General features: G+C 33.8%; 2 protein-coding genes across 2 annotated transcripts; both read right to left on the reverse strand.

Moving 5' to 3' along the window:
• Positions 1-3,005: 3,005 nt before the first annotated feature.
• LOC131610345 (enhanced ethylene response protein 5) lies at positions 3,006-8,036 on the reverse strand. The gene is made up of 12 exons (XM_058882264.1): positions 7,591-8,036; positions 7,410-7,503; positions 7,142-7,231; positions 6,464-6,529; positions 6,190-6,279; positions 6,033-6,089; positions 5,079-5,140; positions 4,514-4,601; positions 3,954-4,030; positions 3,784-3,858; positions 3,600-3,705; positions 3,006-3,481 (listed from the first exon to the last, which is right to left on the reverse strand). The coding sequence occupies exons 1-12, from the start codon at positions 7,893-7,895 to the stop codon at positions 3,350-3,352; spliced, it is 1,242 nt and encodes a 413-aa protein (XP_058738247.1). The 5' UTR covers positions 7,896-8,036; the 3' UTR covers positions 3,006-3,349.
• Positions 8,037-27,111: 19,075 nt separating this feature from the next.
• Positions 27,112-30,674, reverse strand: LOC131612636 (putative disease resistance protein RGA3). The gene is made up of 2 exons (XM_058884397.1): positions 27,868-30,674; positions 27,112-27,737 (listed from the first exon to the last, which is right to left on the reverse strand). The coding sequence occupies exon 1, from the start codon at positions 30,460-30,462 to the stop codon at positions 27,886-27,888; it is 2,577 nt and encodes an 858-aa protein (XP_058740380.1). The 5' UTR covers positions 30,463-30,674; the 3' UTR covers positions 27,112-27,737; positions 27,868-27,885.
• Positions 30,675-56,791: the final 26,117 nt, after the last annotated feature.

Genomic DNA, 56,791 nt, shown 5'->3' on the forward strand with positions numbered 1-56,791 from the left:
CATAATCATAATCAAGCAAATAAAGAAATGTCAAACAAATCAAAAAGCGAAGAGGTTTCTAGTGATTTTTGCAAGGTAATTAAAAGTTGAAAATCTTCACAAAGAAACAAGTTAACTCTAAAAATCTTGCTAATCACTGCTATAAGTAATACATTTCATGAGAAAGCTTTCACATCAGCCAAAATAAAAATGAGGTACAATGGTAAGGCGCGCCATGTTTTAATATAATCGAGGGGAAAAACAATTAAGGACATGTTTCAAATCCCAGCTATTGCAGTTTATGTTTTTATTCGTTTATAAGTGTATACTAAATAGTCTATTCCTTCGGTTTTCGTAATAATCGAGGGATAAATTAATCATATTTTACTATAAAAACACCCGTTAAATAGATTTTACCCTAATCCTAACTTATATTTAGCCGTCCAAAATTGGTAAGCATCATTCTTTGGGATGGATTGTCAAACACAAAAAATCTTCAATGTTCTTCTATCCTTGAACAAAATATTTTTCCGTCATTGCAATCTATCTCACACAATGATGTTGATGTTGTTGTATTTTTGAAACAACACTCAATTAAAGAAATATAAAAAAATTCTCTATGATAGATTGCAAGTGCAAGAAATTATTATTGCTTCAAGTTAAACAAAGAAGAGAGTTTAACCTTTGAAAAAATTGGAAGTTTGATGCATAACACATATGCAACAAAATCTTGAATTACAACAACGATGATGATTCTGAATTTATATAATATTATGTGTAAACAATGTAGTGTTTAAAAAAATTATTTAGCTCATTTTTGTAAACTGGGGTTTAAACATATTTTACCTCAGTTTTTATCAAAATCGAGGGGATAATTTTTGCGTGATTATTGAGGACATTGATCAGTGTCCAAAAGCAATTTTGGCGTGAATATTGGGATAATATTTTGTTTTAATTCATAAACAAATGCATACAAAAGCAATTGAAAATACCCTGCACCCAATATTTTCTCTTCCCCAAAATTCTATGATTCGAAGGTCTAAAATTTAGATCTTCAAGAAAATTAATTTTTACTTTAATGTTTTATGTAAACAATGTAATATTCGGGATAAAAATTGTAGTTTGTAAACAAATTAATTTATTAATATTATGTGTAAAATGTAACAAATTTAAAAATAGGGTTAAATAAGTTTTTGGTCCCTATAAATATTTCAATTTTGGTTTTTAGTCCCTATAAAAAAAAGTCGACTTTTAGTCCCTATAAAATTACTTTTGCACTCACTTTTAGTCCCTGTAGAGGGACTAAAAGTGAGTGCACTAAAAGTGAGTGCAAAAATAATTTTATAGGGACTTAAAGTCGACTTTTTTTTAATAGGGACTAAAAGTAATTTTTGATAATTTTATAGGGACTAAAAACATATTTAACCCTTAAAAATATTAAAAATAATTATATTACCCCTCGATTATATTAATAAATCGAGAGGTATGTTGCGCTAATTTTAAAAATAATTTAAATGCAAAAATTGAAGTTCGAACTCATGTACAAATAACTTAGCCCCTCCTTTTTTATTAAATGAGGAGTAAAGTGTCAGCTTTTCATGACGTCCTTTGTTAGCTCGCTTATGTAGTCAAGGTTAAATATATTTCGCATCTGAGGTAAAACGTGTTATTTGTAGTAGTGAATGATCATTGCTTTATCTATTTATCTATTGTATAGGATCTTATGTACTATTAAGTGTTATTAGTTCTCAAGGTACTAAGATAATACACACACAAAATCTTTTTCTAAACTTCATTTAATTTCAAAATATTAAATGATTTTGGCCAAAGACTAATCGATTATAGAGCTTAGTTAATTTATTAGGAAGAAAATATTTGCTCTCTAATAGATCATGACACATGTCTAATCGATTATCGAGTAAAATGCAAATTTATGTGCTTGCAGATACAACTATCTGCAACCGTTACATGATCATTTCAGTTTTGATGATGACAACATATTATGTCAAACAACATACTATGTGAAGTCTCTATCTGTAAAAAAATCTCAATGATTAAGATATTATCTATGAAGAACAAGATGTTCTTTCTGAGAACAAATATGAAGTCATTTCAATAATGACAACACCTAAGGTCAAATGGTGTTTGGTAAAATTTACGATGATAACTGTCCAACAATCTCTAATAGTGGTGTTTGATCAAATAAGTTATCTCAAGTCTCACCAGTTAAATTTCAGATGAAGTGAAATCAATGTTGAACCAAAGTTTTTTATTTTAAAATTTGACAAATATTTTATATTACTTAAATACATTAACTAGAAATAATTACTTTAATTAATTTTATTAAAATAGATTGATTTAAAAATTATAAAATTTACCCAAATAAATGTCACATCAAACAAAAATATACTTTAAAACTATTAAAATATCATATACGAGTAGTTCTAATAAGAGATTAAAGTTAGAAAATCTGAGTATTTTTTTTGGGGGGTTTTCAAGTTTATTAGAGAGATAGAATTGAATATTAATTTTTAATAAAATTGTGCACGATGCGCCGGATTCAAATGTGTTTTTTTAAGTATTGTTAGATTATAAATAGATTTTGATTTTATTTAAGTATTAAATATTTTGTAGTTGAGACGATAAGATGAAGAATATAAGAGAGAGAGAGAGAGAGTATAATTTTAAAGTGAAAAAATATATATTTAAATTATAAAAATGCAAAATAAGACATATCGATTTATTTTTAAAATGTGAAATAAGTATTTGAAAAAATTATAATTTTCTTGTAATTTCTTTTCATTTTTTTCAATATTTCTAAGAATGTTTGTTCTTCATTATTCCATTAATGAAAGATGTTTTACATTCAAAAAATAAAAATATAGATTTGGATTAATTAAAAATTATGATGAATTAATTATGAACGAATGGGTTGAATTATGGAAGAAAAATAGAGAATGAAAATGTGTGGTGTAAGTAAGATGAATTGAGCTGTTAAAATTAGAATTAGAATTGAAACCTAGAAATTTTGTAGACATGACAAATTAGTGTGATATAGATTTAATTTTGAGAGTCAGTAGCATATCCGAGATTGAAACTAGGGATGTGACTTTCACTTCCACTGGTAGCCCTTTCGAAGCATACAACCCCTATAAGTGGAAGCTAAACTACACTCCAATGAATAAGTGTCATATCTACTAGACAGGAGCTTGTTCTGAAACGGAAGCAATGCTGTGACATTTTAACAACAATACATTTGGGGGTTCTTGAACATACAATACAACAAACTTATGGCCGAAAAACCCTCTCATATAATTACCGGACTCTCTTGCACCTCAAAGTTCATAATCTCGACTGATGTCTTTCGTCCCTATGAACTGACAGGTTTTCCATTTAACTTGGGGAAAGGATCTTGCTTGCTCAATACAGCCACTTTGCTTTTGTGGGCAAAGTAACCTTTCACAAGATTTTTGAATATGAGCATGGCCATTATACACTCTACCTGCAAGAGCGTCAAATATCAGTTCACTAAAAACAGCACTATCTTCTTTTATTTGTTTTTTGAAAGATATAAACAAATTGAAAGCATGTCAGGCTAAGGAAGAAATTAAAGAAATTACCTCATCCACATCCATGTCAATTTCAAGCCATTTCAATGCTTTAACAATAACCTCCAACTTCACCTGGTGAGCTCTGCTCGGGTCTCTCTGCTTTTGAATTATGTAACTGTCATGTTACAATGAAGCAATAATAAATTAGTGATTTGAGTATAAAGCAAAGTAAATTATGAAGCATAATACTTACATCTTCTTTACTAATCTCTGGAATACTTGAAGTTCTATTTTTTCTAGGACAAGATATACACCTGATCTCAAGAACCTACAATAAATATGAATTTGATTATTTGTTTATGCGCTCTAGAGAAAATTTTGGAACAACAATCCTCACTATGAAACAATGATGGGCAAATTTACCAGTCCTCGTGATCTTGGAGTGCACGTCGAAGAAGTCGAGGATCGCCCCTTTTTAGAGCTAGTACAATATTACCGTACTGTCCAAAAGAAAAAACAATTATTCATATAGACACTTTGGAGGCAACATGTATGACATGTGAATACCATAAACATCAACTACCAAATGCTGCCATGTTATTGCATGTATGTTTTGGAAAACTATGATGTAGTTAGTATAAACATAAACTGCTATTCCCTCCAAGTGCTTGATTTGAAAGCTCTATTTATTGAAAATTTTCCCTTTGAATAACCAAACATCGTAGCAAATTAACTACAATAAAAACAGGGTTCGCTGAATTCTAAAAGGTAACTGGTTATGTCATTATTAATTGGACATTAGCCGGTAAAGACATTAAACATGATGGACATTATCAGCAAATGAGGGGATCCGATTTAGTAGAGAATTTTTTTAGTCATAAAGAGTGGTTATTGTAAGATTTTAAACAAAAGGGACGAAGGTTGTTAATAGCCCATAGAGAGAGAGCAGAAAAGAACGAATCATCAATAAGCACCAAACATACCTCAAGTAGATTGTACTTCTCCAATAGCCTATGATTGGGTAATATGCCTATTGAAAGCTTCACTGGAATCAGATATTTAAGAATCATCCTGTGTGAAGTAAAAACTAGTTACAAATAGTCATATAATGAAAGGACAGAGTTAAATATGCTTTCTATTCTATCTTTTACTAATGAGATAAAGAATTGGTAAAGCCCTTCATAGATGAACAGTGAGATGAACAATTCATGTCCCCACTTCTCTTTCGCAGGGTAGGAAGCTAAGATTTGGATTTTGCAGTTTATACGGAGGTAGGCACCCGCTAGCAAAATACATTCCTAGTTTCCTACTCGTAAATATTTCCTTTTTAGCCTAGCTCCAATAAGAATATTCAATTCATAAAATATCTGCAGAAGTTTGATTTAAGAAACAATTTCTAAGAGCAATCACTAAGCAATCACATTTTAAAGCTATATCTGCCCCGTCCACAAATCCATGTTTAATTTGCAGGCAAACTTATTACAACCTAAGCGAAAGCTCACTTCATGAAAATGCAATGTACACACAGCTGATAGACCTGAACCAAACCTTATATTTGCTTCATGCTGTGGGTTGCAATGCTTCAAGGCATATGATAATTTATGATCAGCCTGTCAAGTCACAGATGTAAAATTATGAGTGGTTTATAAAATTTGAAAGTATGTTATCCATGTTTTCTTCTGTCGATTGACTGGCTAAGTGTAATTCAGGAAAAATTGAAAAAGATGCCACTTTTTTATGAATTTTTTTTTTATTTTTAAAAAAACACATTCAATATAGTGCTCAGCTCTTGAACTCTTCTACTTAATTACCAAAGGAGATATTTTCAATCATCAAAAGAGTAAATAATTTGAAAAACATGATAAGAGGTGTCGTTTACTTTGCGAAAACATTTTCTATTTTCATTGTCAAATTTCTGTTAAATTTACTTGTAACAAGGAGATAATAGACTATTGAAGTGAATAATTGAGTGCAACTTTAGGAAATAATTAAAATGCCAAATTATTGTTTTCATTATTTCTAGAAATGCGTCATTCCTAGCAAATACTTCATCTTCTCTCCATCACAATGGTTCACTTCAAGAATTTCACATCTTATTAACAAATTAAAATAAACATGTATTTTAGAAGATGAACATAAACCAATGTTTTCACAAATGAAAATAACTATTTTGTCTTTTATTGTTTATGAATAAAAATATATTGACATTGCCATTTTGAAATTAACAAAACTGTGACCAAACTATGTATCCTCTTTATCATAATAATAATAATAACAACAATTGCTGCAGCAGCATCAATAATAACAAAACAATATTTCAATTCATTTGAGATTGCAATTGTATAGGAGTACAGTTTTCTGTTAAAAGTAACGTCAAATGCCAATAATTCAAACCAGAAGATACATTATCGAAAATTATAAAGCCAGCAACATGCTTAGTGTGCAAAATTCAGAACACAATCAGGCTGTAAATCAATTTTTAAAGAAATTTAGAATACTTACAGCAGGAAAATTTTCATTGAAAACTTCGAGACGACCGGTATAGTACATGTAAGTAACCTGAAATATATCATAAATGTAAATAATCAGGAAAAAATTAACATGTACACGCGCGCAGGCATACACAGACACACAAATATGTGTGCATACAAATTCTAACCTTATCTCTTTTAGGAAATTCCTCAAAATCAAATATGCGCGCAGTTTCAATACTTCTTATTACACTGCGGCAAAGATGAACTGTACCAAGCTGCAAAACATTTGTTGATAGAATAAAAGTCAAATTTCCAACCTTGGAAAAAATTAAGACGTATTCTTGATCAAGCCCAGATGCTACACACAGTTTCAGATTAGTGCGGACACATGTCAACAAAAGAGGTCATAACAAGAGTGTTATAAATACCCAATAAAAGGGAAAATAGAACAATAAATACCTTAAAATAAATCTTGAATAACTGACAAGTTACATACAATGCTCCAACACGCTTGGCACCTTTTCCCTGGAATAAAATCGAGCAATAAAATAGTTAGTACTAGTAGAGTACCTCTGAAAGTGAAATTTCACATAACCACTTAATGCAGCAAGGAAGTATATGTTTCACAAAAACAATACAAATCATGAAGATTTTTGCTTAGAAAGGGTTGATATGATTACAATTTTTTCCGTGTTCCACAATATGTAGAAGACTATACACACACAGACACAGGGTCAATTTTTTTCTACGAACAATATATGAATGAATAGACTAACATGGGCCAAGTCATTGACTGAAAATTAGGGTTAGAGTCTAACTTAAGTTTAACCGCACGCTCAAAAGGTGATGATTTTTCATGTTTTATAAATTATAAGAATGACTTTTGCAGTATATTTATCAAGTCCATCTGACTCAACCTTATTTATCTAGAAGTGAGTGTTTAGTAGCATGGTTAATAACCCTGAACCAATCAACAGTGATACAAAACTAGATTTCAAAAAACAAACATCATTTGTACTCAACTTTTTGTATAGGCAAATATTAGATGGTAGTATGTTAAGTTAGTAGCTACTAGGGTTCCACTTGAGGTAGGAAGTGGTTTCAAATTAAAATGGATGGATGAAAATGTTTACATACCGCAAGGATTCCAAAAACTTTCATGAGTAAAGAACCAGCACCTTTCAACTTCTCAGGAGCTTTTCCATTTGAAGCCAATTGTCTGTCGGCCTAGAAGCAAAACAAAACACAAAATATGCATTTAAATAAAAGAAGATAGCACAAAGAACTGAAGAAGTTCAAGTTAGTACAAAATTCTAGCCGTCTCAAAATTTGATTTTGAATTCTTCAAAAAATGCAATTTTTCAATTTTGAGTCTGAACCAAAACAGGCCGAAAGAAGATGATACCTTTTCAGCAAGAACCCTAATCTCGTAAACAATAACGAACAAAGCTTCAAGAGCCCACGCGGATTCCCAATTACGAAACTCCTGAACAAACGCGCTGAAAAATTCACCCATTATAATTCATCACTTCAATTTCAGTTAACTCAATTAAAATAAAAGGAATCAAATCAATGAAGAACAATACTTGGCGGTTTTTTCGAAAGCGTTATATGTTTCGACGAAATTGGAGTGTTTATAGTGTTGGAGTGATCGGAAGAGGGGAACGATAATATCAGAGAACTGAGAGTAGTTATCGTTCTGGTTGATGAGTCGATTGGCGTCATTGAAGAGGGCGAGAGCGTCAGCGACAGAGAGAAGAAAGTGGGAATTGGAGGAAAGAGCGAAGAGAGATTTGAAGGAAACGCCGTTTTGGTAAGAAACGGCGTCGGAGAAACGGTTAAGATATTCGGTGATTCTTCTATGGGCTTCACCCATGCTCAAGTACGCCATTGCCGTCAAACTATAGCTTCAAAGTGAAAGTGGTAATAGAGAAATCGAAAACTTGAGCTTCCTCTTGCTCCTTTTATTATCTGTTTCTTATTAACTTCTCTCCTCTCAACTTCTCTCTTCCTTATTTCACCTATACCAAACACACCCTTAACCCTTTTACAAATTTAAATCCTGATAGATATATTTCTCATATTTTTTCTATTTTATACTCATAGATGTCATATTAGGTAGGTGCCTTCAACCGTACGCGTCATTAGTTTCTTTGATATGAGTTATCTCTCATGTGTCTTTGTTGTGTATTTTTTTATTTTTTTTTTCTTTTCGCTTTGTTCTTTTTGAGGGTTTTGGTTTTGTCCCCCCTCCTTTTTGTACTATTTTTTTTGTTTAATATTTTTGGCCTTATAAAAAAATAAAAATAAAATCATAGATATCAGAAGTTCATATTTAAAAATTTATCCGACAAAGATATTAAATAATATTTAAATTAGACTTGGATGATGATTTTATTATAATCTCTAAGATGTAAATTTGAACAAATTTACATGTACAACGATAATAATATATTCAAATAATTTAATTTTATAATATTTAGTAAAAGAAATTATATATTTTCACGTTATCAGTCTCCAAGCAGAGGTATATTATATCATTTCCTAGTTAATCTTGGCAGTAGATTTCCTAGAAGACCTAGGCAGTAATTATCCTTAGATGAATCTCGGCAGTAGATTCCCTAGTTAATCTCGGCAGTAGATTTTCTATAAGACCTCAACAGTAGGTAGTTTCTTAACAGAATCTCGGCAGTAGTTCAAATTTCTTTTCCAGATTCAAACTTTTTCAAATGTTTCACATTCAATTTCTCATATTCAAAATTTTCAATCCCATTTTAAAACTATCAAATTTCAAAATTCAAACTAGCATTATTTATCCCTCTGGTTGTGATAAAAATGCAAAATCTACGAAGCTTTAGTAAGTTATCTATTCTCAAAGGTCGTGTCATCTACCCCCTAGGTTGTAATAGATGCGCGAAAATCTGCGATAACTCAATCTCATTGTGTTAGTCTCGAAGCAGCAATAAGTTATCTATTTTTAACCCATAGTACCTACCCTCTAGGTTGTGGTAGGTGTGTGAAGTCTGCGATACAGCCTGCTATGTTAGTCTCTACGCCTTAGCAAGTGTTCTTCTAACCTTTTCAACCTTATCAGATTAGTCCCTTGGCAAAGATAAGATCGAACTCGCATTATCTATCCCCTAGGTAGTTAAGCAAAATCTGTGACATAACTTGCTTTGTCAGTCTCTAAGCCTTAGCAAGCCAGTTCTCCATCTTTCTCCAGCAAGCTGTCATCAGCAAAAGACATGAGCAACCTCACACGCTTCATCAACAAAAGACGTGAGCAGCCTTCAAATATGCAGTTCAGATAACATGGGCATTGCATCTATCAACATGTCTGGCAAGATGTGCTATGCAGACACTGGTGCAGAAAATACTTTTTACATCAAGCGAAAAGTATATTTTACATCGGGTCTGGGTCCGATGTAAATCCAAGCGATGTAGTAAATCAAAGACATTTTATATCGGCAACAGCCCGCTGTGAAAAATCCACATACCACATCGGTTGAATATTAGGTCTGATGTGAAAAAAATTCAATTTTAAAAAAAATATATATGCAATATTTAACATCGGTTGCTTAAATAGCCCGATGTAATATATTGATTTTAACATCAGTTACACCAATGCCCAGATGTAACATATTGGTTTTAACATCAGTTGCACCAATGGCCCAATGTAATATATAGGTTTTAACATCGGTGGCCTCAATGGCCCGATGTAGTATGTTTTTTATTTTTTAGTGAAATCAACGTGTTTTTCCTGTAATTTTTTTGGTACCTAATTTTTCATATTTTTCCAACATCACATAGCAATGAAATTACCCTTCACTGGTTAAAAAATATGAAAATAGCGACCTAAATGTGGTCTGTGTGATGTGGAAAAAATATGAAAAATAGCTAGGATGCACAAATATATTCTTAAAAATGAACAATTGATTTACGAAAGTATTAATCTAGGATACACACTAGTGTACAAAATTATATGAAAGTGTACACACGGTGGACTACTACAACAATAACAAAACAAGTGAAACCATAAAAAAATATCCAACCTTTTATAATTCCTTTCGCACACTTGAAAAAACAACATGCAATCCACAAAGATGGGTTGTAGCTTCAGTAGACAATACCAAAATCACATTTGCCGACAATAAACAGTAACACCCATTAACATCACCAGACAGCACCAAAGTCAAGAAACTCAAATCATATATATATATATATATATATATATATATATATATATATATATATATATATATATATATATATATATATATATATATATATATATATAGACAATTCTATATACCTCACCAGATAAAGCTTAATCTTTATATAACTCAATGAATCATTTGGCCCAAACGGAGTCGCAAATCATCATATGTTAATTCTGTTGGGTCATCAAATACCTACAATACGTAAATAACAATATGAAGTTATTCTTTGAAAATTCACATTAATTTGCAAAACGCAAAGTAAATAACAAAGTAAATTTATTTTTATTACCTTCATCCAAGACTCGGTTATATTGGCAGAGACAATATTCAACATATTTTTCATCACATAGTATCCACAATCATTAGAGTTATGTTGTTGCCTTGTCTACAAATGAATGACATAATTAGTGAATACTTATCATAAAATTAAGGGTTAAATAAGTTTTTGGTCCCTATAAATATTGCAGTTTTCATTTTTAGTCCCTCCTTGCTTTTAGGCATCGGTTTCTACAAAAAACCGTTGCCAAAATCTAAGAGGAACTAAAAATAAAACTGGAATTTTTATAGGAACCAAAAAAACTTATTTAACCCTAAAATTAAACATAGAATTATAATTTACATCACGCTTACATTGGGATGAAGCCATGTAGCCTTTTTTCTATTACCATTTGTCATTTGATGAACCCCAAAAGCACTAATTAAGAAAAAAATTCATATAAAGCCACATAAAATTAATTTAAAGAATTAGTAGATGAAATGTTAAATTTGTAGGTTATAAATGAAGTGATTATTGAGTAGGTGTTAAGTTGGTTAAAGAGTAATGAAGGATCCTTGTAAAACATGGTACATATATACTAAAATGAAATGAATGTTATGAGGATGAAAAAAGTGATTATTCTGGACAATGACTATAGAACTAGGTGTTAGTGCAACAATCGGGAGAGGGTCGAGCGAGGAAGCATTCTTTACTTGGGACACACTTTGTGAGAGACACACCACATCTCCACCTAAAACCTTAAGGTAATAGGTGTAGGTAATAGGTGTGTGGGTTCTCTATCTTATAAAGTGTTCATTCTTCCCTTTTCTAACCAATGTGGGACTTCTTCCTCACACTTGATTCTCAACACTCCCCCTCAAGTGTGAGTCTATACAATGCTCCCCCTCATGTGAAAGTTCTCTCTTTCACATTCACTTGTATCTGTTGACTTTCTTCAAATACAAGTAAGTCGGTCCCTTTCTCGAACCTAAGGCTCTGATACCAGATGTTGGAATTAGACTCTGAAACCTTTGAGTAATTTCTTATCGTTAAAGATGACAATGAATAAAATAAGAACAAAAGTAGGATTAGGGTTTGCGAAAATTAAAAGAGAAGAAGAAAGTATTTTCTGTAGAGTTTCTCTCTGTCCACAAACTGTGGAAATTCTGTTATTCACTAGCAACTGCAACTTCTGTGAATACAAGTTATTGACTTGATTACAAAATAATGAGGGTTACTCCCTATTTATAGATTTAGGTTATCTTTCTCCTAAGCCAAAGACCAAAATACCTATTTTAAATCTAAATCAAATCTATCTAGATCGAAAACAAATCTATGTGTAACAAACTGCTACACACTTCGACACACCTTGTATTCGAGCAACAACCTGCTTCGACACAAGGAATTACAAATTAACACTAGGCAGGTTAATAAATGAACACACATTTTGGCACAGTGATTATTAATAGTTATAATAACTCAGGAGTTGTGTGTTTAAGGAGTTGTGACACTAAGATATTAAACAGTAAGGAAACAAAACTATAATATAAAATTTTAAACAAGTTTGAAAAGAAACCCACCCAGCAGTAGTATTTCTTGCTAATATAATATTTGCAGAGTTTCTTAAGTGGAGAAAAAGACATGCATATAGTCTAGTTGATATAACTTTCATCATCTATGATTTGTAATAGCTATCATCATCTCACACTATACAATCTTGTAACATGGACTAAGACTTACTATTTCTGCATGCTTATGAGTCACAACTCCAACCTCTGCACCAGTGGCGGAGCCACGTAGGGACCGGGGAAGGCCACGGCCACCCACCCCATTGCATTTAAAATAACAAATTCATATGATGAAAATGCTTTGTTAACCGAGAAAGTTAATTGGTATAAATGATTCTAGGCCAATACTTTTACAATATATGATAAAATTTCATGGCCCCACAGAGTCACATACTATATGTCATGCTACCTAGAGTATCACAAACCTTACTCAAATAGATTACATAGTTTGAAAATTAATATTTATAGTCATGTTACTTTCTTTTTCTATAATAATTTGTAAGACAAAAATTTATAAAATATTAGGCTTAAATGCAACTTTGGTCCCCCTATTTAGCTAATTTTTTGATTTTGATCCCCCCACTTTTAAAACCACCATTTTAGTCTATATTTTAAGTTTTCAGCTTGGAATTAGTCCCCCAGCCAACCTGGGCGTGTTTTAGTATGACATGGCATTATTTTTTATGATGTGTCAGTTCCATGTCACTCAAATATTAATATAATTTGTTTCATTTTATTTCATTTATTTTTAATGTTTATTTTATGCAAATAATGTTTATTAATATTTAAATTTATAGAAAACCCTAATGTTCCCCTATTTATCCTCACTCTCACTGCTGCTGCAGCGCCACCATCTTCTTCAAACCAACGCGTAAAAATTCCATCTTCTTCTCCAATCTGTCTCCAAGTCCAGATCCATTTCTTCTATTTCCATCTCCTTCTTCGTCAATTTTTCCATCTCCTTTTTCGTAGTACCACCTAGTATGTCTGAAACAAATTTGTCCTTTGCCTCAACGAATCAGTCTAGTGCAAGAAGAAGAGGGAGTAGATGTTGGTGTGGGCTTGAGTCTCCATTGATGACCTCATGGACTTACGAAAATCCAAGAAGAAGATTTCATGGTTGTGGTAACTTTAAGATGATGAAGAGAAAAGGTTGTAATTACTTTCAATGGGTTGATGAAGACATGAGCAATAGGGCTAGAGATTTGATTAGAACTTTGAAGGACAAGAATGACGAAATTGCGGATTTACTTAAGGACACCAAGAATAGTGAAGATTTGCTCAAGATGAAGATTAGGTTAATGTCTTATTTTGTTGGTTTATGTATGGTGTTTGTATTATTACTTGTGTTTGCATTGGTTGCAACACATGTATTCAAATGAAATTGGTTGCAACACACTTCTCTTCTGATGTAATAGTCTTCTTATGTTGCTGTAGGTTGTACTTTAATTGTCTTCTAATGTATTAAGGTCTTATGTTGTTATGTTGCTGTTGGTTCTAATGTATTAAGGTATTATGTTAATGAAAAATATGAAAATTTTGGCACCATAATTATCTTCTTATGTTGTTGTTGTTGGTTCTTATATGTACTGTAATTATCTTCTTATGTATTAAGGCACCATAATTTACATAAAACGTTAAAAGGCACCATAAAACGTTAAAAGGCACATAACAGGCACATAATATCACGTTAAAAGCCACATAACAGGCACATAATTTACACCATAATATCACCATAATTTGGCCTAATTTTTACATAAGAATGCACCTTAATGTTTGGGCATTTTACAAAATATAACAGCCACATAACAACCAGCCAGCCACCTAACAGTTTAAAAATGACCCAAAATGTTTGGTCATTATAAAATAGCTAACAAACAGAATATAACAAACAGCAAAGTAACTATTCTTGGGTTGATGGTGGTGCTTGGGATCCTCCTTCAATGACCGTTTGCCAGCCACTTTGTCAACCTTCTTTTTCGCCTTTTTATTTCCACCTTTAGGAATCGCTCTCTCCGCCGCTCTCTTCCCTTTACACGTTCGTTTGTTATGGCCAAAACTACCGCATTTTTTGCACTTGACAGTTTGTAGACTTCTAGGCAGCGTATTTCTTGCTCTTGGTTCATCATTTTCCTTGTTGAGATTCTTTTTTGGATGACCGATAGACCTCCTCATGAATGGAGGGTTGATTGGATGAGAAACATTCACCAGCCATAGTTGAGGCCCATTGGTTGGCATAACGATATGGCTATAAGTAGCCAACACAATAGATTTCCTATACACAAAAAACAATACATTAGAACATGTTACCCATAGCATAACAGTAGAACATGCAGTAGAACATGTTATAAAATAACAGTAGAACATGTTACCGATAGAACGATGAAACAAATTCTTCGGGCTCTTTCTTGGCAAACCATGTGCACGAGATAGCATGATAACATGGAATTCCGGTTAAGTCCCATCTCCTACAGCCACACTTCTTTTGCATCAAATTAATAGGATACGTTTCGACACCATTTGAAACCCCAAATATAGCAAAGTCATCATCGGCGTGCCATGTCGCAATCCAGCCTTCAGCTTCCCTCTTTGTTCTTTCCAAGACTTTTTGAATGTAAGGTCTGATTACACCTTTGTATCTACCTAATTTCTCCTTTTGAGTGGAAATTCTAACTGTTATGTAATGTTTGATTCCTTCTAGCAATGAAATAATCGGCTTGTCTCTGTACTCCAAAATTGCTCGATTAAAAGCTTCACACATATTGTTGACTTGTAAATCGCACTGTGTGTTAGTCTTGAAATGAGACCTACTCCAACTTGCTGCAGGCACATCCATCATGTCTTTCTAAGCATTAGGATTGAGCTCTTTCATGTAATTCATTGATCTTTGCCATCCAGATATTGTTGTGGCCCTCGCTGCCCTCCATAGCGCTTCCTCAACATTTACTTCCGTCTCGTTATCAACCTCAACCTCCATATTATCCTCAGCATTTACTTCCTTCTCGTTATCAACCTCCACCTCCAAATTTTCCTCAACATTTACTTCCGCCTCGTTATCAACCTCAACCTCCACATTTTCCCCAACATTTACTTCCTTCTCGTTATCAACCTCCACATTTTGCTCAACGTTAACTTCCTCCTCATTATTAACCTCAACATCCACATTTACTTCCTCCTCAAACATAACATCATCAATACTAACTTCTTCAACCTTGTACTCAACGTAAATATCAATGACTTTAAATCCTCTAATGTCTTCCACAAACCTTATAACGTCGCTATCATTGTTCAACGGCCTAAGTCCACGGGAAAATGAAAAGTTTGGATTCCAATACCACACACACTTTATGTTAAAATACCCCTTAGCCTTGATCAATTCTTCAATTTGCATATAAGACAAGTAGTCCACATCCCAGTCCCAATCCATCTCAGTAATAAGCTCACCAACATATAGCTTCACTGGGTTTTCGACAAAACGTCCCCGATGATGTATTCGGAGTCTCATGTATTGACTTTTGGATGGCCTGCGACAGAACACGAGAAACTCACATGACACTTTCAACACTTTATAAACCAAATAACATAAACTAATCAGAATATGGGACCACATAATCTGGGACCACATCATAAACAAATCAGAATTTGGACCACATCATAAACAAATCAGAATCTGGACCACATCATAAACAATTCAGAATTTGAACCACATCATAAACAAATGAAACCCTAAACATAGAAACACAATTAGGGGACCATAACATTAGGGACCACAACATAGAAACATCAAACCAAACCACAATCTGGGAGCACAAGATAAGCAAATCAAACAATAATCTCAAAAGACTGAATGGCTTAATGAAAATGACGAACCAAGAGTTACCTAGAAACGAAGCTTGGGGTCGCCATTTCTTCAACTGATGAAACGAACAGTGTGAGTTCAGTAAACGCAGAGGCTTAGGGTTCTTCGCCGTGACTTTAGAAAATGAAAACGAGACGAACAATGTGAAATGACTTCAGACAATTTCACTTCGCAGCAGCTTAGGGTTCTTCGTTGTTCCTCTCTTCATTGTGTTTATGGTTCTTGGCAAATTTCAGAGTAATGAATGGATTATGAGAAAACCCTAATTTCTAATTAAATTTAATTGGGAAAAACAATTCCCATAATTAATATTTTATTATAATATTATATTAGTGATTTTAATGGAGGAAAATGACGTGGATTTTGTTTCAAAATGCCAGCTCATATAACATCACGCCACGTCACTTGAATTATACACCAAATTGGCTGGGGGACTAATTCCAAGCTGAAAACTTAAAATAGGGACTAAAATGGTGGTTTTGAAAGTGGGGGGATCAAAATCAAAAAATTAACTAAATAGGGGGACTAAAGTTGCATTTAAGCCAAAATATTATTAAGTTTCTTTTTAAAAATAAATTGATAAAATTTAGATTAATTATCAACAAATTTAATACTATAACCAATATTTTTAATTTGATGTATTCAAACTTTATTATATAAAATATTAACTTAAAAATAAATGATAAGATATTAACTTTAAAATGATACAAATAATATTAAATTATATAAAAATATTGATTTGGTTGTAACCTGAATAAGCATCCATAAAAGACAACAGTTTATAGTCAAACGAGTTGTCGACCAGTCTATCGATGTTAGGTAAAGGATAAGCATCTTTGGGACGAGCCCTATTAAGATCGGTATAATCAACACACATCCTCCATTTTCCATTAGATTTTTTGACAAGTACAACGTTTGAGAGCCAAGTTGAATACTTGGCCTCGGAAATAAAATTTGCCTCTAGGAGATCTTTTACAGCTTTTTCGGCAGCCTCCCCTTTCTCGGGAGACTGCCTACGCCTACGTTGTACTACTGCCCTAACGGTCGGATTAATGGTCAGATGGTGGCAGGCGACCTCGGGGTCGAGTCCGGGCATCTCAGCTGCACTCCAGGCGAACATGTCAGCATTTGCTCGAAGGCGTGCTACGAGTTGCTTCCTCGATAGATCTGGGAGTCCTTTTGCTATCTTCACCGCTTTGTCGGGATTATCGCCCAGTGGAATGAGCTCGAAGTCTCCGTCTGGGACTGGTCGGATGGGATTTGTAGCTCATAGCTGTGGCTTTTCCCCGCTCTTCAATTCTTCTTTGGTGAAGCGAGCGTCGAGGTCGACCGAACTGACATTGGCTAAGGGTTGTTGGTCCTCTTCGGCTGGATTGTCTTCGACCCACGGCTTCTTGTAGGGGACGATCTGCTACAGTCCTTTCATTGAAGCGTCGAAGATTCTTCTGGCCGCTTCGATGTCGGCGTTGAGGGTGATCACCCGTCCTCTTTTCGTATAGAACTTCATTTTGAGATGGACAGTCGAGGGGACGACCGTGAGCTCGGCCAAGGTGGGTCAATCGATGATGCACTTATAGAGCGACGAACAGATGATAACTAAGAACCGTGTCTTGACCTGTCTAGATGCTTCTCCCTCGCCGAGAGTGACGATCAGCTCGACGTAGCCCCAAGGTTTGGTGGTGGTTCCGTTGAAACTTTGTAGATCAGAGCCTACATAGGGAGTAAGGTGGGAGTCGTCAAGTTGGAGGGTCTTGAAGAGTTGGGAGTACATAATGTCGACCGAACTACCCTCGTCGACTAGGATCCTTGGGACGTCGAAATTAGCCATCCTTGCTCGGACAAGTAGATGGATGGTAGCATTTGGGGCGCCTCCAGGCAGTTCCTCGAGGTAGAAAGTTATCGGTTCCGACTTGCCTTTAAACTTTCGTAGGGTTGGGCCGAGGTCTGAGTTGGCGCTGATTAACTCGTCAAACTTCCTTTACACCAAGCTGATTGTGAGAGAGCCCAGGTCTCCTCCGTTGGAGATGACCATTGCGGTTGGGAATTTTTCCTAATGGCTTAGAGCGGTAGTAACCCCTTCAGACGGCAGGAAATCCTCTGGTCGGGTGACGGATAGAGCGACTTGTAATGGGCCGGGATCCGGTGAATTGTCCCTGTCAGAATTCCCTTGGTTTTCTCTCTAGGGAGCCTCTCCCTTCTTCGTGTACTTTGAGAGGTGACCTTATTTGATCAAGGTCTCGATGGCATCTTTGAGGTGGATGCACTCCTCGGTAAGGCGCCCATGGCTCTTGTGGTACTTGCAATACTTTGATTTGTCGGTCCCCGTGCGGGTGGGGTTTGGCTTCGGGGGTAGAACATTAGAGTTTTTGAATTCAATGCTCTTGCATTCGGCCAGAATACGCTCGCGTGAAGCGTTCAATGGGGTGTAGTCGGTGAAACGACCAATCGATCCTCTTTGGTCCTTTGCGTCCCGGGGCCTGTCATCCTTTCTTCTTTCGTTGCCCCGACGGGAAAGGGAATAGTCTTGGCCAGAGTTGCGGGCGGCGTCGTAGCTTCTTGACCCTTTCTTAGCAGCCGCCTCACTTTCTTCGTAGGCAATATAAGCCTGAGCCTTGAGGAGGAGGGCGTCCATGGTGTGTACTTTCTCGATCTCGATAGCTTTTTTGAAGTCGCTTCCGGGGAGGAGTCCTCGTTTGAGGAGGTACCTCTTCATATGATTCGTCGTTTGTATATGGACGGCTTCTTTGTTGAATCTATCGAGGTACTCTCAGAGAGGCTCGTTGGCTCCTTGGATTATGGACTCGAGTGTGGCTTTAGACTTTCGCTGCCGACGGGAGGCTGTGAAGTGATTGGTAAATAGGGTTTTCAGCTCTGTCCAGGAGTGGATGGAGTTTGGAGGGAGATTCCTGTACCAAGTCATTGCTCCCTTCCTGAGTGTTGTTGGGAAAATCCGACATTTGATGGAGCGTCGAACAACATGGTATTCCATGACAACTTCGATGATTCGGATATGATCATCTGGATCTGTGGTTCCGTCATAGAGATCCAGAGTGGGGGGTTTCTCCATTCCCTTGGGGAGACATGCTCTTCTGATTTCTTCTGACAAGGGGCTGCGAAAGTCCTCCTCGTCGCTTGGTCTCGGGGAGGTGGAGTTTTTTTCCCGGTTGCGGCGTTTCTGCCGAAGGAGGCTTTGCTGACGCTTCCCGTGTGTTTTTCTTGTAGAGTGGCAGTTATCCTCGGTAGGGGATCATTCGCGGCCCTTCTCAGAGGTTTTGGTGGGGCCCCGATGTCTTTGCTCGGGGGAGATGCTTCTGGATTCCGCCCTCTTAGATCCTTGGTTTGGAGAATTCTTTCTTCGAGGAGAGATAGTGCGGGATCTTCGGTGCCGAGGAGAAAGCTTGCGTGATCTCCGCCGACGATATCTCCTCGGCTGAGAGCGCGAGGACGAGGGGGAACGTGATCGATTGTGTCTCCGTGGGGGAAATCGCAATCGTTGTCTTTTTTCCAGATTGTCAATCCGTTCACTCTGCTGTTGGATGAGACGGTTGGTTTTGTTGAGGGCAGCGAGCAGGAGACCGGCGGTAGGATCTTCATTTTCAGGGATGGGAATGTCGACTTGCTCATAGTTGCGCTCATGCTGGGCTCCGTGTCCTTGAGAAGTGTGAGCGGAGGAGGAAGCGGTATGCCCGTCTCTAGAGTCGGCCTCGTTGTCACAGGTTTGAACCTGCTCATTTCGAGCGGGTTGAGATACTTCCTGTCTCGGTTTTCTCTGCCCGTCAACAGTGGGTTGTTGTCCTTCACGCCTGTTTCGACTTTGCCCGTCATTCCCGGGTTGTTGTCCTTCACGTCTGGTTCGGGTTTGTCCGTCAGCCGTGGCAACATGGATGAGAGGGTCGACTTTGAAGGGATCAGGACCTCGATTGTTGTTGTTATTGCCGGCCATGATGATCGCAGGATGAATTTTCTTTGATCTTTGTTTGCTAAAGATGGGGAAGCTAGATTCCCACAGACGGCGCCACTGATCTTACTTGATCAGATGGATCTTCAAGGCCTGCAAGGGTTTGGATCTTCTATGAACTGGGGGGTGTACCTGCAAGGTACTCCGATGCCAAAGTGAGAAGACGAGCAACAGAGCGCAAGTACAAGGTAAAGGTTAGAGAAGAATAAATACCTGACCCTCTAGTGACAGAGGGTATTTATAGTCCCCTGCGCTGGGCCAAGATCTTGCTATTAGACTGGATACCCAAGCCCAATTAGGAGACTGCCAGGATTCCTGGACTGAACTATCAGAGGTGATTACGTGGTCTCCGTCCTGGTCAACCACTCTGAATTTCACAGGAGACACGGTCTTTAAGGGACTACGTGGACTCCGTATTATTCTGGGGGTTGGATGTGAAGTAACTCTACGAGGAGGAGGTTCCTTGGCATAAGGCCACGAGGAAGAGGGTCCTCGGTGGAAGGGACGCTCGCTGGGAGCGTGCCCGGTAAGCCTGAGTCTAGACGAGGAGGGACGTCCTCGTCAGATAGGACGCTCGCGGGGAGCATCACATGCCGAGCATTCGCTGCAGTGCCTTTAATGTCGTTGGGTCTTCAAGGAGCCGAGCAGTGTTTGCTCCTCATGGGCTTAGGGATGATTTGGGCCTCCAAGTCCAATTGGACCGAAAGTAGACTGGGCCGAATCTTGGCCCAGTCTAGAACAGAATCCATACCACTCATTTTCGCTCCGCTCCATCCGTTTTTAAATTATCCAAACAACGAAATGTCATTTTATTCCTTTCCATTCCGCTCCGCTCCATCCGATTCCATCAATCCAAACAAAGCCTAAGAGTGTGTTTGGATGAGGTAATTGGAAATTTTAAAGAAATTTAAAATTCAAAACAATTCAAATGATTTAATTGAAACCCATTGATTTTAAATTATTTTGTTTGGATGAAGTATTAAGGTAATTCATTATTAGATTTTTGGGGTCATTTTTAATAAAATATAATTTTTTTAGATCAAATTAAAAATTTGAAAAGTAGGGACCAAAATGCAATTTTTAAAAATTTGAAGGACCAAATTATAAATTTTAAAAATTATTAAGGACCAATTTGCAATTTTTTTTAAAAAATTAGGTTCAATTTTGTAATTTTGGAAAATATGATGATCAATTTGTAAAATTTGAAGAAATAGTAGTAACAAATACATTTTATGGAGTATGAAGGAATTTCAAATTCTTTGGTTTTTGGTGTGATTTCAAAATGATTAAATTTAACTTAAATAAAATACTCCATAAATTTCCATCATTTTAAAAATTCTTCATTTTTGTATCCAAACAATAAATTGTGTACAAATCATTTTAAATTTCCTCAAAACATTATACTACCTTATTAAAATGCTTCATCCAAAATACACTCTAAAGCAATCCTTTTAAACAATCACTCCCAATTCCACATACTAAAGTCATGATTAATGATTATTCATGAACACTAGTTTAATAGATACGTGTTTGGATTGTTTTTTGAATAAACACATGTGTTTTCTTTGGTAGTACATATTACTAATATACTATAGAGGAGAGATAACAACACTCTTTTTTCAACACTCTCTCAAACACCCACTTTCTTATTGGTTGAAACATGTATGAGTCTCTAACTTTGAAAATAGATCCCACATAAAGTTGTAGGTCTTACACATGTTTCAACCAATAAGAGAGTGAGTGTTTGAAAGAGTGTTGAAAAGAGAGTGTTCCTAACATTTCTCATATTTCTATATATTGATAAGAGAATTGATATTTTTACCCTCAAACTAACATCTACACCATATTTTAATACTGTTTTATTAAATTTATAAATATATATATATATATATATATATATATATATATATAATTTTAATTCAAATCATTCACAAAATCTTTATTCATTTGATACAGTGTATATATGGTGTAGCTTTTATCAGTGTACATATAACATTCCTTCATAAGAGAATTGAGTTTCATATAGTTCTTTCCGAATCTTACGCTCTGTCTAACTAGAACGAGAGTCACTTGCTGACTCAGTCCTACCACGTAGGACTGGAGTAGTGATAATGATGATAAAAAAAGCATATCAGATTATTTGTTTATGCTTGGAGAAACACTAATTTTATGGAGTTTAAGGAAGTAAGGAATTGTGGCTTTATCTTCATGTTAGGTTTGATAAGGACTTTGACTTCATATATCTTACAATATTGCCCATGTTGTGAAAAACGATGTCAAGAACAAAATATAATAGGAATTAGGGAAGATGAGAAGAACACAAGAATCGGTTATAACTGCTATTCTTTTACTTTCTCTTAAAATAAGATTACAAGTTTACAAGAATAACAAATAACCTCTCTCACCCTAAATTAGGATTTGCAGCTTAGCAATGATGAGAGACTAGTATGTTATTTATAATAAAACCTAACATACTAATTAATGGGCTTTTTCCACAAGGCCCATTACACAAGCCAACTTAATAAACAAGCTAACTTAACAAATTAGGGTTTAAACACTAAAACCTAATTTAACATGCTAACAACCCTAGCATCTTCGACACAAGCATGTGAACAACCTCCGACTTCATGCTTAATCCTCTCGAACCAAGAAGCTACCCTTCGACCATACTAGAGTTCGATCCAATGTCTCACAAATCTCCACCTTGGACCTAACTCTACAACGTCAAGGGAACAAACTAGCTTTCTTCATGCAGCTTTATCAACTGCATACAGTGGAAAAACTTGCAACTCGACAATGTCTTGGTGATCATATAAGCATCATTGTCTTCAGTCGAAACCTTCAGCACTTGGACTTCTCCATGCTCGATTATTTCTCTGACAAAATGCAGCCTCACATCAATGTGCTTAGTTCGCTCATGATAGGCTGAATTCTTCGACAGGTGTATTGCACTCTGACTATCACATTTAACAGTGATACCTCGACCTTGAAGTTTCATCTCCTTCGCAAAACCTTCAAGCCACAATGCTTCTTTCACAGCTTCAGTTAGGGCAATATACTCCGCTTCAGTGGTTGATAGAGCAACAACCTTCTGAAGTGTTGCTTTCCAACTAATTGCAGTGCCAAACATAGTGAAAACATATCCGGAAATAGATTTTCTAGAATCCATACAACCTGCATAATCAGAGTCGACATATCCTTCAATTTCTGCTTTACTATCTTCACCCAAGGCTCCACCATAAATTAGGACTCTGTTTAGAGACCCATTTATGTACCTTAAAATCCACTTCAATGCTTGCCAGTGAGCCTTTCCAAGGTTCGCCATGTACCTGCTTACAAGACTTACTGCATATGCTATGTTGGGTCTAGTACAGACCATAGCATACATCAAAGAACCAACTATATTAGCATATGGGATGCTATTCATATAGGCTCTTTCGACATCAGTACTGGGACACTGATCAATACTCAACTTGAATTGAGGGTTTGTTGGAGTCACAACTGGCTTCAAATTCGACATACCAAACTTTTCGAGAATCTTCCGTAGATATGCCTCTAGAGATAAGCATAACTTCGACTTATTTCTATCTCTTCGAATGTCAATTCCAAGAATCCTGGAAGCAGCTCCCAGATCCTTCATATCGAACTCCTTATTGAGTTCAGCCTTCACCCTATCACATCTTCGACATTGTTGCTTGCTATGAGAATATCGTCCACATAAAGCAACAAAATAACAAATGAATTACGAGGTCGAAATCGAAAGTAAACACAATGGTCGAACTGACTTCTAATGAAACTTATGCGTGCCATGAACTTGCCGAATCTCCTATTCCACTGTCGAGGAGATTGTTTCAGCCCATATAAAGATCTCTTCAATTTGCACACATATTCTTCCTTCCCCTTTTCGACATACCCTTCAGGTTTCCTCATCAGGGTTGTTTCATCTAGATCACCATACAAGAACGCAGTCTTCACATCCATCTGTTCCAGTTCAAAGTCGAACAGTGCCACCATGGCAAGCAACATTCGAATGGACCTATGCTTCACAACAAGAGAAAACACATCATTGAAGTCGACACCTTCTTTCTGAGTGAAACCCCTTGCAACTAACCTTGCCTTGTATCTTGCCTCAGCAGGTTTCTTGATCAGTTCCCAAGTATGATTATCATGAAGAGATTTCATCTCATCATCCATGGCCTTCAGCCATTCAGTCTTATTCCGACTCCTCATAACTTCCTTGTAGTCTCTAGGTTCTTCGTCTAGAACCTCACTTGCAGAGATTAATGCATAAGCTATAAGATCTGCATATCCAAGTCTCTGAGGTGGCTTGATGGCTCTTCTCGACCTATCTCTTGACAATAGGTAGTCATCGACAGTTTCCTTAATTTCCTCAGCATCTTCTGCTTCTTCTTCGACTTCATCAAGGATATGCAATTCAACATCAACATGCTCCACCTCAACAGGAATCTCTACCTGTTCCAGCTCTTCTGCACTTCGACCATCATCATCAGTTTTATTGAAAGCCATTTCAGCTTCATGGAAAACTACATCTCGACTGGTGATACACCTCCTGTGACCTGGCTCTAGGCACCATAGCCTTTAAGCTTTGACTCCTTCAGGGTATCCCATGAACATGCATTTCAGAGCTCTAGGTTCGACCTTGTCTTGCCTAATGTGAGCATAGGCTACGCAGCCAAATACTCTCAGTTTGTCGAGATCTGGTGGATGTCCCGACCAAACTTCTTCAGGTGTCTTTACATCTAACACTGTCGAAGGACATCTGTTTATCAGATATGTTGTTGTCGAAACAGCCTCAGCCTAGAACACCTTCTTTAACTCCGCAATAGTCAACATGCATCTGACTCTCTCCAAAATAGTTTGGTTAAACCTTTCAGCCAAACCATTTTGCTGTGGAGTACCTGCAGTAGTTCTGTGCCTTGCAATACCAGAGTCAGCACAAAAACTGTCGAACGCTTCCTTGAAAAATTCAAGGCCATTATCGGTTCTCAACCTCTTGACCTTCCTGCCAGTCTGATTTTCGACCAGAGTCTTCCAACTTTTGAAATTGTCAAAAGTTTCATCCTTAGTCTTCTGAATTAATACCCATAATTTTCTGGAATAATCATCTACTATGGATAGGAAATACCTTGCCCCAGAATGTGATGCACACCTTGCAGGTCCCCAAAGATCAGCATGGATGTAGTCAAGGGATCCATGTGTTCTTTGTTTGCCTTTGTTGAACTTCACTCTGCAAGATTTTCCAAGTACACAGGGTTCACAAAACTTCAACTTTTTGACTTTGTCTCCACCAAGCAGATTTTGTTTCCCTAATTCGACCAGACCCCGTTCACTGACATGGCCCAATCTCATGTGCCAGATTTCTATCTTCGACAATGATTTCGTGGATGCAACATTTGTCGAACCACTTACAACTTCAGCCTCAAGGGTATACAAGCCTTATTTCTTCACGCCTCTCAAGACTTCCTTCGACCCCTTCATGACTTTTAAGATACTTTTCTCTCCTTGGAAAACATATCCTTTCTTGTCGAATTCACCAAGAGAAAGCAAATTTCTCTTCAAATCAGGAACATACTTGACTTCAGTCAACAACCTTATTGACTCATCATGGAGCTTGAACCTCACAGATCCAATGCAATCTTGCAAGCCTTGTTGTTTCCCAGCACTACTGATCCACTATCTTGATCACATAATTCCTCGAACAAGTCTTTGTTTGGAGTCATGTGCCAAGTGCAACCTGAATCCATAATCCACTCCTTCCTAGAGTCACTGCTTGAAACCACAAGAACATCGGATGATTCGAAATCATCTTGAACAATGGCAGCGTTGCCATTATCCTTACCTCCATGATCTTTCAGGCGTTCAGGGCACACCTTTCTTGTGTGACCTTCCTTCTTACAATGATAGCATCGAATGCCAGATGCTTCGCCACTGTAGGACTTCGACTGGCTTTTGCCCTTCTTCTTGTCAAACTTACCATCCTTTCATAAGAGTTTTCCTTTGACGGCCAAACCTTCACCAACAGTCGAAGGTTTATGCTCCTTTCGTTCGTTCAGGTCCTTTGAATATATGGCTGATTGAACTTCTTCAAAGGTCAGGGACTCCCTTCCATACGAGAGAGTTTCTTTGAAGTGAGCATGTGATCGAGGCAAAGCGCACAATAGTAACAGCGCTTGATCTTCATCATCGATCTTCACATCAATATTTTCAAGATCAAGAATCAGCTTATTGAACATATCCAACTGCTCAGCCAACACTTTGTCTTCAATAATCTTGAATGAATACAAAGCCTGCTTTAGGTAGAGTCGATTTACCAGCGATTTGGTCATATACAAACTTTCAAGTTTCGCCCATAACCCTGATGTCGTCGTCTCCTTTGATACCTGTCGTAGAACCTTATCACCAAGGCTCAATAGAATTGCGCTGTGTGCTTTCTCGATCATATTTGTCTTCTCCACTGCCGTTAATGCAGCATTCATGGCTGCCTCTCCCTTCAACGCTTCCAAACAACCCTGCTGAACCAGTAGGGCTTTCATCTTCAAGCGCCACAGACCGAAATCATTCACTCCGGTGAACTTTTCAATCTCATACTTTGTTGAAGGCATCTTCTCCACACTCACCGCACCAATTTGTTGTGAAAAACGATGTCAAGAACAAAATATAATAGGAATTAGGGAAGATGAGAAGAACACAAGAATCGGTTATAACTGCTATTCTTTTACTTTCTCTTAAAACAAGATTACAAGTTTACAAGAATAACAAATAACCTCTCTCACCCTAAATTAGAATTTGTAGCTTAGCAATGATGAGAGACTAGTATGCTATTTATAATAAAACCTAACATACTAACTAATGGGCTTTTTCCACAAGGCCCATTACACAAGCCAACTTAATAAACAAGCTAACTTAACAAATTAGGGTTTAAACACTAAAACCTAATTTAACATGCTAACAACCCTAGCATCTTCGACACAAGTATGTGAACAACCTTCGACTTCATGCTTAATCCTGTCGAACCAAGAAGCTACCCTTCGACCATACTAAAGTTCGATCCAATATCTCACAGCCCAGAAAAGGTGAATGTAGTGGCAACTGGCAAATGTTGAACAGAAAACAAGTTCATCTCTCGATTGTGGCAGTGAAAGAACTGGAATTATTAGAGAAATTCCGTGACTTGAACTTAAAGGAGGATTCCTCAATCGGTAGTGTACATTGAGGTATAATTACAGTTCAAAATGAGTTGATGAGCGAGATCAAGACCCTCCAACAGATTGATGAAATAATGCAAAAAGAAGAAGAAACTGGTAGGAGCAGGAAAGACTCCTAAATATAAGTTGGGCTTAGATAATATTTTAGGATGCCATGGAAGAGTTTGTGTTTCGGATGATATAGAGTTGCGAAGATCCATCCTAGAAGAAGTTCATAAAAGCAAACTAAGTATTCATCCCAGTATGATAAAGATGTATCAAGATCTGAATAAATAAATAAAAAAGTACCTAAGAAGCCTTACTGCTTTAGAAAAACCAGTACTTTGTATTACAAACACATTCAGATTCTTGATTTCTGATCACTGTATAACATTTTGCAAACTGAAACAACAACCTAATTAATCACTACATTGATTTCATGCATCTTACTATTAACTTAACAAACAATACACACTAAATCACATACTTAGGCTGAAAAGGTTCCAGTCATAGAATTACAAAGAGAATTGCACAAGTTTCCATCACCAAAAAATATTAAAAGAGGTGCTTTTGCGGATAATCATTTAATCTTCTATTGCACGCTTTTTATTTAACTGCCCCCTTCTCTTCAAATAGGGATATAACCATTCCTTGCTCCAATTGTACACTACAAAACATTAATGCAAAAAAAAAAACATAAAGTCATATTAAGTCATCAATAACAACATTATTGAAAAGTGAAAAGATACAAAAAACAAAACTTCAATGTTTATCTGCCATGATAAAGCTTTTCTTACCCCAAGCCTTATATGCTCTTATTCCAATTCTTCTACCACTTCGTCTGGTTCATCTGCGGCATTGTGTGGGCGAGATGACTCTCCAATTTCCAGCTGAGGTTTTATAAGCAATTCAAGATGACCATCGATTTCTACTCGTTCAAGGTTGACGAGGCGATGAAAGTCATTAGGGAGAGACATTATATTAGGACAGCCTATGATATATAGTGTTTTCAGGCTGTTCATATCTGACAGCCACTGTGGAAGTGCCACAAGATTGTTGCAGCTTGAAATTGACAAGTATTGTAATGTATTCAAGGACCCTTGAAGCCAATGAGGAAAGATCACCAACTGCAGCATAGAAACAATAACTAGAACCTTCAATCTCAAGCTGGAGTTTTGTTCCTCATGTCCCTCTGAAAGTTCCAACATGTCACAGTTGTCCACTAGCAATGTCTCTAATGCAGGAAAATGTTCAATATCAAGTGGCAAAGACTTTAGAGCACTACAATTAGCAATACACAATACTTTGAGAGTTGAGAGTTTTATCCTTGCAAATAATGACTCTAGATTGCTGCAAAACTCGATTCTGAGAGTGTGAAGAGACCTCAAGTTTGCAATCTCATCCTCTGGCAAAACATGCTGCTTTGTTGTTATCTCCAAATGTTGGAGATTGATCAAGTTTTCTAAGCCTTTAGGAAGTGTCTCAAGTTCTGTGCAGCCACTAAGTATCAATATTTCTAAGCTCTGGAGGCTGCAAATAGAATCTGGAAGTCTCTTAATCTTTTTATTATTCTCAAGACTGAGATATCTTAAAAGCACCAGCTTCCCAATGGCCCAAGGCAAGGTCTCATACGTAGAATAGCTTAAATCAAAAAACCGTAGGTGTTTACATGTTGATATGCGTCTATTCAAGAGAGCTTTACTGTTTGGTCCAACTTCAGCAATAGGAAATAGTATGCTCTTTGCAAATTTTAAATTTTGGAAGGGATTTTTTTGAAACCCTGTGTTTTCAGTCCAAGACCAATGCTTGAAATAGGGATTAGCTGACACAAAGTCCTTCCTTGCAACATACTTTGCCAAATCATGCACCAAATCATGCATTTTGAAAGTGAAACCAATTCCATAGTCGACAAAATCTTGAAGAAAAGATATTGACAACAGTTCAAACAAATATTGGTTGGCACTATATTTCAATGTTTGATTTTGATTTCTGTTTGGAGCTGGAAGATAACCAAGTGCTCTCCATAGTGATGTTACATGAAAACTATCAAATGCATGACCATATGGGTAAATGGAGAACAAAGCAAAGCATTTCTTCAGAGCAGATGGCATTTGATCATAGCTTAACTTAAGTGATGGTAAAATCCCAACTGTATCTGGTGAATTCCAAATTTCGTTGTCTCTCACATTTTCCCAATACTCGGCTGTCTCATATTTTGAAAAAAGTAAACTTCCTACTGTTCTCACTGCCAAGGGAATCCCACCACATTTTTTCACAATTTCCCTTCCAATATTTACCAAATGTGGATACCTCATTGCTTCTCCTTCTTTAAAGGCCCATTTGACAAATATAGACAATGAATCTTCAAGAGAAAGACCTTCTAAACTATGCGAGGAAACGGTTCCCATCATGGAAGCAATCGAGTGACTGCGTGTAGTAATTAAGATTTTACTTCCTAGAGCACCCACTTGTAGTAAATCCCTCACCTCGGTCCATTGAACACGATCTTCATTCCACACGTCGTCTAGGACAAGTAGAAACTTTTGACCATTAAGTTTGTTTGTAAGATGATTTTGCAGTTGCTCGATATCTAAATCTCTATAATTTTGTTGGTAAGCAGGAACATCCACTTTAGCAGAGTCATTAGCAGAATTGATGATCTTAATAATCACTTCTTTAATGTCAAAGCTTCCTGAAACACACACCCACATCTTGGATGAGAAACACTCACTTATCTTGTCATCATTAAACACAAACTTTGCAAGAGTGGTCTTTCCAACCCCGCCAAGCCCCGCAATGGGAATAACAGAGAGATTTTTATCATTATTGTCATGTTGAGCCAAAAGCTTGACAATCTTTTCTTTATCATGTTCTCTTCCAATCACTTCTGAATTAATCACACGGGAGTATGTCATTTCTCCCCTGTGCGCTATACGTGTGTCATTGTGAGTTTCAATTGTCTGAAAACCAAACTTATTCCTATTAGCTGCAATGTTGTCTAACCGCCTGTTGATTTCATTAATTTTTCGAGCCACTCTAAATCGAAAAGCAATTGGATTAGAACATGAGAATAAGTGGTATAGATATACCTTGGTTATCATCATGCTAACATTAGCTTTGATCGCTTTCTTTCTTAGGTTTTGAAACTCAACTTCATCAAGCAAATTTTCCGCATCTATGAGGACGTTTGCTACCTGCCACAGCCAATTCTCCTGCTCGAAATTTTTCGGCTTTTGTTCAGCATCCATCAGCACAGATTTGATGTATGAAATAGTCTGTGTGAACCGTAGAATATCAGAATATACACACAGCACCTGAAATGCTTCTTCACATGCCCGAGAAGCAACCTTTGCTATCAGTGTCTCTGCCAAGTCGAAGAGCAATGACACCATAATCACTATACTAATCTCAATATCCCAAGACTACTGGTTTTGTTGAAACTATAAGTAATAGTTTATGGTTAGAGAACTTTTTTTTAGAAGATCTTTCTCGGTATATTATTATAGACATAATTGATCTCCAACTCTATATATCGTAACTTGTATTATGAATCTCAAGTCAATGGTGGTCTTTTTCTATGGTTTTATTTTGGCACTTATTTTATGACGTGTGAACAAAGACTAGAAAACTTGATCCAATTTTAACTTTTCTTTTTAATTTAGACTTTTTATCTCTCTCTGTCACGCAGAACTTTCTTCATCTTTTCCTCTGTGCTTTCCATCTTCCTTCTGTCTGTCTTCTTCTTTCCTTACTAGTAATTTAGACTGAAATACACTTTGGATATTTGTTTCACTTTCTTTTAATTTGTTTCAAAAATAGTCTCTTTGACGATAAGTGAACGTAGATAGCCTCTTTGGGTAGCAAAAATCCTTCAGTAAAGGTCTAACATATTTTGATTTTTTTAATTTTTTTCGTTGACTGGATAGCCCATGTGGCTTTTTTGCCAAGTAAGCATTTTTTATTATATAAATTTTTAGTAAGCATGTTAATGTCCAAAAATCTGTCTTAGGTGGGAGTTGAACCCACACCCTTCCACTTAAGATATGCTTCGCCTGACCACTAGGCTGGATATTTAAACTTGTTATATATTTGCTTTTAATTTTTCTTATACTATACTTACGGTATATATATATAATATATATTATACTTACGTTATATATATATAATAATATATATACTATACTTACGTTAAATATTTATGTTTTATATATAATAATAATATATTTACGTTAAATAATAATAATAATATATATACTAAACCAATCCTGTAGCTATTTAAATAAATTAAAAATAAACTAAACTAATTATATTAATACATATTAATTAATTTAAAAATATTTAAATACATTTTTAAATACATATTAAAAATATTAAAATACATTTTTATTTAATAATTAAAATGTATGTTTTTATTTAATATTTAAATACATTTTATTTAATTTAATACGTTTTAATTGTATTTGTTTAATAAGTTTAAATATTAAATAAAAAATATTTAAATACATTTTTATTTAATAATTAAAATGTATGTTTTTATTTAATATTTAAATACATTTTATTGAATTTAATACGTTTTAATTGTATTTGTTTAATAAGTTTAAATATTAAAAAATAAATAAAAAAACAGAAAAATGAAAAAATGACGTTAATATAACAAAAATGAAAAAACGTTATTGTTTAAATTAAAATATAACAAAAATGAAAAAACAGAAAAATGAAAAAACAGTAAAATATAAACTAAAATAGTAATAATTATAACAAAAATATAACGTTATTGTTTAAATTAATATAAAATGATTAAATTAAATTAATTAACGTTATATTTTATATTAATTTAATTTAATCATTTTATATTAATTTAAACATTAATATTAATTTAATTTACTGTTTTTATATTAATTTAAGTTATAGAAAATAAGTTAATATTAATGTTATATTAATAACAAAAATATACCTGAATTAATATAATGTTAATATTAATGTTATATTAATAAACATTAATGTTAATATTAATTTAATTTACTGTTTTTATATTAATGTTATATTAATAAACATTAATGTTAATATTAATTTAATTTACTGTTTTTATATTAATTTTAATGTAATTTAATGACATAATAAATAATGATAGATTAATCTCAAATTTTATAAGTATGATATATATAATAGTATTGTTTAATTCCAACGGTTGATTTTAAAAAACATTTATTTGAAATTAAGTTATTGAACTACTGTAACTCGTGGTGTAACTCTTCCAGTGTAATTTGATCCATTGTATATATAAAGTTGTTTTTAAAAAAATGAACACTCATATTTAATATTATTCATATAAAAAATATTATTATATTTAACAATAAAATTTTATAAGACACCAACTATCTAGCCATTATTAGAAAATACTACCATTCTACCAAAAATGTCATTCACTCTTTCAAAAGTTACAAAGTAAAAGGGATATATTATTATTTACATAAACATCAATATAATCACACTCTTTATTCAATAAAGTGTCGACACTTAACAATACAAAACCACTTTCTCATTTTAAATTATATTTTCCCTCCTTTTACAAATTAAACTATTTCTATCTTTCACTCTCTCTCTCTATTAAACACCCCACATACTTCACAATTGCTATTTTAATTTTTTTCCCTTTTTATTTTTCTAAACACAAATAAATTAATAGATTGAATCTTTTTTAATGGAAAGGACCATGTAAAAATTTACTCAACCAAAAATATAAATATTTTATGATTATTAAGAAATTCATAAATATTAAAAAAATATTTTCAAATGTCAAAATTTCTACTTTACTGGTGGACCACTATCAACAAAATACTTTTTTATTTTAATTAACAATTGTCTTTATTTGAGACAGAAAATTCTTATTTTCAAATGTTAAATTTTTAATTTTTCTCAAGGGCCATTATCATCAAAATACATATTTTATTATAATTAACAATTTTCTTTATTTGAGACATAAAATTCTTATTTTCAAATGTCAAAATTTCTATTTTTATTACGGGGCACTATCAACACGATACCTATTTTATTTTAATTAATAATTCTTTATAAATACACAAATTAATGACAATTCTATATATATCAATTGTTACATAAGATGAAAATCATATTACATTTTTCTCATTATAACTTTGCACTTGTCTTTAATGTTATGAGACACGACAAGTTAGATCCAAAAAATAAAACATGTATAATGTTAATTTGCACTTGATAATCAATTAGATCTAAACTAAAAAACATACATAAATTGATCATTTCAATGATGGAATATTTTAAATATTTATATGTATTTCAATGATGAAATATTTTAAATATTTATATGTATTTCTAATATAAAAAACATACATAAATTGATCATTTCAATGATGAAATATTTTAAATATTTATATGTATTTCAATCTTTTCATTGTAATATGATTGAAGAACTGATACATTCTTAGTCTTTAGATAATTTGTTATTTAGTAGGTGTTGAGTTATCAATCATTTATACTTGTTTTTAATATTAAAAATGTGAATGAAATACTTTACGAAGTGTCCTAAGACACAACCAATTAGATTCTAAACAGCTAAACATACATAAACCTAACTCTCAATTTGCAGTATAATTTTACACTACAAAATAATTTATTTTACACTACAATTTGCATAATGGGTATATTACTAGTGTGTTTATTTAAGGAAGAGAGAACATGTGTTACAAGAAACAAAAATTAGTCTTTTACGATTTTATTGAATGTATGGTGGAAAAAATATTGAATATATTTAACTATGATAATTTTTTTTTATTAATTACCATTCTCTTAATCTCTAATATTTAATTCTTTGTTTATTTTTCGTCCCAAAGTTTTAGTTATTTTAAAAAGCAAATTTTACTTGTTACTCAATTAAGTAGGATTAAAAAGGTCTAAATTTATTATTTGTGCGTGTTTAAACATAAAAATACCAAATATTAAGAAAATATATATTATTAGAGCTTAAAGATAGTGAATTTTCAGTGTAAAATATTTTACATGGTCAGTGCATCACAACTCTTAAAAAGAAACATTTTATATGTGCTTTAAAGAAAAAGTCAAACATCTACAAAAATTAACGGTTATAATTTCACTGACGGTGCAAAACTGCTTTACATTGTCGGTGTATTTTCATTAAATTCATATTATTATATTTTTTGGCCCGTTTCATGAAATTTTGGATTCGTCCGTGCTTAGTGTTTCTAGTTTATTACATGTGTCCTAAAATAAGAAAGAAAAAATGAAGATAATACTAAATAAGATTTCTCAACCAACCTCATGCCCTTCTCATGCACCACCGAATTGTCTATTTTGCCTTTGTGCTTCCGTAGATGCATCTCTGGAAGTACCATTTTTTTTGTTAAACGTTGTTTTGTTCCGTAGATGCACCTACGGAAGTCCTCCGCATATACATCTATGAAAAGGTTTTGGTGTTATATGTCGCACCAGACCTTTCCTCTCCCTCAGTCTTCACATTTTCTAACTCAACTATCTCAACCTCAAACTCTCTTTCCCCTACCTCAAAATTGATATCAAGTTCGGCTATGTTGTCAACATCAACTTCAACTATCTATCAAGTTCAATGCGAAATTTTAATCGGTAAGTTTTTGGAACTTTTAGTTATTTTAGAGTAGTTTTGAAATTGAATTAGAATGTTTTATTTAGGTGTAGAAATGAATTGATAGGTTTAGCAATAGTGTTTAGAGACAACGCATGGGTTGTTTGAGGTTTTAAAAGGACGATCAAGCCACACAAATTGAGTTTGTAGTGGCTGGAATTGTACTCAGACGCCATTGTTGCGTTTCTGAATTTCAGTTGCTTCCGTAGATCCATCTACGGAAGAGATGGACGTTGGGGCTTTCTGTAGGTCCATCTACGGAAGCACCAAATATTTTTGTAACTAACATGCTTCCGTAGGTCCATCTACGGAAGCACCCAATGTTTATGAAACTACCATGCTTCCGTAGGTCCATCTACGGAAAGAGTATTTTTTTAATTTCTTGTTTATTTGTATTTCATTTTTCATGTATGGTTACCTATTCAGACATTATAACTCACGGGCCAGATAGAGATATACATGGGAGGATTGCGCAGGTAACTGATGGAACTGTTGTTCCACCTGATACACCCGCTATAGCCAGGCATTATACACTTGTCCTGGTTAAGGGGCTGTTAGCTGCTGTTCTAGTTCATACACCCGCTACAGCCGGGCATTATACACCTGTCCCAGTTGAGGGGCCTTCCCCGTCTATTACTACTTCAAGGAGGCCCTGGAATGATATTGAGGGTTCCTCGTAGATACCACCCCCCCGCAGACGTCTTCGTGGCACTACTTATTCTTCTACTCTTGTGCCTTCTACTCCTACTCCTGCGCCTGTGCCAGTGACGGACGATGCAGGATCTGCTGTGCCACCTCCGCAGGGATACGAGGATGAGCCAGTGCCACAGCCTATCTAGTACCCTGGGGATTCTATAGGCGCATCCCTTTTGATAGGGTATGACGATCATGCAGCTAGGCGTATATGTGATGGAGAGGTAAATTTTATTTGTTAATTACTATTTAAAATAACCGTGTTTTTTTTCAGGGTTGGATACTACAGCATTTCCCAGACATTATTGGCTAGGGAGAGGTAGAGGAGTACACAGAGGTCGTGCCGCGTGCCAGTGCTTTCACCCCCTTAGAGGGAAATAGGTGTCGGATCCCTACAGGCGCGGTCTTGACCGCATGGCCGCGGAGGACATCAGATACTGTGCTATGATAAGCACCGGAAGACAGTTCTGTTTGACGAGATAGCTCTATATTCTGGATGGTTGGCCACCAACTCGACCAATATTGTACGCTATCTTCTAGAGCGCGTCATACGTCAGTTTGGATATGAGCAGACGATACCCCGCGATCCTACTGTCTCAGCTCTTATCTCCATGATCCGCATGCAGTTAGAAGAGGTCTTTGCACACTAGGAGCGTCACCTGGTCCCTGAGGAGGCACGGGTGACGAGAGCAGAGCACGAGTGGAGCTGTGCCGAGGGGTACATCACTTGGTACTACAGAGTCTCACTCCCATACATGCTTCTAGCTGCAAAGGGAGGTCCGCCCAGACCAACCCACGAGGAAATTCTCCGTGCGCATCAGGCTCAGTAGGACCACACTCAGAATCTTCTACCTCTGTATCGTCAGATATCTGATAGGGGCATCGAAGCTATTGCATAGGGTTTATTCCCTAAGGGGACTGCTTCTAGGCATGTGCTAGATGATATGATCAGGCTAGCAGAGAGTGCATTTCTGTACCGTCGACATCGTGCCAAGACCCGTGGGACACTTGATGCTAGGAGTAGAACCATCAGAGCCCTTGGTGGACTCAGAGTGGATGGTACGCAGGATGACACCCGCCATACTCAGTAGTTATATTAGATGATGTATTTTTTTGATGTATTTGATGATATACTCGACACTTTGACTTTCATTATTTATATATTATATTTTTATTGGTCTACCTACTGTTGTCTTTTATTAGAATTTAGCGGTGTATATTTAAGAACAATAAAGCAACAAGAAAACATTGGGTGATCTACAATACATTCAAAAAATTCAAAAAATAGCAGACTGTTCCATAGATGGATCTACGGAAGTAGTCCTTGTTGGGAGTGTCTAAGGCTCTAGCACGTATCTTGATGGCACGAATTTCCGAGAAGGAACCTTTGTTATTTAAGGATTGGGTAAGCTTGGTAAAGTAATGAAACTAAGTGGATTATTGATATAGCGTGGCTCAGAGGATTTCAAGGTATGTGACTTGTTGGAATCAGAGTAGCGCAACGGATAAAGGAAGAATCAGATAAGTCTGGGGGTAGAAATGGACAATCTATTCGAAGGATTTCATATCGGGATGGAAGTGTCTCCCCAAGAGAACTCGTCGAAGCAGCGTTTCTTTCATCTCAGTCTCTTACGAGAGTTCACCATAACCCCAAAAGGCGTTGATTGTGGGCCAACTCAAAAGAGACCTTGTGATTGACATATGGTCTGACGTTCCTAGACCATTGGTTGAACTTGTAAGCATTCGGGGTTGGACAGAGTATCGTGACCGCTGGAATGCTGAATACAAGTGAAGGATCTCTTTTGGCGTAGTTCTTTCGTGGTTACGTTTTGTGCATTTATGAGCGTGTATGAAGAATTGAATCATGGTTACAGGTTAATCGTTGGAGTTCACCTTTGTGGGCGAAACCTTGTGCGAAGTTGTTGAATATCAAGGATATAGTTGTGGAATGTTACACCATTGTGGCCTGTAGTGACGATTGTTACGTCCAAAACCGAAATGAGGATCGAAGTAAGGGGCCTTGATTGTATAAGTAAATGTAAACTTGGGACAAACCATCCTAAGACTTTGGAAACCAGAAGTTAAGACCAAGGAATTTGGATAACACCTAACATTATTGTATGGACTTTTTTGGAGAATAATTTGAGGTGTCGTCGCAGAAAGGAATATTGTGACAGGAATTCTCGAATGAGAAGTAATTCAAGGAGCTGTGTGGATCAGTAATGTTTGTTGAACGATGGTGACCACAGTAGAAATTGAGCGGCGGATATCCGACATGAGTGGACTGCTAAGATTCTGGAGCTATGGAAGTCTAGTATAGAGCAGTGAAGGTATAAGACTCTGGAAGGATCTTTTTCAAGTTTATCAAGATGAAGTATTTGACTAGACGTGTTGCTTGAGGATTAAGGCTTCTAATCATGTATAGTGGGACGCATGTGTTTTGGCAGATTATATTTCCTCTGAATGGAATGACACTCAGGCAGAGTCGTAAGGGTATATAAAGAAGGAATGTAGGGAACATTCATCCCCTCACTGGGAGAAACATGAAGAGTTGTTTACGTGGTGATTGAAAAGAATTCGAGGACGAATTCTATTTAAGGGGGGGGGAATGTAATACCCCGACTCTCTGACACCGATAATTATCATTAATTGGTTAATTGATAATTAGAGTGCATTGACCTTATACCATATCAATCTAATGTTGATTATATTATATTAGAAGTCTTAAGAGAAAGTAAGGGAATTAGTTGGAAATGAACCAAATGGCAAGATTGTAAATGTGACATAGTTGAAGGGCAACATGGACATTAACCTCTATTGCATGGACCAAGACTTATTAGGTAAGGGCATTATATTTCAATTCATATTTTTATGAAAGTGGAAGAGTTAGAAGCATAAAAGAGAATGAACAATCAAGCCCAACAAGTGCATTTTCGCAACAAGGTGCAACTCCCACTAAAAAGGCAATATCTCTCGGCTCGTAACTTCGATTGGAATGATTTAGGACTTTTCGAAAAGCTAAAAAAATTCTCTACGATTTACATATATGGTTTGCATTCGTAGGTGCTGTATTGATGGAGATAAACACGATTGAAGTTCGGTGATCCTTGCTGAAAGTGTGTGAAAGTGGGCTACGGGTTTGACCTTGTAGGAAGTGAAACTTTGATCAAAATGAAAGCTCAAGTGCAGCATGGCTATCAATTATACCTCTATTGATGCAAGGTGAGTTCCATTAATTAGGAACTTGGGGCTTTTGAGATAATTGCATGAATTGGGAAATTGGTATATAGTGCAAGAATCTCTAATGCATGTTGATGATTTTGTATGTATGCATGTGGTTTCTGTTATAAATTGTGACTGTATGATTCTTGGATGATAATGGAATGTTAGAGGTGTTTGGATTGGAGTTAGATCAGAGTTAGAACCTTATAAATGCAGAAAATTCATTTCTGGTACAGTGTAATCGGTTACGGGGTTTTGTGTAACCGGTTACACTGCTGAAAAATGCATTTCTGGGCTATTTTCGTGCCCATAATCGGTTACGCATTTAGCGTAACCCGTTACACTGGGTTAAAAAGGGAAAAATTGCAAAACTTCGGAAATTCATAACTTTCGCCTTAGGTATCGGAATTGCGCAAAGTTTATATCGTTGGAAAGCTAGTTAGATGAACTATCTAATAAAATTGGTCCCCAAACCAGAATGCTTGATTTAATGATATTGGAACCCCTCTTAGTGAGCCTTGTCGGGTGAAGTTTTATGTTACTATTTCCCCGAGAGCATTTCTGTTCCGTGTAGGGAACCAAATGCTTCCTTAGTTGTGTGAGACTTGTTAATATTGTGTTTCGACATGTTATGTTATATTTGATCATGGATGTGCTATTTCTCAATATGTGGAATATTGATGGATGCATTATGTTAAATGATGTATTATGATCATATTATTCTTTCCATTGTTCCGGTTGAACATTTGGAGGTTGTGTGCCTGTGTGGCTAATGTATATGTATGTTGATATATATTGTTATCTTGATTCAGGTATATAGTGCATTATGTTTTATGCTATGTTGATATACCTTGTTTTCTAATTGAATTGTGTGTGAGGTACTGATAGGGCAAACCTGGCATGACATCCAGTATAGGCGAATCCTGTGTACTAGTGAGAGTACTGACAGGGAAAACCTGGCATGGTCACTCAGTTTAGGCGAATCCTGTGTACTTCAGAGGAGCACTAACAGGGCAAACCTGGGATGACATCCAGTATAGGCGAATCCTGTGTACTAGTGAGAGTACTGACAGGGCAAACCTGGCATGGTCACCCAGTTTAGGTGAATCCTGTGTACTTCAGAGGAGCACTGACAGGGCAAACCTGGCATGACACCAGTTTAGGCAAATCTTGTGTACTAGTTAGAGTATTGAAAGGGCAAACCTAGCATGTCCCCCATTTTAGGCGAATCCTGTGTGCTACTTATTGTATGCTTGAATCGGAGCAGGCCTAGCTACTAGGCATACACCTGAGCTACCATTACGATGTCCTGGCGAGGGTCCGAAAGGGCGTTTCCGCGCTGGCGTTATGAAAGCATCGGCGTGCTTGGTATGGTTGGGTTGCGATGCCACTTAGGCAATATCGTAGCGGATTAACTCACCTCTGGTGGTGCCACGTAGGCAATGCCACCAGGCTTTCGCCCGGTGGGCCCATGTAGTCTTGATGGCGTATTTTCCACTGTGGCGATCACATCTGCGTATGGTGATTGACGGGGCCGTGACGCCATATAGGCAATGTCACTGCGGTAACTCGTCACAGATAGATTTCCATGTAGGACTTATCTGATTCACTTGCGGTGTGCGTGTGCAAGTCTCTTGACATTAGACATGGGAGATAACTCATCGATGGTGTGATTATATGACCGACATAGAGGCATTAACGTGCTCCTGGATTCCTCGTACACGGGTACGAGTCTGCATACTTGTGTGTTGTTTGTGTGCTTGTTGCTATCTCATTGGTTAGTTACGGGACTACCGATGGTGATATTGTCCTTGTTGTGTATTTGTACCAAGCCGTGCGGAAAACCCCGGATCCACGGCGGATTCGTTTGCTTGCATGCACCTTGTAGAACCGAGTGAACCCATAAGATAGGGGGACTCACTGAGATTTAGTAATCTCACCCCAATCATCTTATCTTTTTCAGGAGCAGTTTAGTAGCGTTTGGGTCAGCAGCAGGTTTGGACTGAAGACTCGAAAGTGGTGATGGCTCGGAGACCTTGTTAGATCTCATTTTCTGCTGTGCAGATCCATTGAAGACAGATGTTTTGTAATTCAATGTAAAATTTGATGTTGTATTTTAATATGTATCTTTCTATATCTATAGCTTTTGTATGTACTCAATATCAATTCTTAACGTTTCATGCATAATATACTAGTCAGTTATGTATGGGGTGTTACACAATTTGTTTATAATTAAAAATCAAAATTTTTTAAACAACTAACTTATAAAATAAAATACAAGAATATGAAATCAAAGTGAAAATTTTTTAAACACTTTAAAATTAATGTTATGTTTATATGACATTTAGAATTTCAAATATTAACTTTTTTTAACCATCAAAGTACTATATTTATTTAATATTTCTGACGATATTGTGCGACCTGTACGAACACACGGGTAGATGACTAATTAATTATTTTATTTATTTTTGAACTAAAGTACACATTTTTTACGGGTCGAGATTACTTAATTTATATATCTTTTATATACTTTCTTAACCATCACTTTACTATATTTATTTATTATTTATAATGATATTGTGCGACCCCTATAAATGCACGGGTAGATGACTACTTAATTATATATCTTTTATATACTTTTATTAATCGTTATTATATTATATTATATTTATTTATTATTTATAATTACATTTGCACGACCCGTGCGAACGCACGGGTCTCTTGCTAGTAGCTTATAAAAAATAATGCAAAATATCAATAATAATTTAAATAATTAATTCAGTTGAATAATTAAGAATGATATTAATGATTAGTTTTGACATGAGGAGTGAAGTTGTAGCTTATAGAGTCAAATATAGATATAAAACTATATAGTTGAGTGTGAGTATAATGTATGATGTGACACCATAACACCTAATTAGAACTCATAGTACATCCCAATGTTTAGTGTTTACTATACTTTTAATGTACCACTTGTATAAACTTAATGCACTATATTTTTTAGCTGGCAACTGTAGAAGGATATAAAATTTACTTTAGAAAAAGAATAATGGGGTGGTCGTGGCATTCCTTTGCCACCCCCTAGTTCCGCCACTGGGAATACATGCAAATACTTTGACGTTCTTAGAGTTAAAATCGTATGTACTTGTAATTAATGTGCAATAAAACTATTTGGGAGGATAAATGTCAGACATATCCATCTTAAATTTCTGATATCTCTATTCAAATGTACTCTAAGGCATATTCATCTTAAGGTTTTATGGTACCAGAACCATTTATGCGAATAACTACTCTAGTGGTTGCTTTGTTAGTCTATTGTTAGTGAAATAACATCAATAAACCTTATTTTCCTGATCTAATGATTCTCAAAAGCTTTAGTAGTTTAGTGTTAGTGGGATAATTGTTCTCGACTGATATATTCTTCCTTAGAAAATATTTGTTTAGGTTTTGAGGGATTAGTATCAATCTCAGCTTCCTTTGTGAGCTCCGCCACTTGAGATCATAATTACAAAGTAAACATGCATGTTCCTTTTCTTGAAATAAAATGGAAAGCCATTATCATGTAATAATGTATTTATCATTGGAGGTCTAACTAATTAATTTGAACTAAATATTTATTTTGGAATATGTGGTGGTATATTTTAAAAATAAGATTTTTCTCCTAATATAAAAAAATTAAGATTTATTATAAATATATATTCAAAATCTCTTATAGTTTACTTGTGACTAATTGTTTCCATACCTTTTAACAACATATTGATGTCTTTTTAAACCTTTTAATAATATGACATATTGATATTTTCTTCTTACTTTTAATTAGGGGTGACAAAATAGGTCTGTCTTGTCGAACATGTATGTTTTGTCGTTTTTTTTTTACAGAGCAGATCAAAATTTTAAGTAATCACTCTCTTATCTTCTCGTCTAGTCCTGTCCTATTTTTTGTGGGCTTATACGCGGACATTAACATAAATTTTTACAATTTTTAAACTTTAAAAGGCAATGACGCAAGTCCTCCTGAATTATTATTTTTTGTGGGACGAGTCAAAACTTTATGTTCACCTTTCAACAATGCCTTCCTACAAAATGTCTATATTTCAAATGTGGTCCGTCACTTTGAAGGCTTACCTCAGTGACTCAAAATCCTGGAAATTTCTGAACATGCTTCTCAGTTAATCCATCTTACACGTTATGGAAGATTTCCAGTTGAAAATCTTATTTGATGTTCTATTTGTAACACCCCAATTTCGACTAGATTATTTTAATTAATTTATTATGTCTTTATGTGAATTATGTAATAATTGTGTTGTTGTAATTAGAAAAATATGAGCCTTGGGAGTGGTGTTCCTGAGGTGGGTGTAAAGAGAGAAAGAGTTAGAAGTTGATAGAATTAATTTAAAATTATTTTGATAATTAAAATGAGAGTATTTTGGTTAATTAAATTAATAAAATAAGAAAATAATATAATTGAGCTTTGAATGAGAATTAAGAGAAATAGAAAGGAGGAATGAGTAAAAGAAGATTAAGTGAGGGGAGAAATTATAAGTTCAGATAGATTAATATCCTAATTATTTAAGGTTAAGTCTAATCTAGGTTTAGGGATATTTTGTCAGCATGTAGAAATTTTGGAAAAGAGAGAAAAAAGCTAGAGACAAAGAGAGGCTAGAAAAATTGAGGAAGAAGAATCAATCAAATCAGAATTCTACCCATTTCTGTTAGGAATTAAGGTAAGGGGAGATTTCTTCTTTAATGGGTGTTAAGCATGAGGGGTAGAATTGGGGAGTCCTTAACCTCCAATAGGATTGTGTGTGTTGTATGTAAAATTTGTATAATTGTGTTGTGTTGATATTATATGATGATTTTGATGCTCACATCCGTGTACCAATATGTGCTACTAATCATGTTTTGAGTCACTTTTATGTTTATGCATTTATTGAGTTTTTGAAGGCTTTAGGTGTGTAATTGTAAAGTGATGAAATCCGTTGAGTAAATGTGTTAGATTGATGAATCGATATGTTATAATTGATGTATAATATGTGGGATAATTTTTTGGATTGTTTTGAGTGGTTGGAAAACATATTATAACATATCATAACATGTGACATAAATAATATTTTATATTTCAAAGGTTTGATTATCGGAATTCAATACTTTTAGACTTATGTAGATTATATACAAGTATTAAATATTGCAAAATGCTATTTTTACACTTAAAACATACACTACACCGTATTTATTATTCACCAATACCGTGAACAGTGTTTTATTAAAAAAATAATATTTAAAAAAATAGAAAAAAGTTATTATTTATTTAGATTAAGGAGGTCTGATTATAAAAATTGTGTGATTAACTAACTTCATCACTTCTTTAATCAATATTTTAAACTTCATTAACCAACTTTGTTTTATTACTAAAAATTATTCTTAATATTTGGACGTTTATTAACTAACTTCATCGTTTCTTTAAACAACTTTTTTATTGATAAAAATTATTTTTAATATCTGGTCGTTTATTAACCAAACTATAAACTATATTAACCAATTTTTTGCATTCAATTAACCAATTTTGTATTATTATTGTTCAAACTATTATTCACATACACTATTTACTGTGAACAAATATAGGTCAAGAATCATAAATAAAACTCCTAACTCACAAAGCCTAAGAACCATACCCGTAGTTTCCCTAGAAACTCTAACTGAATCAAAAAAACTTAACAATTATTCTGCAGAGTGAGGTGGCTGCAGAGAATGCAGTACGGGCGCAACGGAGGGAACTTCGGAATTGAGAAGAGTTAGGGTTTAAGGACGAAGAATTTGGGGGAAAGTTTTGAGAAAGTAAATGATGATCAAGTGCTTTTATTTGATCAAGAAGCTTCTGTTGTTATTCGTCGCCATCATTGCAGTGTCTCAATGGGAGAGAAGGGAGTGAGGATGTTTGGGTGGGTGATTGTGTCTGAACTTTGATAGAAATGATAATTTTCTTCTGTATTATTTTTATTAAAAAGGGTCATTAGATTTTTTGTATATATGTATTAACAATTATGAAATTTTAAATATATGTATTAAATGAGAATAACATATATTAAATTTATCTTTAAAGATAAATAAATAATTCTGGTAATATTTAAATAAATGACTATTGTTATTTTTAGTGAATATTTAAATTTATTAAACTTTTATAAAAAAATGTTTTATTTTAATAGAAAAAAATTATATTTTATTTTTTATATTCAACAATTTTAAAGTTATTGTCCTAGTGGTAGGTTTTTGGCTCAATGTGATTAAAAATAGAGATTTGATATCCATCATTTAAATTTTGGTTAGATTTTACTTTTCAAAATATTTACACCTTGTATAAATTTTACTATTCATAATTTTCATACAAACTTATATTCAGATATATTTTTATATTTTTAATTTGACAAAAACAAAAAATAAATATATTAAATAAAAAGAAAAATTAGTAAATTATGCATAATTAATAATATTTTAGAAAAAATTTAAATCAATTACATTTTTTGCAAAAGAAAACGTTTTATTTTTAAAAGAAAAATATTTTAAATTATTTTTTAATTAAAAAAATAATAAAATATAATACAAAAAAAATCTGCAGAAAAATCCGCAGAAACTTTTCTTACGGAATTACCTGCGGATTATGTTTTGAAGGTTGATTTTTACTCAAAATAGAAATTCCGCAGAAAACTTTCCTGCGAAATTACCTGCGGATTCTTTAATGTAGTTGATTTTTTACTGAAAATATATATTCTGCAGCAAAATCCGCAGGTGTTCCTGCGAAATTTTCTGCAAATCTTGATTCGCAGGAAAGTTTATTTTATCTAGTAATGTATCAGGAAAATCCGCAGGTATACCTGTGGAAACATTTCTGCTGGAAATTCCGCAGGTAATTCATGTATTTCTAATAGTGATATGCTATTTATTGTTATTGTTCACACAGTTGTTCACTAATCATGTTACTCCCTCCGTTTTTTATTATAAGTCGTTTTGGAAAAAAAATTGTATTTAAATATAAGTCGCTTTACAATTTCAATGAATAATTAATGTTATTTTTCCTATTATATCCTTAAATATTTATTATTCTCTCTCCTTTCAATTATATAAATTTATCTTCCATATATCATTAATGAAAGATAATTTTGTAAAAACCTTCATAATTTCTCATTTTCATACAACAATTATTATTTTTTTAAACTGTGTGAAAAGTCTAAAACGACTTATAATAAAAAACGGAGGGAGTACTATTTAGCGTACTTATAAATAGTAAATGTGATGTTGAATGTGATGTAGGTGTAAGGAATGCTGCATAAGTAACATAGTTGTTATGTATTAGTTGAATACAACAATATATTTTAGAGAAAATAATTTTACATCGAGAATGGTGTATATTCTAAAAATAATTAAAAGTATTTAAATAGTATAATAGATGGTTTTTTACTAGACGAAAATCAAAATTATTTTAGATTTTTTTACATTTCTATTAAATTCATCTATTAAACTCTATTTAATATAAAAATATTTTTAAATTTTAATCCAATACACCCTACTTAAATTAATGGTTAACCATTTAGTTTTACAGTTTGATTTAATCCTTAATATATTAAAACAAAATACTATGTTAACAAGTTTTCCCTCTCAATTTTTCATCAACTTCATCAATATCCCGCCTAAGTGTATTTAATTGTTCAAATTCTTCACTTTTTTTCATACAAAAACTATTCATATTATTAATTGGTCTTTAATTTCATTCAACTCATTATTTGCCCAAATAACACCACCAATCACTTGCAAGTTTTCCATTTTTAATTTTTTATAAATAAATTAACCTTTTATGTACAATAATATTGATATGCTTATATACATTCCATTAATATTGATATGTCTGTTTATACTTTTATTCAAAAGCTTGGTCTAACACATAACTATTTTTATATTTATAACATTATTTTTGAAGTTTTAAACAATTTTTTCTTTAAAAAAATTAAACAATTTATATTTTATACTAATAATAGGCGTTTAATATTGACTTATCCTACTGTGGACCCTCATATTTTTAATAAATTTTAATAAAATATTATTTTTATTCTTTATTTTATATGGTTATAAAATTCATTTATAATTTGGAAAGAATTTATAGGTCCATATTATTAATTTTTTGTTTTGGAATAATTTTTTATTTAGTGTAATTGTCTTAAAAATTATTTTCCACTAATTTTATGTAGACGATTTCTATTTCATATTCCAATCGAAATATTTTAATGTTATATTTTCATTCTTAATCTCAATTCTTTATATAAATTTTAATTCTATATTTTAATTCTAAATTTCAATATGATCCTCTAACCAAATAAACTTTTAATTTTATTCTCTAATTAAAATTTGATATCATATAGTATATTATAAATATATAAAAAAGTAAAAATGGATGGTCAGTTTTCCTCTTCTCAAATTATTTATTATTGAATATTTTATTATATTATCAATGTATAAAATATTTAAAGTTAGTATTTTATACTTTTTATACATCATAGTTTAAATATTATTTTTTAAAAACATATATTGTTAATTTAACTAATTAATTTTAATTTTTTTCTATTTGTTAAATAAAATTTTCGTTATTTTTATATTTATATTGTTTTTTTTATAAAAATATAATATCTATCTAAAATTTGTGCCGTGCATCGCACGGGTAAAAGTACTAGTAGGAGTTTATCACTTAATCATGTCATATCACTATTTAAAAATATTGATTTAATAAAATATATGATAGTAATTAATTAACAATGCAAAATTAATTTAGACAGTCTATACATAGGTTATTTTCTATAAATTTTTTGAAGGGGGAGATTACCAATTAATCTCAGGTGTGGAAAAAAACATAAAGGGTCTATTTAGCTATTACATAATTGAAGTTTGTGTGTAGCCCACCGCAATAGTTGGAGACCCTGCTAGCCGTTTTAGCAGCAGGATAGTTTTAGTTTATTTAGGTTGGTTTTTTGCTGTATCATTTTAATGTCATATAATTAAAATAAAAATGTCTTTATCATACTATTCATTTGATTAATTTATATCAAGAGACTTAGAATTAATAATTGTTCTATTTGAAACAAAGATGAAATATATAATTTAATTTTATGATCATTATATAACTAATTATTTACAATGTAGCTTATTTCTTGAGTTGGTTATAACTTCATCATTTTAGATTTTTCAATAGTCTTCAAAATTTTATTCAATGTTACACTTGTGGCAAAAAAAAAAGGTCATATACTTGTTTTTTTATTACCACCGATACCAGTATAGTTCGGTTCAGGGATCAGTTTTAATATCAAGTAGGTCCAATTCTCTCCCGATCGCAATTGTGTGGATCGATCGGTAAAAGTGTTATATGTACTATTATTGAGTGGTGGGGGGATCTAAGAAAATTCCAAATAGGAAAGGAAATACAAGAGGGAGAAAGAAAGTGGCTTGATGCATGAAAGAGGTGAGACAAGAAATGATACAAAGGTCATGATGCATGTCTAGTAAAGAGAGAACCCAATCTCAATCAGTAGTGAAATCTTATATACTTTTTCCATTGCTTTTTGGTGTTGGGGTCATATGGGTTACAATCACTCAAATCACTTTCTCTCTCTCACACCCATCATCCATGCACATGCACTTGGTAGAAGGTGGGGGACTAAGTGGCCTCCTCATGTCTTTACAAAAGTGTATGGATTTTAGGCTATGGTCGGATTTATGTAACATTTTTCATACCTTCTTGTCAATGGCGGTGCCTGACATGTAGGGTATTCATATTGTTTGATATTTGTATTAAGGTGAAATTATTACATTGGCACCCGTTTTTGTTGATAATCATGATATAAGTTTGCTTTTTCTTATTTTAATTTTGTTTTATGACTAACTTCTTTAAAGCAATATCCTTTTTAACAATCACTCCCAAGTCCACATACTAAAGTCATGATTAATGATTATTCATGAACACCAGAGTTTAATAGATGTGTTTTTGGATTGCTTTATGAATAAACACTTGTGTTTTCTTTGGTAGTACATATACATACAGAAATGATAGTTTTACACTCTTTTTTACATCAACACCGTATCTTTATACCTACCATGCATAAGTTTTATTATTTTAGAATACATTGTCTTGTCTTGATTTCCGTGCCAGAATATTTTCTTTGTTAACATCTACTGTGTATTTATACGGTGTAAGAAAAAAAATATGTAAGGATAGCATTGCTCTATACTTATTACTAATATACTATATTGAGAGAATTGATATTTTTACACTCAAACAAACACCTACAACGTAATTCAATACGGTTTTGTTTTATTAAATTTATAAAAACATTATTTTTTTCTTTATTTTAATTCAAATCATTATTCATTTGATACAGTGTAACTTTTATGGGCGTACACATAGCATTATTCGATAAGAGAATTGGTTCTCATATAGTTTAAATTAAACTTTTAAATTGTACCAACTATGCTTTAAGTCGTGTACTTTAAAAATGTTACTTTATTAAATTTATTATAATATTTTTTTATTAAAAATGACATACATTCATTTAAATTGATAGAATATATCGAATAATATAAATTCAAAATCGTTATAAACTAAAAAGAATGAATTTGCGAACAAACTCACGTCACTCACGTTAATAGCAAAATGTTTATAACGGCAAAATGTCTACAAATATGACAAAGCCTATAAAAATGACGAAATTGAAATGCTTGGAATTCTCATGTCTACGAGTCTACAGCGTTGACGACGTCAAAGTCATTGATTGAATATACACTTAGTCGAAATTGATCTGTCAATCTGAACCGAACAAACACCGAAACAAGACGAGAAAATAAAATAACACCGCAATAAGACGATGACCAACACAACACCGCATTAAAACGACGAAATCACGATGAAAAAACTAAAAATATATGTGAAGTCACTTATTCGAATGAAAAGGAAGAAAATGATAAGAAATGCAGAAGGAAAGAACACGGTATTTTTATACTGGTTCACTTGAAAAATATCAAGCTAGTCCAGTCCATCCTTCCGAGGTGATTTCGCCTCTCTCAATCGAGGACTTAATCCATTATAACCAAACTGATTATAATCGCATGGGAAACCGCTGGTGACTAACCTTGCACAGGCACCCCTGTGACTAACTACAATGCACAGGCAACAGCTGGTGACTAACAACCTTGCACAGGCACCCCTGTGACTAATAAAATCTAAGTCTCTAGCCCTAGACTTCTCGAGACAACCTTCATTCAGTTTCTCAAGGAACAGTCAAACAACCTTTGATCAGGGTTTATTTACAATTTAGTGCTTCTACACAAGCTGGATGTAAACTTTCTTTTTCAAATCTAAGACTAAAATAATATGAAGCTTATTAACAGTCTATACAGAATGAATGTGATCATGAATTTGCAGCTTCTTCTTTGAGTCTTCAAGCCTTTATATAACAAATACAATAATATATCCGTTGGAGGGAAGTTTTGGAACTTTCAGAAGTTTGGCGCTTGAACGTAGTGGGGGACAAGATAGTACGCAACGTCCATCCTTTCTTGGTAGTGGAACGAAACATTCGTCTATACCTTGTACTACATAGTAATGTTATCTTCTTTCCTTCTTAAACTTCAGAGGCTCACAACATAAGTTGGAAAAAAAGAGAATAAGCTTTGAATTCTTCAGAACTTCAAGTCTTCAGAGTCTTCAGCACTTGGTCTTAAGAATCCTTTGTCTTCAGAAACTTGAGTCTTCAGAGCTTCAAGTCTTCAGAGTCTTTAAAACCATGTCTTCAGAGTCTTTTAGCACTTGGTTTTCAGAACCTGTTTCTTCAGACTTTGTAACAGAGTGATGACTTTAGATGCTTCTGCTTCTGAAGTGGTTTCTATTTTTCATCAGAATGTGTGTAGCGCGGAAACATAACCTGGTGGCTTCTGATGTTTTGGCCACGCCTTTTTATCAGAATCATAACCTGTTTATTAAGTAATCAACAAAACAAACGTTAGTATAACAAAAAAATTTATATCCACATACACATTGTTATCATCAAAACTCAGAGACGTATTGCATAACCAATCTTGTTCTAACACGTTGGTCCCCAGTTATGGTGACTGAACACCATCGCGTCTAAGCTCTTGCTGAGTTAGGAAACATTAACTTCTAGTGTGCTTTATTTCTACCTTCCAAACAAAGTCGTATAATGGTATCGTTGTATGACCTTGTGTATTTGTTAGACTCTAGTTAGATCGATGCATATTGTCATAGGTTTGTTGTGGAAATTGTGTTATTTCATCTTTAGATAGACTAGGGATTCCACATTGTTTGCAAGTCGAGAATGCATTTGGTTGAGCTCCCAAATTCAACACACACAAATGACTCGTGGAAAAATAAATACAATAACCATATATGAAGATAATACCGCATGCATTGCTCAATTGAAAGATGGTTACTTCAAAGGAGATCGAACAAAACACATTTCCCCAAAGTTCTTTTTTCACTCATGATCTTATGAAAAGTGGTGATATAAGTTTCAACAAATTTGTTTATGTGACAATCTTGAAGACCCTTGACTGTAAAAAGATTGGTCATTGTCGAAGAAATGATCGTTCAGCTGAGGGGGAGAAATGAATTTTTTCAAAAGGGTATTGTATTTTTTTCTTTCACTAGATTTTTTCCACTGAATTTTTTCTAGTAAGGTTTTAATAAGGCATATCATAAACAAACATCCAAAGGAGATTGTTATGAATAATGAATTATTGTCTTCTTATAATTTTCTTTCTTATTTATAATAATTTGTATTGATTAGTAACGACGTAGTTCTCTCGCAAAGAATATTGTACTATTTTTTATTCCCTAGAATTTTTTTCACTGGATTTCTGTAATAAAGTTTTAACGAGTCATATTTTTTATGGACATTAAATAGAAAGTGTTATAAATGACGTGATTATGGATGTTTATCAATTAAGAGATTTCATATTGATTTTCTATGGGTCATGCTAACGAGTGCCCCAGGGGCACTCTTTAAGCATTCCATATAAAGCAAAAATTCTTTACATAAATGATTTATTTTAATATTCAATACATTGAATACATGTTATTTCAATAAAACAAACTTTGTTATTCTTTAAAAAAAGTCCATTATTTCCATTTTTAAAACATTAAATATAAGTAGTGCTTACCTTTTTAAACTCTTAACAAGTGCCCCTGGGGCACTCGTTAGCATTTCCCATTTTCTATTTATTAATATCTCCTATTAATAAAACTCATATCATACTTAAAATCTATACCGATAATAAAAATAATATAATATTATCTTTCTCTTGCCTTTTTCTTTCTATCTCAAATTTTCTATTATATTGTTTATTATTAATTTCATAATATATCAATCATTTAACTTTAATAAACATTATTAATTTTATAATATATTGATTATTTAACTTTATTAAACATTTTAAATACAATTGTTTCACCTCTTTGAAGTAAAATCTTTTTATTTTTTTGTCTTATTGTTTTTTTTAAGAACTAAATGCATCAACTTCATGTGAATTTTATAAATTTTAAGAGTCGGTTTAGTGTGCAAGATAAATTATTTGTATTATATTCTATTTTAATTTAGTATTTGATAACACAACAAAATATGATACTCTGATCCGTTACACAAGGATACACTATTTTTTATAGTTTGTGTTTATTTTTTTATTTTTTAGTTTATCACTACTGGTTTAGTCCGGTTCGAGGGATCAGCTTTGACATCAAGTGGGTCAAACTCCCTCCCGATCACAGTTGTAGGGGATCAAACCGTGGTTCTCCCTACCAAGTTCAGCGCAAATCACCACTAGACCAACTAACGATTGATTTAGTTTGTGTTTATTTTATTAAATAGAAAAGAGACTCTACTAAGTGATTGATATTTATAAAAATAATAAATTATGAAAAGAACTTTTTTTTAAAAATGTAATATTAATTTTTAATTAACATTTTATCTGATTAAATTCATTTGCATAAGTTTATTAAAAACATTCTGAAAAAAAATGTCAAAAATTTGAAGTTAAATTGAATTGGTACTTTTAGTCAACTAGAAAGTTAAGTTATACTCCCTCCATTTTTTTATCATACACTCTCTCTATTTTTTTATAAGTAAATTTTAATTTTTTTTTTAAATTTATTGAATAAATAATGTATTTAAATTATACTTAAATTAATTACATTAATTATTTAATAAATTTTAAATTTTAAATTTTATTTATAATAAGATCATAGAAGAGGTATATGTATTTATAGAAATCAATTCCATTTATATGCACCTATAAGCGCCATGCTTGTAAATTATTTATTTTAAAATATATGAATATAAATATAAGTTTGTTAATATACCCCATTATTGACATCAAATCTGATTATTTTTTTCATCAAAGCTGTTGTCCTTGCTTTTTCTTAACCAAAAATGTATGGGAAACTTTGTCAAAGAAGAATTAGAATTTTGCAACACAAGTCTTAAATTTTCTTTATAAACATTATAAGGATGATAGTGTAAAGTAATATAGTAGTGGCCAACCAAGTGTTACATAATTTGGACCTACATGTTCACAAGAATGCTTCTCCTATTTGCCCATTCCTTGGGTCCTACTCGCCATATGAAATAAGATAAATTATATTTCAACACTAAATTTTAATATATTTGAAAACTAATAATAATATTAATTCCGTGTATATATGAGTGTGTGAGATATACAAGTTAGATGTGTCATTCTGAATTCATAAGGTTAGAGTAGATTTTAAGGACCAAAGCGTGTGCTGAGAAGTGCTAAGAGATTATTGGATTATAAGTGATGTTGGTCGCCACTATCATGCTTTGCAAATAAAGAATATAGTGTTTCCCCTTTCACAAAAAAGTTCATAACCATGTTAATTGATATTGACTTTGTAGTGAACTTTTTACACCGCATATCTATGTCATAATACAATAAACCTAACAAAAGGTATGTTTGTGGATTAATTAATGGTGGTAATGATGAAATAAAGAAAACAATTAAAGGACAAAATATGCTTTTTGACACTCGTTATTTTTCTAAACACGATTTAATAATTCATATCATTATTACATAGAATACATGATTATTATAAGGGAAAGACTGACTAGTGTTTTTGGGTCAATTTTTAAGTGACTAAAATGATAATTTTTTTTAAAATATGTGTAATTAATACATTGAAAATTAAAATCATAGTTTTTACAAAAAAACCTTTTATTTATTTATTATGTTTAAGGAATCTCATGAGGGCACTAGTTACCAAAATCTTTATTATAATTTTCTTTTAGGCATGTATATGATTATTCACAAATAAATGTATAAAATAAAACCATCAAGAATTGATATTATTAGAATTAACATAAAAAGAGCGGGCTTAAGGCGAGCGGGCTGAACGAATAGAGTGGGCAGACTTTGGCGAGCGGCAGGTTTTGGTGGGCGACGGGCTTTGGCGGGATGAGCGTTGGTGGGGTGAAGGGCCAAAAATCCCAACCCAATCCCCCCATTTTTTGGCAGATGCATGGACTGGGCCGACGGGCCACGACCTGTTTTTCCACCCCTAACACAAATAGAGTAGTTAATAAATACTGTAAATTAGTGGAATGTGGAAGATTTTTCTCACATCGCTTTGCACTACTTTTTATCCATTTTATTATTGATATAATTTAGTTTTGAACATTGTTGTTAGTGACAATTTAGAAGTGTTACAAATGTATCTTACAACATAAGCAAACTAGAGGTGGACATTGGTCCGTTATGGGTGGAGTCAGACCCAAAAACATCATTCTGAATAGATTTGCGAATGAAAAACTACACCCATTTTTTGTCTGTTGTAATTTTCGATTATGTTGGGTGACGGTTTGAATGGATTCTGGTTTGATGTGGGTGGGTTAAAGTGGTTCTAAGTAAATTAAAATTTTAACAAGAAGAATCTAGAAATCAAAAACATCACGAAAAAAACAAAATATGTGAAAACTAGATCTAAAACATAGAAAGTATATCTGATGTTCAATATAAATATATGAAACAACCATAATCTTTCTTTTTTTTAATTACCTCTGTAACAATTTCATTGTAGTTGTGATCAAGGTGGATCGAATATAGAAGAAGATGCTAGATTTAAAACATATAAAACTAGATCTGATGTGAAATATGTAAACCTGAAATTTTATGGCCATCAACCTAAAAGAGGAAGACAGTTTAAAATGAAACAAAGATGAAGCTGCACAAAATTTGTGAATACTAGATCTAAAACATAAAAAACTACCTGATTTTCAATATAAATTTTTGAAACAACCATAACCTTTATTTTTATTTTTTTGTAATTTCATCCGTAACGATCCAATTGTAGTTGTGAGAAAGGTGGATCGAATGTAGAATAAGATGATAGATCTAAAACATAGAAACTAGATTTGATGTAATAAAAGTATATATGGAATTATATGGCCAACAACCTACAAGAAAAAGACAATTTAAAATGAAACAAAGATGAAGTTGCACTGATTAGAGATTTAGAGGTTGTGGTGGTATTTTTATTTCTCTTCTCTGAACTCTCCCTATTGCTTCCTCTCATTGTGTCTCTTTCTCTCATTCTTATCCTCTTTTTGTGTATCTTTCTCTCATTCTCATATTGTGAAAAATGAATTAAAAAATGAGACCACAACAAAAATATAAAGAAGAACACATTATAATTTAGGATACAATCGATTATGGTTTTCGGTGGGCCTATAAATCATATCCCAACCCACCCATTCAAAACCATTATAACCCAAAAATTCACTTATGTGACTTGATACCCGATTTGTGCCTACCTAATACATACTCCCTCTGGCCTTATTTATAAGCAAAAATTCTCTTTTTAGGTTCATTGAATAATGAATGTATCTTGTCTTTTATGTAGACTAGATACATTCATTATTTAATGAACCTAAAAAGAGAATTTTTGCTTATAAATCAGGCCGGAGTAGTATATTTTTCGTACGGTTTTCATGGACCATAGACGGGTCGACCTTTTTTGTCCATCCCTAAAGCAAACTATCACAACTTAGCTATTGTGATTAATTAGTTAGTCATGACTTTCTAGGCCTTATAAATAACATTGTATCACGTACTTGTATGATATTCATCCCAATAATACCTCTCTCAAAATTTCCTTTGATTTTATCTCTTATTTTCTCAATTTAAAATTAACTTGAAATAAAAGTTACCTAATAATTTGGTATATAAAGCATTGGTTCGATCCTATATTTCAATCCATGGCAAATGGAAGTACAATCTCCAATTGATTTCTAGGAAATCTACTAGTGTTCAAGGGAGAACATTATTATAGATGGTGCACTCAGACGAAAGTCATATTCAAATTCCATGATGTGTTTGAAATCGTAAATGATGGTTTCTTGTCAGTATAAACAATGCTACTGAGGCACAAAGAATTGTTCATCAAGAATCAAGCAAGAAAGATGGAAAAGCATTGTTTTTGATCCATTAGTGCATGGGTTCGAATATATTTGAAAAGATAATAGAGCAAAGAATGGAAAAAGATGTGTGAGATACCCTCAATAAAATGTATGGAGAAAATGAGAACTTAAAGAAGGTCTGGCTGCAATCTTTGAGGAAGAAATATGAGCACACAAATGATTGATGGTGAAGTAATTGCAAAGTTCTTCTCAAGATTGGAGATGGTGGCTAATCAAATGAAATCGCATGGAGAGAAGCTAATTGAATTATAGAAAGTGAGTAAGGTTCTAAAATCTCTACCTTCCAAGTTCGATCATATTATTTTGGTCATTCAAGAGTATAAATAGTTATTTAAGAAGGATCTTGAGTAATTGCTAGCATCTCTTGAAGCTAATGAGTTAAGGTTGAAACAGAGAAATTCAGTGAACGTAACTAAACAAGCTTTGTAGTCTAAGTTCTTAAAGAAAATGAAAGAAGACTTTTCAAAGATTAAAAAATGAAAGGAAAAGCAAAAGAACAATTCGAATGATGGTGGTGTAGATGAGAATTCAATAATTTAATGTGAGACAATCAAGAATAGTTCCCTTCACAATTTCAAATTCAAGAAGAGAGTAGAAATAAATGAAGCTTAATGTTAT

Source organism: Vicia villosa, linkage group LG6 (assembly GCF_029867415.1).
Source record: "Vicia villosa cultivar HV-30 ecotype Madison, WI linkage group LG6, Vvil1.0, whole genome shotgun sequence".
In the NCBI taxonomy this organism is placed as follows: domain Eukaryota; kingdom Viridiplantae; phylum Streptophyta; class Magnoliopsida; order Fabales; family Fabaceae; genus Vicia; species Vicia villosa.

Excerpts from the sequence above, each read along its gene's own strand:
- LOC131610345 (XM_058882264.1), bottom strand. The coding sequence starts at position 7,895 with ATGGCGTACTTGAGCATGGGTGAAGCCCATAGAAGAATCACCGAATAT. Across the intron at positions 6,530-7,141 it reads AAGTTTTTGGAATCCTTGCG|GGAAAAGGTGCCAAGCGTGT; the intron begins GTATGTAAACAT and ends ATTTTATTCCAG. Across the intron at positions 5,141-6,032 it reads TCAATGAAAATTTTCCTGCT|GCTGATCATAAATTATCATA; the intron begins GTAAGTATTCTA and ends GTGACTTGACAG.
- LOC131612636 (XM_058884397.1), bottom strand. The coding sequence starts at position 30,462 with ATGGTGTCATTGCTCTTCGACTTGGCAGAGACACTGATAGCAAAGGTT.